General features: G+C 38.3%; 1 protein-coding gene and 1 long non-coding RNA gene across 2 annotated transcripts in view; one reads left to right on the forward strand and one right to left on the reverse strand.

Moving 5' to 3' along the window:
- Positions 1–31,956: 31,956 nt before the first annotated feature.
- Positions 31,957–52,064, reverse strand: LOC123601858. The gene is made up of 3 exons (XR_006714314.1): positions 51,935–52,064; positions 41,881–42,075; positions 31,957–32,261 (listed from the first exon to the last, which is right to left on the reverse strand). It is a non-coding gene; the product is annotated as an uncharacterized LOC123601858 (long non-coding RNA).
- Positions 52,065–68,114: 16,050 nt separating this feature from the next.
- The window catches only part of UFM1 (ubiquitin fold modifier 1), an 11,083-nt gene continuing 7,108 nt past the window's right edge, over positions 68,115–72,089 (forward strand). The window contains exons 1-3 of the mRNA XM_045474808.1: positions 68,115–68,246; positions 68,335–68,391; positions 70,813–70,870. Of these exons, the coding sequence (XP_045330764.1) occupies positions 68,245–68,246; positions 68,335–68,391; positions 70,813–70,870 (117 nt within the window). The 5' untranslated portion in view covers positions 68,115–68,244. The remainder of the gene's footprint in view (positions 68,247–68,334; positions 68,392–70,812; positions 70,871–72,089) is intronic.

Raw genomic sequence — 72,089 nt, forward strand, 5'->3', positions numbered from 1 at the left:
CACTAGTGCAACTTTGTTTCAGTTTGGGTCATCTGAGAGCCTGAGTAGGAATGCAGATATACATGGTTTATTAAGGAAACACTCTCAGAATAAAGGATGTGAAGGAAGTAGGATAGGACAGGAAAAAGAGCTAAGTAAGGATGTCTTCTGAGTGGGGAGTCATCCTGCAGGCTGAACCCACCGCGGGCTCCCAGGCATGAATCATACCACAGAACTCGACTCATTTTGAGTCACCGGCATCTGGGTCAGTCAGTCATTGCCTGTTAGGCTAGGCATTCCTGTTCAAGCCAGGGAATTTCTCCAGAGGAGACAGTAGCTGGGAGTCCTTGGTAGCCTTCACTGCAGTGATGAAGGATGAATGTTCTGGCCTGATGAGAGAGATCCTGTCAGAGCAGCAAACACTGTATTAATCTCTGTGTTCTAGCATCTACTTTCTCATTTATCATATAATGGACCCTCAAAAAGATTTATTATACCATTAAATGAATTATTGGATTACAACTCTGAGCAAGGTTCTATACGGTGTCACAATGATGAGACACAATGAGACACAACGATGAGTTCTTCACCTCAGTCATTTGTGGCGAACATCCAGTGAGGTGGGGGGTGGTGAGATAAAATCACTAACACCTAGAATGCAAGGCAAGATATAATGTCTACAAGACAGATATATGGATTTTGTGGAACTGCAACTAGGGTGTGAATGTCATCTCATAGGAATTGAGAGACTTCGGGGAAGACATGGAATTTGTAATCTTAACGAACACGTTGATTCTCAGGGGAAAAGAGAGGTTAAACTGCAACTGGGGAGAACTCCATTACAAATGTCATAGAGGCAGGGGGCACCTGCTCTATGGCTCGGATGGTTAAGCAACCAACTCTTGGCTTCAGCTCAGGTCATGATCTCACAGATCATGAGTTTGAAACCCACGTCGGGCTCTGTGCTGGCAGTGAGGAGTCTGCTTGGGATTTTCTCTCTCCCTCTCTCTCTGCTCCTCCCCTGCTCATGCTCTCTCTCTCTCTTTCAAAATAAATTAATAAAACTTAAAAACAAAAACCCAAATGTCTGGCATTTGGGCAGACAATTCAGGCAGAAAATGTCTGAATTAAGGAAAGAGAAGACGTCACTTGACTGCTGCTTAGAACACAGGCTAGCTAAGTAGTAAACATGGCCAGAAAATGAATTGGGGGTATAAATGTGTAGGGATCTAAGTGCTAAGCAGAGAAGTTTGGGTTTAACTGTCCAGATAATGGGAAGTCATTAGAGATTTTTCAACCTGGAAGTGAAAGAAAAGGGCCTTAGTTTTAACCTAGCAAGATTAGTTTAGGTTGAGAAGGAACTAGAAGTAGAAACTGTAAAGCAACCTTAGACAATGTTTTAAAATTAAATGCCTTTGGGGCACCTGGGTGCCTCAGTCGGTTAAACATCTGACTTCGGCTCAGGTCGTGATCTCATGATTCACAAGTTCAAGCCCCGCTTTGGACTCTGCTGACAGCTCAGAGCCTGGAGCCTGCTTTGGATTCTGTGTCTCCCTCTCTCTCTGCCCTTCCCCTCCTCTCTCTCACTCTGTCTCTCAAAAATAAATAAACATTAAAATTAAATTCCTTAATCTCTCTGTGTCTTCATTTTTAAGCTACATTTTAACAAATTTTTATTACATATAATTTTATTTTAAAGATTAAATGAAAAAGCAGATTTTCTAAACACCATATTTCCAGACCATATGTAAATTCCCTGTGTTGAAGCACATTTTGAGAAAAGGTACAATATATCAGAATTCCAAAGTATATCTGACCCCTAATATATAATAATTGACTGTTGACAAAATAAGTCCACAAAATGTAGGCGTTCCACTATTTCCTTGCTACTATTAAATATACATTCCATGGTGATTTCTCTGATTTATTTTATTATCTTAATTAGATAGATCACAATTCTCAGTTGCAACAAATTTTTATTTGGAGCTTCTTAGCTTATCATAAGGAGAGACACTTAAGGAATCAAAAGCACGATGCCCATCTTCGAAGAGAAAATAAAATAATATTTATGGGAACATTCTGTGTAACAGGTTGTACTAAAGAGATGCTTTCATATACAGCATCTCATTGATGCTGCATATTCAGTAAAAATCCTCATTTTAATTCATATGTTAATAAAGGACCTTGGTTTATCTACTTAGTAAGTAAGAGTCAGATTCAAACCCAGTTTTAATCACCAACCTAAAACTCTTTCTATACATATATTAGCATACATAGCATACCATCTATACATATGTCACATCTATTAGGATATTTACAGGTAAAAATTAGTAGCAACATATGGCCGCAATTGTTAAAGACTAACGGAATAGTGATATGGGAAATAACTGCCAAAATGTAGCTCCTATAAATGTTGAGATATATGTAACATACTCTCTCCCATTCACAGCCCATTATAATTTCCACCTCTGTTCCAAAATTCACTCCCACCCCAGGGATGGGTCTGTAGAATAAAACCATAATAAAGTTTGCAGGGAATACACAGAAGAAAAATAATGGTCATACTGAAGACTAATGCTATGTTATTTATAGCTACTTAGGATTTATTATGTTTCATAAATCATTTAGCATGATTTTTGTTAATTTATTCATTTAAAAATATGTGCATTATTAGTGCAATTAATTTTACATTAAAGGATGTGTTTAAATATTTTCATTTTGCCAGTCATAGAGTTTAACTTGGAATGAATTCATTATAGCTAATCCTCACAAAATTCCTCAAGATAAGGTTTTGTAATAACCATTTGACAGTTAGAAAATTAAAACTGTAAAAGGTTGAGTAACTTTCCCGAGGGTACAAATTGCTAATTTTAGAAATAGCAAAGTGTCCAAGTCTCTATTATGGGGCATCAGCTTTAAAGAGCCCGTTACTTATTTGTGGAAAGATATTTAAATTAAAAACTAATGATAACAGACAATGAAAAGCTTATGCTGGAGTAAATGATCTGAAAGCTAGAACAGTCACTGTATTAGTTTCCTATTGCTGCTGTAACAGATTACCACAGATTTGGTGGCTTAAAATAACACACATGTATTATCTTATGTTCCTGAAGTCAGAAGTTCAAAATGGGATTTACTGGGGGTAAAATCAAGGTGTTAGTAGGGCTCTGTTCCTTCTGTAGGTTGAAGGGATCATCCATCACCTTTCCTCTTCCAGCATCTTGCAGCTTCTCACGTTCCTTTCCATTCCTTTCAAGATGGCCCCCTTCCATCTTGAAAGACAACAATGGCTGGCCAGGTCTTTCCTGTGCTGTATCGTTCTGATGCTCCTTCTTTGGTCTCATCTTCAACATTTAAAGGACTCGATGATTATTTAGGGCCCACTCAGGATAACTCAGGATAATCTTATCTCAAGACCCTTGATTGCATCGCATCTTCAAAATGCCTTTTGCCATGTAAGGTAACATATTCACAGATTCTGGAGATTTTTTAAAAAAATATTTATTTATTTTGGGGAGAGCACAAGTTGGGGAGGGGCAGAGAGAGGGGAACAGAGGATCTGAAGCAGGCTGAAAGCAGTGAGCCCGATGTAGGGCCTCAACTCACAAGCCACAAGATCATGACCTGAGCCAAAGTCGGTTGCTCAAGGGAACTGAGCCACCCAGGTGCTCTGATTCTAGAGATTTTGATGCAAACATCCGTGGGGTCCATTATCCTGACTGTTAGTCAGGAAAGGCTTTCTGGAAGAAAACAAAACATAGAGCTTTGCTTTGAATGTTAAAGAGTTAAGGTCAAGACACTATCATCAAAAGCAACAATAAAAACCAGGATACAAGGAGAGACATTGCAGTGGTTGCATGTGAAGCTGGGACTACTGTGTTATTCCCTATCTAGTCCTGTGTTCAGTCAAGTCTCTTGACCTTCCGGGGTCTCTACTTTGTCATCTGTGAAATGAGGTTATTGGACAACGGGATCTCCGTAGTTTCTTTCCCCGATCATTTGCATACATATATACATTTTGAATGATATGTAAATGAGTGTATTTTAAAAGGCAAATTGGTTAAGTTCAAACAAAGCACCAGAGGGTGCTTGGCGGTGTTCAAGCATGAGATATCTATTACATATCTTGTGTTTCGCTTAATCAAAGCCTTACATTTCTGGGGCTCCTGGGTGGCTCAGTCGGTTAAGCATCAGACTTTCACTCAGGTCATGATCTCACGGTTCACGAGTTCAAGCCCTGCATCAGGCTCTGTGCTGACAGCTCAAGCCTGGAGCCTGCTTCAGATTCTGTGCCTCCCTCTCTCTGCCCCTCCCTCTCTAAGCTCTCTCTCTCTCTCAAAAATAAGTAAACATTAAAAAAATTAAAAATACATTACAAAACAGAAATAAAAAGAAAAAGTCTTACATTTCTTTTTCCATACGGCCATGCATTTTTATTTTCAGCCTGTTCACTCTGCAACATAACGGAAAGTTATTTTGTGTATTTGCTATTCTTTCTTGTTCAACAATCTTTTATTTCGTGGATATTTTATTTAGTCTTTCATAAGTTTTTTATTTAATTAAATTCTTCCTAAAATGTATTCTTTCCAACATTTTAGCTTTATCAAAACAAAGAAAAGGGGAAAATACATTATGCATTGTTTCTACGTATTAGTATTTTCTACTGTCATTTGTCATCTTTCTGAGAGTTGTGCTAGTCCCCTTATGTTGTACCATTTTTTCACATAAAAAAGATTTCCATGCCAGAATCTACTGCACCAAAGCAAACAGACCCAGTGATCTAAATTCAAAGTCTCCTCCAGGCTTGCCTCAAGACTTGCAGTTCTGCTGTTTATATTACTTTTTTGGATTAAAATATATATATATATATATATATATATATATATATATATATATATATATATTTCATAAGCCCTTATTAAAAGGAAATCAGTTTGCCCTGACAGAAGTATGCTGACTTGATATCATCATAAATATATTAATAAAGAGCAGAGAACAGGCCCAAGTACACAGGTCAAAGAACATGTACATTTTGGGTAGAGATGAAGTAGAAATTGAAAAACCCAGGGACAGGATACTGCCGAATCTCTCTAATGGCTCCCACTGACATCCTTTTTCTTCTCTAGTCAGTATCCTAGTTGGGTCTTTATTCCTATATGGTACCTAGGCTCCTACATCAAAAACCCTCTTTTAATCTCCCCCACATACTACTTTAGATATGCCATCACCCTGCTCTCAAGCTCCCATTTGTGTCTCTCATGTGTGGGACAAAGTTCAAAGTCTTGCACAGCATGGCCTGTATCTACCTTTTTAATGTTACCGCACTTTTTAACCGAGTGTCCACTGTTGCCAAAATGTCTACTCATCATTCCTTGAGTGTAAACATAAATACCCATTTCTTCTTTTTCCTCGCCCTCCTCCTCCTCCTTCTATTCTTCTTCTTCTTCTTCTTCTTCTTTTGTTTCTTCTTCTTTTCTCTCTCTCTCTCTCTCTCTCAGAATTTTGACTTAAAGTAAGCTTAGAATTTCTCTTCCTTCTAAACCATCTTTCTACCTCTACCTCAGGAGCTTTTCTTATTTCTTTGGCTTTCATGGTTTAATACCTCTGTGAAAATCTGTGGCACTTATAGTCTATCCTCTTCCTTTGTCACAGAACTAACCACAGATTTGCCATTTTAAATATAGGTCTCTGTTCATTTTTTAAAGTTTATTTATTTATTTATTTATTTTGAGAGAGAGAGAGAGAGAGAGAGAGAGGGAGAGAGAGTCATAGAGGGAAAGAGAATCCTACACAGGCTCCACACTGTCAATGCAGAGCCCAATGTGGGACTCCATCCCACAAACGTGAGATCATGACCTGACCGGAAACAAAGAGTCAGAGGCTTAACTGACTGAGCCTCAGGCACCCCAGGTTGCTATTCTTAAAATAAATATCCCGTCTCCCCAACTACCTTCTAAATCCCTCAGGAATAGGAACCATATACTTACACTTTTGGCATTTTCAGTCCTTAGCACATAGCCTTACTCATACATGGTTCTCACTAGAAGTACATGATGGAGATCTGGAAGGAGATATTAAATAGTGTAGAAGCTCTGACATTGAGGGGGACACCAAGACAAAAGTCATCATTTCTAAACTGCAGATCAAAGCTCTCAACTGAGCTCATATCAAGTGTCAGCACAAGGACAGAATAAGTAGTAACTCTGAGTCTTCCAAATATCGTTAGGTTTGTTAAAACTCTTTCAAACTGAAGAGGTTTTAGGCAACTTCTAGGTAACATTCTTGGGGACAGGCCAACAACCTTCCACTTTGATGCAAAGATTCAAAAGCTCTGGTATGCCATGCTTACCGTAGGTCTTGTATCACCAAAAGTGATCACACGGTTCAGGACATACAACGCCTTTTTGTGCGGGTTCTAGTTTCCTGTAAACCTGGAAAGTACTCTTATCTCAGCTGAGAACAGGTATGAAATCACTTTGCAAGAACTGGCTCAAATATTTTTCTCTAGGAAGTCTCTCCCAACAATTTCAGAATTTAGGCATTCCTGCTAACATGCTCCCCAAGAGCCAAGCTACCCTTCCCTTTTATAACCCTTATTATCATTTTACTTTACAGTTTGTTACATTTCCGTAATTTTGACTAGCCCCCAAGTTTCTTAAGGGTATTTTTCCTCTTTTGTTTCTTTTTTTTTTTTTTTTTTTAATTTTTTTTTCAACGTTTATTTATTTTTGGGACAGAGAGAGACAGAGCATGAACGGGGGAGGGGCAGAGAGAGAGGGAGACACAGAATCGGAAACAGGCTCCAGGCTCTGAGCCATCAGCCCAGAGCCCAACGCGGGGCTTGAACTCACGGACCGCGAGATCGTGACCTGGCTGAAGTCGGACGCTTAACCGACTGTGCCACCCAGGCGCCCCTTTTGTTTCATTTTTTTATTCCTTTATTGTTTTCAATGCTGGAAAGCTTGCTCATTAAAAATATTTCATAAATGTTTATTAAATGTGTGTATTTTAAGAACATACAGAAGTTTAAAATTTTACCACCTAATTCTGGGGATTCATTCCCTCAGAGGCACCTGTCAAGCTGGAAGCAGAGTCCATACACCCAACAAATAAAGTGATCAGTAATGGCATGGAGACTCAAGTGAGTTCCTTAAAGGCAGAATTACACTTTATTCGACTTTGTAACCTCACCATGGCTGAAAGAGCCCCTGGAACATTTTGCATGCTCAGTAAAGATTTACTCAATGTTTAAATCCTACTCTGACCGTGATAATTCCAGAAGCCAAGAACTAGCATCAAATATAGGGTACTCCCTAATCTGTGACAACGTGCCAGACATTAAGGAGGGTATATTTGTATCATTTATTCCAGCTGCGTTGAATTTCTGATGCTCTTGTCCCTTCCACACTGCTAAAGCTATTAGGATGTAACATGCATCAAAGTTTTTGAAGAGCCACTCAAACCCTGAATCTTCTCTGGTGACACCACCAGAGTATAGGCAAGGCCATGATTTCTACCAAAGGGCATAACTTTATATGTCATATTACAATAAAGTGACCATATTACAAAGTATGCAGAATCCAAATTTCAGTGAAATTAGGGATGTTTAGGATGGCAAACCGTTTGTACCATCATTGTGTTGATGAGCGTAGGCAGTAATAAGTGATACAACATCTTCATAGGAACATCAACGTCTGTCTCCATTACGGGAGAACTTTTTCAGATTTACTAACAGCATATCTGTGATATCAGTTTATTCCCCAATAGTAGAAATGGCATTCTATGTAACAGAATTGTGAATAATTGTAAAGCTTCTGGTGCTTAACTGTACCAGATGGCTTAACTATAGAGAGATTCAAATGAATGGTATTATATTTCTCAGACATCTGGAAAACTTCTAACAGCATATGGAACCCAAGACCAGCACTCCAGCATTTTTTTAATGGCAAAGTTATTAACATTTGCAAAAGTAAAATTCTGCTATGGCAGCATTATACCACATTCATTGTTGTTCAGACCTTCTACAGTTTTCCTAATATCACCTTATGCAAAACATTTTTATATATGGAGTAGTTAACCATCTATAGATGATCTGAATTTTTGCAACACAAGAAGAACTATGAGAATTGGAAAAGAGAGTAATGTATAATTTAATCTTATAATGAAAATAAGGAATGTTCTTTAAAGGCTGAGGGCTTTTCTTAAAAAAAAAAGTAAGAGAGTGTGCTCCCCTCTCAGTTAATTCTTATTAACTGACCATTACACTCATTCTTTTTTAATTTGAGAGAGACAGGAGACAGAGCAGGGGAGAGGGGTACAGAGAGAGAATCTCAGGCAGGCTCCATGCTGTGCATGATGCGGGGCTCTATCCCACAACCCTAGAATCATGACCTGCGCTGAAATCAAGAATCTGTTACTCAACCAACTGAGCCACTCAGAGCTTCTGACAATTTCACTCATATTTGATTTTTTATAGTCCTGTTTCCAAATTTAGTGCTTAAGACTATACACAGACCTGATATTGCTTTCCTCTGGTACCATCCAGTATATGTGTTTCTGTCTTTCTTTCTTTTTTTCTCTCTCTTTCTTTCCTTTTTCTTTTCTTTTCTTTTTTTTTTTTTTTTTTTTTTTTTTTTTTGAGTCCCAGTGTTCACCTTATTGAGGAAGAGTGGAAGGATCATATCTCTAATATTCTTATGGATTACTAAACAGATTGTTGTAAATAATATTCATTTAAAATTATGTAAGGTTCTTTAGGGGCACCTGGGTGGCTCAGTCGGTTAAGCATCCGACTTCAGCTCAGGTCACGATCTCACGGTCCGTGAGTTTGAGCCCCGTGTCGGGCTCTGGGCTGATGGCTCAGAGCCTGGAGCCTGTTTCCGATTCTGTGTCTCCCTCTCTCTCTGCCCCTCCCCCATTCATGCTCTGTCTCTCTCTGTCTCAAAAATAAATAAACGTTAAAAAAAAATTTAAAAAAATAAAATTATGTAAGGTTCTTTCAATTAAGTATTGTAAGAATTAAGTAGAATTAAAAATAATCTCTAAAACTAAAGGTGGCCATCGGCATTCAATTAAGATAGTATTTTAGCAATTATCCAACCAATATATACTATATGACTAATAATACATAAATAGAACTTTAGCATTTTCTTTTTTTTTTAGTTTTTTTTTTAATGTTTATTTATTTTTGAGACAGAGAGAGACAGAGCATGAACGGGGGAGGGTCAGAGAGAGGGAGACACAGAATCCGAAGCAGGCTCCAGGCTCTGAGCTGTCAGCACAGAGCCTGACACGGGGGTCGGGCTCGAACTCACGGACCGCAAGATCACGACCTGAGCCAAAGTCGGCCACTCAACCGACTGAGCCACCCAGGCGCCCCTGAACTTTAGCATTTTCAACATGTGTCAAGTGATGAAGGTTGAAAATGAAAACAGAGAGGAAGGAAGGAAGGAAGGAAGGAAGGAAGGAAGGAAGGAAGGAAAGAAGGCAGGAAGGAAGGAAGGAAGACATAAAGATGTAAAGACATGAAAGAAAAAAGAGAGGGAAGAAAGGAAAGAGAGCAGTTGCAGGAGTAAGTGGGTGTTGGAAATAAAAAAGTCAAATAGAGTTTTAGGGAAATTACTTAGGTATAAATTCCATTAATAGGACATCAAGAAATATAGTTGATTTCTATATATTGATTTGGATGTAATAACTCTACCTAATTCACTTAATAATGCTAATAATTTATTTGTAAAGTCTTTTGCATTTTCTAAATATACAATTATAAAGCTTCTTAAATATATGTGATAGTGTTCATTAGCTTGTGGAAATTCTCATCCAGTGTATTTTCAAATATGGTTTCTACTCAATCTCTCTTCTTCTGGGACTCACTGTTCCTATGTTAAAACTTTCCACCATGGCCTATATGTCTTTTGTATATTTTATTATCCTTTTTTCTCCTCTCTGGGCATCTTCCTGATACTTTTTTTACTGACCTATCTTCCAGATCACTGATTTTGTCTTCTGATGTTTTTAACCTTCTGTTACAACTATTGAATTCTTAACTTGGGTTATTACATTTTTTTTTTAATTTCAACCATGTTATTCTTTTTGTGTGTGTATGAATTTTGGCCCTCTATTGAAATTCTCTGTAACTTGCCCTATGATCTTATACATGTTAATCACAATTATTTTGATGCCCCTGTTTCATAACCCCAAATCTCAATCACAAAGTGGTTTCTTTTTTTTTTTTTTTTTTTTTTTCAACGTTTATTTTTGGGACAGAGAGAGACAGAGCATGAACGGGGCAGGGGCAGAGAGAGAGGGAGACACAGAATTGGAAACAGGCTCCAGGCTCTGAGCCATCAGCCCAGAGCCTGATGCGGGGCTCGAACTCACGGACCGTGAGATCGTGACCTGGCTGAAGTCGGACGCTTAACCGACTGCGCCACCCAGGCGCGCCCAAAGTGGTTTCTTTTACCTATTTTTTCTCTTCATTTTCAGTGAGTGACCTTATGTGTTTGCTTGTTTTGCTTTAACCATGCTTTGTAATTTTGGATAAGATGCTGAAAATTTTGTGTACAATATTGTAGAGCTTCTGGGTGATGTTATCTACTAAGGAACTTAAATTTTTCTTTTGGTAGGCAGATGGATAGTGATTTATCTTGATATTTCCAGGCATCAGTTTGGGATTTGTACTAGCTGTTGTATTTCAGGTTTATATTTAACCCTACTCTCTCCTACTTACTTCCAGAGCATGGTACTTACTTTAAGACCCCACTGGCATCTAAAGTGGGCCACACAATCGCTAAAGTCTCAGTCCAGAGCTATCGCCTCTTAGCTATTTTTCTCTGCTGAATTTCCTAGCGGTTTTCCCCTAGGCAAGCACAGTTGAGGACTAACCTTGGATTTAAGAACAATTTATAGGTAGATTTGGGAGTTCATCTCTCTGCTATCCCCTTCTCTCCAAGACTCTATTGTTTACATTACAGCCCATCTGGAAACCCCAAACTGCAACTTTGTTTCTCCGCAGCTAAGCAGGACTGCTGACTGCTGCTTGGGGCTTCTGCTCTCAAGAGGTAAACTGAAAATTTCCCTAAAGAAGACGCTGAGATGAATGGGGGAGTCACAGATTACGCTTCCTTCCCTCACAGACTTGAATTGCTCACATCCTACTTGTATTTCTTGCTCTCCTTTGTGCTCACGTGGTTGTTTTTAAAAACTCCATTTTGTCCAGCTTTGATCATTATTTTAACAGAAAAGATAGTACAGTGTGAGTTTCTCTGTCATTATCAATGCTTAAATTTTGATTTGTTACTGAAACAGCATAATTATTGTAGCTTAAACAACCTGACATGTCACATAGGAAATTACGGTCGGAGTGTATAATCCCATTCAGATCTGGTTGCAAACACTCATTTGGTATTTTTACCTAACATGATGCATCTCCGTTATGAGTTGGCCTAAATTTTTGCTCAATCTTATGTGTTCTTAAGATGATGCAGGCAGGGCCTACTGATGAATCTGAACACTACATCATCAGGACTAAATGAAATATCAAAGAAGGAACTGATAAAATAAAGATGTGGGGTATGGGTGTAAAATATCGATGGAACAAAGTCCCAAGGGAAATAGCATGGAATATGTTGAGGCAAAAACCAAGAAAAGAAGAGAGTTAGCCTTGCCAAAAGGGAGTGAAACTTCTTCCTTGGGGATAGAAACGAAGGAAGAGAGGAGCAGTTAAAGACTTTGAGGAAGGTAGACAGTTAAAGGGACTTTGAGGAAGTTCTTTTTAGCAGTACATGGAATCATATACTGAGCGCAAAAAGGGTGGGGGATAGAACTGGCTGTTTGAGAACGAGGAGAAAAATTTGCAATAACTGCAGTAGGAGAAAGATCAACAATATGATTTGATTTTAAGGATTATTGAGGCGTATTAAGAGTTTACCTTAGGTTTGATAGCATGGAATGAATCTCATGGGCATTGGCATTATATCTAAGAAAGCACAAATAGAGTAGACAACAGATAATCTAGGCGTAGTACTTTATAGCATCAAGGGAGTAAGAAATTCTGAGACTTCAGTAAATAGCAAACTGCACTCTAATTATTGCCTAGTAAAAATGGTTATATCATATGGTACATTTGGAAATCAATTTGAAATTTCAGAAAGTGCTAGCTGGGCCGAGAACACGATAAAGCCAACCTGGGAAATAAGAAAACTGCAAGAGGAGAGTCATGGTAAAGATGGATCTGGAAAGTGGAAAACCTAAAGATCTGTGGTCAGAGATTGGCATCCCATACGTGAAACACCTTCAAATGGTAATACATGCGTTATTTTGACCAAATATAAGGTGGCTGAAATGTAGAGGAAGGAGCTGATTAGATCAAGAAAGAATTTTTGAAGTCAGTTTTGTGGCTTTTTTTTTAATTAAAAAAATTTCATTCCACAGCACCAACGTTGTGAAAAATATAGCCTTGACAATTCATTATAAAGCCATCTTATGTTTAGATAAATATGAAATCACTGTTTTAAATTAGTAAAGTGGCGTTAAGGGTGACAGAATTACAAGTTTGAACCTTGAGCATCACAGGCATAAATATTCTACCGCTCTGCGGATGCCTTTTATTCAATTTTATCAGAAGTCCTGCATATTTCAAACACAATGTCTATTTCAGAGATCTGATCCAATGCATATGCATACTGTTATTTTTCATATTTAATTCTAGTTTCTCTTCATTACCTAGAAATGTTTTATAAATGCAAATTACCCAAAGAATGAATTTTTTCTTAATTTAGGATGAAGTTCTTACCCACTTTATAAAAGAGTAGACATACACTTTTCTTAACTAGAATAACAATTTAAATGTCACGTCCTGGATATCAGTCTCATCCCACCGAACCAATAAATAGTTCTTTAAATTGCTGACTTTCAGTTCATCAATTTTAGTCTTATTTTTTTACTTCTCTTTCTCTGGCAGTATTTCTTAGATTATTCAGTGGGGTCCCTGAGAGCAATATTAGCACACACATGGAGAATGATAAATTTGCATTCTATGTCTTGAATCCTAGCGACATCATTAAATGGGTTCTTTGTTACAAGTTATAGATATGATTAACTAATTATGCTCTGAAGTGGGTTTCACCTGCATGAGTATACAGATCTGTATAAGAGGGATAGTATCTATTATGCATTCATGCATTAGATCTCTAAGGCCACTAGAGGAAAATGTACTTTATTAAAACTACTAATAAGTTAAATGAAATAATTCAAAATGAGAAAAATATGAGATGTTTATATTTTAAAGTTAAATGCGATATATGCAAAGGTTTACAGCAGCTTTATTTAGACCCACCAAAAGCTAGAAACAACCCAGAGGTTTTGCAACTAGTCAAAAACTAGTCAGTGAAGGAACAAACTATGGTTACAATACATAATAGAATAGTTGGTACACACAACGTGAATAACTCTAAAATACAATATGCTAAGTTAAAGAAGAAAACCCGAAAAGACTACATGCTGCATGATTCCATTTATATACTACATTTAGCAAAGGCAAGACATAGGTATAGAAAACATATCAATGGTTGCTAGAGAACGAGAGGCAGAGTATTTGAGCATAAAGGGGCAGGAGAATTTTTGAAAGGTGCTAGCACTGCTCTACGTTTAGGGTGCCTGGATAGTTGGTTAAGCCTCTGACTTTTGATTTCAGCTCAGGTCATGGTCTCAAGGTTTGTGAGATCAAGCCCTGCCTTGAGCTCTGCACTGGCAGTGGGGAACCTGCTTGAGATTCTCTCTCTGCCCCTCTCCCGCACACTCTCTCTCTTTCTCTCTCAATAAATAAATAAATCTTAAAAAAAAAAAAAAAAAAAAAAAAAAAAGCTGTTCCATGTCTACATAGTTGTGCTGGTTGCCCAGCCGTGCATTTGTCAAAGCTCATAGAATTGTATGTTGGAGAGGGTGTGTTTTGATTTGTGTGAGGTATACTTCTATAAATCTCACTAAAAAAAATTAAAAACCTTTATTTTATAATCATGCATGATGCTCTAAGAAGGTTACAATAGCACATCTGTAGTTTTGTACCAAAAATGTATTATCTCAATCTAGTCATGAGAAGACAAAATGACAGATTGGGGGGGGGGGCATTCCACAAAACAACTAGGCAGTGAGCCTCAAAACTATGAAAGCCGTGAGAGTCAGAGAAACGCTCAAGAATTTTTACAGACTTGAAGAGACTAAGGAGATCTGACAATGAAATGAATTTTCAAGTTCTGGCTGCTGGACAAGAAAATGTATTAGTAGGACAACTGGCAAATTTGAAGGTCTGTAAGTAGTTAATAATATTGTATTCATGTTCCAAAGCAGGCTCCAGATTCTGAGTTGTCAGCACAGAGACCTATGAGGGGCTTGAACCCATGAACTGTGAGATCATGACCTGAGCTGAAGTCGATGCTCAACCGACTGAGCCACCCAACAGGTGCCCCTTTTTTTTAAATAACAAAGTTTAAAAATATAAATGGTCTAGAATTTCACTTTCTTTGTCGAATGTATTAGATGGTGGTAGCCTTCCCATTAGTAACAACAGGTTTGTATAAAACTTTACAAGTTTTTAAATGACATTTTAAAAGCATCATAGAGCTGTGGAATCAAAAAGCACTAGATGACCTTAAATACCATGCAAGGAAAATACGTCCCTACATAATCACTGCTGGCCCTCTTATTTCCTATCCAAATCTGCCATGCCTAGGCATGAACTGAGCATCAAGCTTTTTATTGACAGAGAAATATTCTAAAAAGAAGACAAAGCAACTGAGATTTTGATGGTTATTTGGGTTGAAATCTAAAGGATGCTCAAATAAATTGCCTATTTTACCAACTAGGACATTTGCGACTCTGAAGTGTCACAGGAGACTGGGAGTATAAACCTACTAGGTAGGGTCAAATCTCCCACAGTCTTGAGGCATGACCATCTTCAGGATTCTAGGTGTCTGTTGTTATAACCATCCTCTAGATATTTCCAGAGATCCTATACTTTTTCTTTTTATTTATTTATTTATTTTTTTTGTTTATTTAATTATTTTGAGAGAGAGAGCACAGGGGAGGGGCAGAAATAGAAGGAGAGAGAATCCCAAGCAGGATGCAGGGCTTGAACTTATGAACTGTGAGATCACAACCTGACCTGAAATTAGAGTTGGAGGCTTAACTGACTGAGCCACCCAGGAGCCCCTTTCTTTATAGGCCACAGATCTCTCTAAAAGTAAGAAATATTACAAGTATTATGGGCAAAATAAGTAAGTCCTCTAGAGATGGTCTGAACATGCAACTGACACAAAGTCATACCAGAAGGGATTGCAACAAATCTGTGAGCATTCTCTTCCTCAAGATACTTGTCACATGTTGAGTCCATATGTATGACTGGCTTAAAAACTAACTGAAAATATCCTAAGACCACGACTTCCATGGCGGAAGAGGAAGGAACTACTGGTTTTTCTATGAAGCCCATGTGGGCCATACCCAAACTGGGAAAGTAAAAGCAGAAGGAAATTTCTCACGGATTTACAGTTCTAAGAAGACAAAGTCTTGCTAGAAGGAAAGATGAGGCAAATAGAGACAGATGTCACTTGAGTCTAAGTAAAACTGCCACCTTGCCCTGACTCAGCTCAATTATAATAACACTTATATAATCACAATATTATCATATCTGCCAACAGAGGAAAGTGTGAACTATACCTAGGGAAAAATAACACTGATTGTTGTCTCTGTAATTCCTTAAACAATGTATATGGCATGGAGTTAAAAAACCTCTATGGATACTATATATACTATTTATTCATTTACTTACTTTTTAAGTTTAGTTGACACACAATGATACATTGGTTTCAAGCGTATGACTTAGTTATTTGGCAAGTTTATACATTATGCTGTGTTCACCATGGTGTAACTACCATCTGTCCAATTACATTGTCATTATAATATCGTTGACTATATTTCTTATGTTGTGCCTTTTATTCCCGAGATTTACTCATTCCATAACTGGAAGTGTGTGGAATAGGACTTTAAAAATAACTATGATTATTAATTTAAAGTAAATAGAGGAAGAGGTAGGTGAAAATAATGGGAAAAAATGAGAATAAACAAAAAGTAAGACTCTCTAAAACAGTATAAAATTGGCAATCTGAAACTATAAACAGTACATGAAATTAAAAACAGCAGACTAGACATGGCAGAACACAGAATAAGTGACATTGGATTCCAGTTAAGAGAAGATATAAAGACTGAAAATAGAGAAAACTAAAAAATTATAAGACAGAATGTAGCCTAAGAGATTTATACAATATAGTCAAAAAGTATAATATGTGTATAACTGGAGTCCCAGAAGGAAAACCAAGACAGAATGGTAGAGAAGCTATATTGAATACATAATGGTCCATAATTTCCCACAGCTGATTAAAGATGTCAATGACCAGACTGAAAATCTTTATGAATCGAAAGAACGCAACAATGAGGTTCATCATAGCAAACCACTTAATACCAAAGACACAGAGAAAATTCTACTTACAACCTTCATCTTCAAGAAAGTAACAATCTCACACATACACATTTTCTTTTTTTTTTTTTTTTTTTTTTAATTTTTTTTTCAATGTTTATTTATTTTTGGGACAGAGAGAGACAGAGCATGAACAGGGGAGGGTCAGAGAGAGAGGGAGACACAGAATCGGAAACAGGCTCCAGGCTCTGAGCCATCAGCCCAGAGCCCGACGCGGGGCTCGAACTCACGGACCGCGAGATCGTGACCTGGCTGAAGTCAGACGCTTAACCGACTGCGCCACCCAGGCACCCCACACATACACATTTTCAAGTGTGTATAAGGCACAGACCAAAATGGATGACAGGTTGGGGAATAAAGCAAGACTCAATAAATTTCAAACAATTGAAGTCTCTGATTTACAATGGAATTAATCTACAAGTAAAGAATAGAGGGGCACATGGGTAGCTCAGTTGGTTGAGCATCCAACTCTTCATTTCATCTCAGGTTATGATCCCAGGGTCATGAGATTGAGCCCTTAACAGGGCCCACTCAAGATTCTGTTTCTTGGGGTACCGGGGTGGCTCAGTTGGTTAAGAGTCCGACTTCAGCTCAGGTCATGATCTTGTAGTTTGTGGGTTTGAGCCCCCTTTTGGGCTTTGTGCTGACAGCTCAGAGCCTGGAACCTGCTTTGGATTCTGTGTCTCCCTCTCTCTCTGCCCCTCCTCTGCTTGCTCTCTCTCTCTCTCTCTCAAAAATAAATAATAGAAACAATAAAAAATTTTTAAAAAGATTCTCTCTCTCCCTCTGAACCTCTTCCCTGCTCACACTCTCTCTAAAAGAAAAAAAAATAATAATAATGATGATAATAGAAAAGCAATGGGAAAATCCCTAAACATTTATAAGTTAAATAAGATACTTCTAAATAATTATGGGTCAAAAGAATAATCTCAGAAGATATAAGAAATATTTTAATTTCATAATAATAAAATGATAGCAAAGGAAGCATCGCAAAATGTGTCTAAAGGACTCAAAATAAATGAATATAGTATAAAGAGGAAATATTGAAAATTAGTGATATAAGCTTCCATTTCAAGAAGCACAGTAAAAGAACAGCAAATTCTACTCAAAGAAATTAAAAACAAGGAAATAATATAGAGAACAGCAGAACAAATCAATAAAAATAAAAACAAACTTACATTAAAGAAAATCAATAAGGATAAGGCATATACTCAATACGAAAAAACACAAAAAGACTTGAGCTGGAACTCCACAGAAAAAGATATCTAAATAGCCTATAAATATGAACAGTTCCTCAACTTCTTTAGTCAAGAGTGAAATAATTCAATTGAAACCACAGTGAACCCCAATTAAAACTACACAATGACCAGAATGACTAAAATTAAAAATGCAGACAATAGCACATAACTCTGAGGATGTGGACTACAGAAATTCTCTCACACTGCTTCGGGAAATTACCAGTACCTACTAAGGCTAACTATGTGTATGCCCAATGATCTAGAAAATGCCACTCCAAGTTGAGTATTTACATTCCTCTACAAAGACATGTACAGATGTTCATTACAGCACTCTGTAGCAGAGCCAAAAACTAGAAAGTAGCCAAAAAATCGATCAAAAATAGTAGGCATACATACATTATGCCACATTCGCACAACCGGATGCCCCAGAGCAATGAGAACGAATGAAGACCGTTACACGGAAGAGATGGACGAACCTCACAAACATGCATATTGTTCAAGAGGAGCCCGACATAAGGGAGTACTTATTACAGGGCTGCATTTACATGAATTGCAAAATCTAGCAAAGCTAAAGACGGTATATTTACAAGTTCGTATACGGGAACTAAAATTTTAAAGAAACTGAGGAGAAATATTGCAAAATCCAAGACTTCCCAAGGAAAGAGACTCAGGTGCTCACACTACTTACTCTTCAACAAGTATGGTCTGGCATTTTGAAAAATGCTAACTGAGCGATCTCTTATAAAAATAGGCATACTTTATACATTTTCAAATTAAAAATGATATCTTAGTGATACATGAAAGAAAAGTGTAAATACTTTTTAAAGTTACTCCAGTCTGAATCAGAGAGCAGACATCAGTCTACACTTCCAAGCTCATTGATATAAAACAATATCACCATAAAACTTGCTACCAAGGTTACTCTTTAGAGGACTGTATTGAAGTTTTCACCAGAAGCGAATATGGATTTTCTATATTAAATAGAACTTACCAAAACTGTAATACCTGGAAAATTAGATGGGAATTAGCAAGTTGCAAACTATAAGAAGTTACAATTTCCTGGTTAACAGAGTTTGAGGCATAGAATGATAAGAGATGAAATTCAACAAGTAAAGAAAAGATTGATTATGGAGAACAAGAACCTTGTCCCATCTCAGGAACTAATACTTTATCTGCCGTGTGCTGGGAAATCACTGAATCCTTTTTAAAAAATTTATTTATTTTGAGAGAGAGACAGAGAGAGACAGAGAGAGCGTGATTGGGGAGGGGCAGAGAGAAAGGGAGAGAGAGAATTCCAGGCAAGCCCCGCGCTGTCAGCGGGATCATGACCTGAGCTGAAATCAAGAGTCGGACACTTAGCTGACAGAGCCACCCAGGCGCCCCATCACTGAATCCTTTTCAACAGAGAACACCCATGGTTGGATGTGCACTTTAGGTAAATTAATCTGGTGGCAATGTGGAAGCCTAAATATGAAATGCTAAATAGCAACAGATTTTCTCATTCTAAAAGAGGCTACAAAAACTAGAGTGATAATTTCTTCTTATATTTTTTGAATCTCTGTGTAGTTTAACTTTCAAAGACTCACTAGTGCCAACAGAATAACATTCAAAAGAAGATCATTGCCAACATAAAGTCCTTCATTCTCTTTACCAGGATTATTTGCTGGTGCAGTTTCTCAACTCAGAGTCTAAGGACCTCAAGACTCTTGTTCTTGTCCAAGAGAAGTCAATTTTCTTGTCTAGTGAAATTTCTCTCCTCTGCCTTTCCCTCCATTAGCTATTTCTTTCTTTGTGTGAGTTAATCTCTTCTTCCCCTTCAGTCCCTGAAAACTATGTTTAAACCTCTATTATGCACTTACTTTATTCTATCCTACATTGTACTCAGTTGCTTACACTCTAATCTTTCTCATGAGATTTTGGCATTACTCTATGAAACACTATCACTACTCTCTGCTACATTACACATTATGATTGTTCAATAATTTTGTAATGAACAAACCTCTATATGTTAGCCTGGGAAATAAGGGTTTTCTTCTCTCAAGGGAATGTTTTTAAAAATAGCTAAAATGGGCTATATTTATAATATACACTGGGCACATATCAGACATTCTTTCAGACCATACAAGCTAAAGGAAGGCAATACTGCCCCCCAAGGAGGCAAACTTTGGTCTGGAGGGAGTTGGGAAACAAACAAACAAACAAAAAACTTAAATATTATATAATTTTTAAGCCTCCAAAGGGCCAGAACACACTATGGTATTAAAAATTTCACAGGCTAGAAATGATAATGAAAAAATACCTTAAAAGACTATATATGGAGTGCAATTTTTTTAAAGGTTGAGAAATATTTTCCTAAGGACATAGTAGAGAACAGACAGGTAATATGCCTACTCCAGTGGAGGTCATGTTGTAGAAAGAAAATACAGACCAAGAGACGAGTATGGAAGCAATATGTGAGATGGTGAACAATGTCCTAATTAAATCAGGGTGAATAAACAGGGTTTTGAGATAGATGAACAGAGAGGTTGCTTTAAATTGGAAGGTTAAGATTGGCCTCTCTGATGACAGAAACTTTAAAATGAGTTGTATCTAAATTTATAAAGAGCCGAACATTCTAAAGTGTAGGGGAAGGGAATTCAAGGCAGAGAAAACAGTATAAAGGCCCTAAGTTAAAGATTGGCTTGTTACATTTGAGGGGCAGAAAACTCGTGCTTATGAGGCAATAGTGGGCATGGGAGTAAAGTCAAAAGGCGGTTCTTTTTAACTTGGGGAGATAACAGCATCCGCTTACACTAATGGGACTTAAGTCTCACTGCAGATTTAATACTGAGAGGAAGGAGAAATGCTGGGCTGCTATCCTTGGATGCAATAGGGGAGGAGGGCTCAGTGCACAATGTGAGGATTGATTTGAAACCAGCTCATGAATATTTTCACTTATGGTACAGTAGGCAGGAAGGTTTGTGCAAATGCTAATAGGTAGGTGTTCTCTTCTGAGTGCTTGTATGTTCTGAGTAAAGTAGAAAACAAATCATCGGCTGGGTGTGCGGACTGGGGAGGAGGTGTTGTAAATGACATGGGATGGGTGGTTGTAATATAGTCTTCTAGGAAAAGGAGTCTATGACCTAGAGAATATGGAGCAATTGCCTGGGACTTAAACCATTCGAGGTCTATAGTGATGAATTTAAAATGAGAATGTGCATGGTGTTCGCGTCATTGTCTCCAGTCACATTCAGTCGCACGGATGCAAATGCATGATGGACAGACATTTGCTTTTAACGACGGTTGTGGTTTTCACGAGCAAGTCTAATGAAAGGAGAGAAGGACAAGGATGTAAAGCATAAATGCAACGGAATGACTCTAATAATGATCGACTTAATGAGGACTTAAGTCAGACAGGAAGACAAAGTAGGTACCGAAGAAGTGAAAAAGAGTGAAAGGTAATGAGATCGATGAATGGCCCCTTTGGGTTAAAGGACTGTAGCACTTGAGAGACTGGGGAGAAATATGCCAGAAAAAAAAAAAAAGCGGGGGAGAGGAGCCGTTCAGAGAACGGTATGAGTGGAACTGAGATTCTAAAGCAGTTGCGGTTACTGGTAATGACAAGGTCTATGCAAGAATTCAGGGAATGGGAGTGAATGGTTGAGGCAGGGTGGAAGAGGGCACAGTAATTGGAAGGGAGGAGTTCAAGGAATTGATTTATAGCATTTTTGTCTCTAATTCACCCTCCATATATTTATTGAGGTCATTGGAAATGAAGATAAATCATGTTGAGATGGTGAGCCATTAAAAAAAAAGAAATCGCTTTATACCTGTTCTGTTAAAGATGAAAGCATATCACAGGAAAGAGTGTATTTTGACTATGGTTGGGCTGTTATAAATTCAGACAGAGTAGGGAGTGGGAAGATGGAAGGAATGTCAACGGGCACTACTGATTTAGTGACATAGACTGTTCAGCTGCCCGATCAGAGTGTGTGTATCAATATGCAAGGAAAAGAAAGTCCCATGAGGGCAAAACAAAGGGAGAATGGGTAAAATTATTGAACACTAAACTGACTTTTTCAAAAATACTTTTAAATATAAGCAATTGGCTTCAGCTCTTCTGACTGCTCTTCATATTTGATATGCATTATTCAATGAGTAGTTAAAACCTACTTTAAAAAATCATATTATGAAGTATTCATTCCAATTGCAGCCAAGCCTAATCTCATTTCTTATAAATGTTTAATGTTTTCTACAAATTTGAAATAAAGATAAAGTTACATTGTAGTTTCTGGATTGATTGGTTTTAGCAGCAATATATCCATATGCATGTATATAGAGAGAGACATACATACCTCTCATTGAACACATAGGAAAATTTTATTTTGATGTTTAATAAAAATATTATAGTTACTCCTAATTTTAATACATAATGCTTTTTTCCCATTATTCCCAAATGAAGAACAACATAATTCAATAAACACACGCAATGCTCATACACACTTACTGAAAGAGGCCTTTTATCATGCCATTTGCTTTATCATAACTAATAATTTTTAGATACACATATGGTGTTATTAAAAATTAAGTAATGAGGGGCATCTGGGTGGCTCAGTCGGTTGAGCGTCTGACTTCAGCTCAGGTCATGATCTCACGGTTCGTGGGTTCAAGCCCCGCATCGGACTCTGTGCTGACAGCTCAGAGCCTGGAGCCTGCTTCAGATTCTGTGTCTCCTTCTCTCTCGGCCCCTCCCCTGCTCATGCTCTATCTCTCTCTCTGTCAAAAATAAATAAGCATTAAAAAACTTTAAAAAAATTAAATAATGAAAAAATATGAACTGACAATTGTATGACTTACACAACTGGTAATAGATCACATTAAATGTAAAGATTTTAATCCCAATGGCTTTCAGTTGTCTCTCTAACAAGATACTTACCATAATTTAATTTTCAGTGTTTCTATAATATTTACTGAAATTGTTTGAACATGTTTATTTGTGATGGAGTCATAATGTTTACCCATGAATGTGTGAACAAACGGAAAAGCAAGCCTCATGCATCTCATTAAAAAGCAAATATCCAGTAAAACTTTTACTTAATTTGTATTTATTAAAGTTTTTGATATATATTTTTATCATTTCCATTCATGGTTTACTACTTGTACCAATTCAGAAGAAAAAAATTAATGGAGAGCATTATGATTGCAGAGAAATTTAGGAATATAAATGTATGTTTGTGTTGTATAGGAATACGAAAAAATGATCAATAAAAGACCTTCCAGCACAAACTTTTATTACACTGGGTAACATTCTTTAGCATAAGTTAAGTGAAAGCAAGATCGCCAACAGGAAAAAAAATTTTTTTATTTTCCAATGGCTGAAGAAGAACTTGGTCAAGTACTTTAAAAATAGGTAATGGTTTACTTCAAAACACCACGGTGTTTAGATTTCATTGCATACATTGAAAAAAAGTTATGTAAGTGGATTATTTTTTAAACAATAATATTTCCAATTGGATGGAAACTATATCTTTTGCAACTATTTAAACTTAAAAGCCTATTAAAAATTGTTTTGATATTAACTTGAAAATCTGTAGGGAATACCTATTTGATTAAAATTATTGTAGTGGGTACATGAATATTTGAAGGCGATTGCTGTTAGGAAATTCACACCTGACCTCTGGCTATAGGCCTGATCATTTTGTTCATATCGTGTTCCCTTCTTTAACCAATCCATTGATACATTGACAAGCCTGACTTCTTGGTCAGTCCTTATAGACTCTTGTTCCTCTCTTCACTGATCCTCAGATTTCAATGATTTCTCTGATAGCTCTTCAACTTTGTTTCCAAGTAACCCCTCTGGTCTGTGAAAGGGCTTCTTATTTTGTCCTTATAGTTTCAGATAGAAAAGATTTTCTAGAAAATCTCTATAGGAATAACATATAACTTCACCTCAGTTTTTTCCTGCTTTATTTTTCAACATATGTTTCTTTTTTCCTACAAGACAGAGAAAAGAAGAACACTGATGTATTAAATATCCCTATACTGAGGCTTACCTCCAAGCTCTCTGTGTTTTAAAATCCTATCCTGTCTAATTATTGCCTGGTTAGTCACACTAAGACACAACCTATATTTTGCACGTTTTATCTCTAAGTAGATTCAAGTGAATATGATTACATGGTTACAAATTATATACATGCAAACCTAAAACTTGCATTTGGAACTCCTCTTGATTTACAAATTCTAATCTGCCTAGAACATGCAACATGTTTTATCTCGATCTGATAGAGTCAGCTTAGGCTGCTCCTAATTTAGTATTTGTTCTCTTGGGTAAAATAGGCAGGCATTTTGTTGAAGTATTGCTATAGCATAGGTGGCTATTTGTTCTCCAATAGGCGTTTTTCCCTTTTTCCGTGGTCTGGATTTATTAGTAGCTGGACTTCTTAATATCCCAGTAAAAAATGACAATTCCCAGTAATGACATCAGCAAGAATGGCAGAGCAAAAAACCTAAAAAATACTCTCCACCATAAAATCTATGAAAACATTGGTAAAATCTTTCCAAATAAACCTTTGTAGAACTCTGGAAATTAACTTGAAGCATACAACAATCAAGAAAACATTTGTACAAGAAGAAAAAAGCCTGAACCTTGGTAAGAATTGTATTATGACATTTTAATTCACCCAACTCCCATACATCCTTCCCAGCTCTGTGGTATCCTTCAAAACCAACAGCTTTATAATTACATTTAAACCAGTAACCTAGAAGCCACTGGAGGATGACTGGGGTTGGAGCTCTTCCAAAGCCCCCATCTTAAATAACTGTCTGTTTTCTCTGTCTGGAAAATCCCACTTACAGGCTTGATTTTTGTTTTGTTTTGTTTTTTACCTGATTCAGAGTTTTTTCAATGTGGCAGTTTCTCTTTTTTTCTTTTAACTTTTTCTAATGTTTATTTATTTTTGAGAGAGAGACTCAGAGCATGAGCGGGAGAAGGACAGAGAAAGAGGGAGACACAGAATCCAAAGCAGGCTCCAGGCTCTGAGCTGTCAGCACAGAGCCCGATGCAGGGCTCAAACTCACAAGCCATGAGATCATGACCTGAGCCAAAGTTGGACGCTTAACCGACTGAGCCACCCAGGCGCCCCATGTCAGGTCCTTCCATGGGGAATTTGTTGCAAAAAATCAGTGACGATTGTTTAACACTGCAGCTTCCTGGGGCAGCAGCAACAGTGAGAACAAATGACAAGCTTACCAACATAGTTGAGGTAAATGAGATGTCCGTAGGATAGTCTGAGAAGCTCTGACATATTCCTGGAAAATCTAGAAGGCCACACACATGAAAGGTTGTGTACATATTCCTGGCTCTGGGGACGACCTGAGAATTCGCTAAAGGCTCACCCTTGACTGACCTCAAGCCTCCACACAAGCAGAAATTAAAGAACAAGGCAGGTTTTAAACACACACAAGCCCCTCCGCAGAAACTGAGAGACTTAACGGTTACGGCCATTTAAGGAAATCTCTATCAGATCATTGGCTGACCAATAACCTACATAAACCGAGATTTCAGTGGTCACAAAATGACAAAGAAAATAAACTATATGGAGTGAATCTAGAAGAGTCACTAAACAAACAACAGCAACAACAAACCATGGGAAAAATAGAAATCTGGCTTCCAGTGATGCCAAATTTATTATTCAAAATGTCCAGGTTTCAACCAAAATTTATGAGATATTAAAAGAAACATGGAAATACGGCCTGGGCACCAGAAAAAAAAAATTAGCTAATAGAAATGGTCCCTGAAAATGGCCAGACGTTAAATTTTGAAAAAAAGCTTTAAACAAAGAGACTTGAAATAGTTTATTTTAAATGTGTTCAATTAATTTAAAAAGGTATCTAAAGAACTAAAGGCAAGTATTAGAAAGATGGCTCAGCAAATAGAAAATATCAAAAAAGAGAAAGAAACAAATAGAAATTCTAGACTCGAAAGAGGCAGCAACTGCAAGAAAAAATTCAGACTGGTTCAACTGCAGATCTGAGCTGTTAAAAGAATCCGTGAACTTGAAGATAGGTCAATTGAGATTATCCAACCTGAGGAACAGACTGCTTTTGCAAAGGCAAATATATCTATATCATCTATATATCTACCTATATCTATATCTATATCTACATCTAAATCTATATATCTATAATGGAATATTATTTAGCCATTAAAAATAATGAAATCTTGCCATTTGGCAAATGGACGATTTGGCAAACAAACCTTGAGGGCATCATACTAAGTGAAGTAAGTCAGACAAAAGCAAATACCATATGATCTCTCTTCCATGTAGAACCTAAAAAAACAAAAAGCTTATAGATACAGAGAACAGATTGGTGGTTTTCAGAGGTGGGGGTGGGGTGAGGTTGAAATAGATAAAGGGGAGTATGAAATCAATCAGTCATGAGGATATAGTGTACGACATTGTGACTATAGTTAATGACACTGTATTGCATATTTGAAACGTGCTAAAAGAGTAGGTCTTAAGAGTTCTCATTTCAAGAAAAAATTTTTGTAACTATGTATGTAACATGCTACCTGGTCTTATTGGGGTAATCATTTCATAATAGATACAATATCAAATCATACATCTGAAACTAATATGCTAGATAAAATATACCTCAATTAAAAAAAATATTTCCGAGTTCCCCTTCCTTGTGATTACTATGTAAACCCAGGGGATCACAGAAGAGGCTTAACATTTGTTTTATCCTTCCAGTGACAGCAACTGAGAAGGAAGAAAAATCTACTTAAATAGGTGGCAGGTGAGAAGCACGAGGTTGAATGCTGGTTTGTGTTCATTTTTCCACTGGTTACTTTCCACTGTAGCTTATGTTCTTACCCCATCTAAAGTTTGCTTCTGAAATTCTGTAACCCCTGGCTCTATAGTTGTACATATTGAATAGTCTACAAGCACTAAATTGGACACATTCTCCAATGCATCCTGAAGTTGGAAATAACACATTGCTCCTTCCTACCCTTAGCTGGAAATCCACTTACAGTCTCTATGGGAAGCCTTTATGGTTTTACTGTGTAGCCTTTGGGGAGCTGATGAGCCCATCCATGCCTCATGTAACTTTCGGTATTTTCCCTAAGGTCAGAAGAAACCGAAATTCCCAAATAACAATTAAAAATGAAAATAATCCATATCTTTTCCCGATTCTCAATGGTACGTTGCCATATTTTTTCCCACTATATTGCCAAGACTTAAGAATTCCAAATGTATTTCTCAGTTCTGCCAGTTAGCACAATAGAGATGAGAAGGGAATATACCACCTACTTTTATTATGGATTATACTGGGGGCTTCCCTTCATTGGAAAATGTCCTTCATTTACATAAATATAAGAAATACAAAGAAAAGGGGGCACCTGGGTGGCTCAGTTGGTTAAGCATCCGACTTCGGCGCAGGTCATGATCTCACTGTTCATGAGTTCAAGCCCTGCATCGGACTCTGTGCTGTCAGCTCAGAGCCTGGAGCCTGCTTCGGATTCTGTGTCTCCCTCTCTCTCTGCCCCTCGCCTGCTCCTGCTCCTGCTCCTGCTCCTGCTCATGCTCTGTCTCTCTCTCTCTCTCTCTCTCTTTCTCTCTCAAAAATAAACATTAAAAAAAGAAAGAGATACAAAGAAAAGGACAATTAAGAAAGAAGAAAAGGACTTTTGCTAATAGCTTGAGGGTAGAAGGAGACATCCTAGATCTACCAACTCGCATTTCATCACTCTTAGGAAGATCCCCAATCAGACTCCTCACTGGTAATACTAGTGTCTTTGTCCTATGTGATCTGGGTGGGAAATGGTCCCAAGGGAGGAAAAGTGGGATCTAGAAATTGATGTTTCAAGCTATTGCCCCAAGCAAACATTTTATAGACCACCCAATTTTACTGCCAAAGGATGAAAGACTGGTAAAAATCAAGTTTCTATCGCCTTTTAAATGTTCAAAATAGGGGCGCCTGGGTGGCGCAGTCGGTTAAGCGTCCGACTTCAGCCAGGTCACGATCTCGCGGTCTGTGAGTTCGAGCCCCGCGTCGGGCTCTGGGCTGATGGCTCAGAGCCTGGAGCCTGTTTCCGATTCTGTGTCTCCCTCTCTCTCTGCTCCTCCCCCATTCATGCTCTGTCTCTCTCTGTCCCCCAAAAAAATAAACGTTGAAAAAAAAATGTTCAAAATATTTTCCCAAGTCATTACTGTCAAATTTCAATGTTATCCGTATTTATGTTCTCTTGGAACTTCTCGTTTCAATAGTCTAAGGAAACATGTATATGCTTTTCCTTCACGTCCTTTGTTTAAATCCATCCTCGGTAGGAGTTTGATGTTCTCAGTGTGCAATAATAAACAAGAAATAAGAAATCTGTACTATGTGTGCTAACAGAACTTATTCATAGATGTTCAAAACTGTGGCAAACAATTTCCTGCAGATTAGCTCTCTGAGGTAACTAAACCATCTCCCACATCTCTGAAGGATGGGTATTTAGAGAAATTCATGCTCAGTTTCACATGCCAACCGTAAAAGCAAGTAAAAATCTTAAAGCCATTGTCAAAGTAAGAAGTTAAGAAATAAATCCCAAGGCACTCTATAAAATACAACTCGCTTTCTTCAGGCTACTTTGAGAGAATGGAACATTAATAAAGGAAATAAGTCTTACGTTGACACCTAAAACAAAAACAAGAATCTTCGGGACAGAGAAGGAAAAGAAGAGAAAGAATGCAGCCCTGGAGTATGACCCACAGTTAAGGGGGAAGTAGAAGGACAAATGGACTTGGGGAAACAAAACACCTCAGGATATAATACCAGATAACTTATACCACTTAGCTTTTGCACACCAATTTCATGGATTCAACTTCAATTCAAATGCAACTGTATTCTCATGAATCCAAAATATATTTTTTCCAACCCAGTTCTCTCTGAAAGACTCCCAAGGGATTTATCCAAGTGCTTACTGCAAATCTGATTGCAAGTCTCACAGTAATCTCAAATTCAGCATGTCAACACTGATATCGTTTACCTGCTTCCTTCCCAAGTCTCTCTCCCTGCCCCCAAAAAAGCGCTACCATGTTGTCATTTGTTTGGTTTAGATCCTGATCATTTGTTTCTTGTATTACAGTGACAACCACCTAAGTGCTCTCCTTGACTCCTAATGTATTTCCCTTAATCCATTGGGTCTTGACATTTATTGGAAACCTAGAGCTTTTTCTCCAATGAGAATAAAGAACATTTTGTCTACAGTACCGAGATAGACATGTCCACAGGACATTTCACGTACAATTTTAAATAATCATATATCCATGAATTCCATCCTTCATCCTCCTAGCAGTTCTCACACCCAGGTTAATAGTTGCTACTATAAACTTCTGCCAGAAGGATCACAAAGAAGTAAATCTGTAGTGACACTATTCTACATGATAAAATTCAAAATTTGGGGCATGGCATGTAAGTCTTGTCATAATGGTAACACTTTCCATACTTCACCTCTAACTTGCTGCGTATCCTCTTTCCTATTCTGGACTACGTGAAGTTAAGTTGTTCTTGCTGCCAGAAATGACCTCTGCTTTTATCACCTGGACACCTTTCCATGTTAAAGACACCTTTCTCCAAAGAGAAAGACATCACATTCTCCAATTAAATCTCACCGGATTTTCTGCTTTCACCTCCATCATCTTCCTGGATTTGTTGTCACTCCTATAAGGACCTCTGTTCCAGAGTTAACCTGCAGATTTTCATAGAGACCTCCCAGATCTATAAATGATTAACTGGAATCTTCCTGCGTTCACTTGGCTTGGGAGGGGGAGGGGAATTACTGTGAGGATGCTAAACATCCCTTTTCTTTTTGCCCTCCTTTCGCCTTTCCAAAGGGAATAAAGCAAAGAGAAAGTTTCTGACCATCTAACCACAAACACTGCCTTCCCCATAAAATCAATGGATGACTCACTGTGTTCCCTCTCTTCCCCAATTTGCTATTGAAAAATGGGGGGAAAGGTGTCACAAGGACAGTTCTGCTGCCTCATACCAAGCCTTTTGAGAGATATCTCCTCCAATTCTCAGTAGCAGCCTGTAGCTTGGTGGCTGCCAAGGGCTTTTGTGTATTCAGTGATCCTTCTCCTTTGACCTCAAAAGCCTCTCTTCTTGTTTCCTGTGTCTCATTAAGTCCCTTGTTAATGCAGAGGTTTTTCCTTCTTCCTACAACCTATCTCTCTATAAGGCTCACATCTAACTCACGAGGCTGGATGGTGAACACACACTAGGCCACCTCACTCTACAGCGGCAACACGCTAAATTCAAACCCAGGTTCCTGCTATAGAGAGCTGTTAGAATATTTGCATACTGCAATGCAATTACCTGCTTCACGGAGTATGAGCTGATGAAGACTAACGACTTCCTGTATTAACTCAATATCCTAACGTACGCAGCACATGTTTGGCACATAGGGATTAGAGTAGTGGTTAGAAGTTCATCATTGGAAAAATTAAATAACATGATTGTAAAACCAGTATCCGGTATATTAAACCAGTATATAGGAATGAGCATGCAGGAAATATTAACTTGTTATTATGATTGACAATAATAGTGTGCTGATTGCCAAGGACAAACAGAAAAGAACAGTCTTAGAATATCTTTCATTTCTTACAATTATTATGTAACTCAGACAATATCCCCAGCATAATTTTTTCTGGCTCCAGTTTCCAGATTTGTTATGGTTTTCAAGTCTCCAGGTGTCCCTGTGTCTTAAACAAAGACATTTCTGGTAGACATGCTTGTAAAATAGAAGTGTCTCACTGTGAATTACAAAAATGTAATAACCTACACCTTTTTACAGCTGGGCACAAGTTCCTGAGGCTATGGAGTATGCACTGCACAGAGATGAATAGAAATAAAGCCAACATTCTTAAAATTATATCACTAAAAACATTAACAGCCTCCGGCAAAGGAACACATGGAAATTTATAATGCATCTAAGAAATAGAGTGAATTGGAGACATTAAGAGTAATAATAATAAAAGTATGAGTACCACAGACCAACTCAGCAAATATTCATGTATCTGATGCAGGGGAACCACTTAGAAACTGATGAGACTACATAGCAGGATGTATTTGGGTGGAGTAAGAAATATTTTTGCAATTATTTTTATGATGGTGATATAGAACAAAATTATGATTTTTCAACCATGTTTTTTCCTTAGCAGTATAACCTTAAAAAATTATGTACAAATTTACATAAAGCTCCGCTATATGACGGGTGAGCGTACAAGACTACTATAGATTCTTTTTTGCTTATATTTCAACTTCCCAGTAACCCGTCCTCCGTGTATCTCCCAGATTAAATCGGATTACTTTCTTCCCCTACTCAGAACTGTCCAATAGGCTTGTTATACACATGAGAGTAAAAACTGGACGACTAATTCTGGCCTTCAGAGCTCCATGAGGTCTGGTCTCTGCCAACATTTCTAACTTCATCTCACTGCAGCTACCCAGGATCTGCAAGCTATGGGCCCTTTCACCTAGCTCTGCTATCATCACCAGTTCCAAAATGGGTTCAGGATTTTGTGTTGGTTCGGGCGCCTGGGTGGCTCAGTCGGTTAAGCGGCCGACTTCGGCTCAGGTCGTGATCTCGAGGTCCGTGAGTTCGAGCCCCGCATTGGGCTCTGTGCTGACAGCTCAGAGCCTGGAGTCTGTTTCAGATTCTGTGTCTCCCTCTCTCTGACCCTCCTCTGTTCATGCTCTGTCTCTCCCTGTCTCAAAAATAAATAAAAACGTTAAAAATTTTTTTAAAAAAAGAAAAAAATAGGATTTTGTAGTGGTTCTTTCCTCTTCCCGAAGCATCCTTCTACCTATTTTGTATGCATGTGGGGTATCCCTGCAAGTGCGTTCTTTCCTAAATGTTACCTCCTCAGAGAAGCCTTTCTCAACCACCGAAATAAGGTAGTCACCAGTCATATTCAACACAGTACCCTATGTTAACTCTTCACATGGGACTTACCACTGGAGTCTTTTCATGTTTTTATTTGTTTGCATTATGTATTCCTCTACTAGAATGTGTATTTCATGAGAATAGGAACCTTATCTCATTTTGTCACTGGCCCTCCTCGCTTTGATCTTCTTACCTCCAAATTCTGCCAGACAGATTCTTTCAAGCACTCTGAAGTACTTGATAGATGCACACCTCTTTCGAATTCTTCCACATTCTCAGAAAGAGGCCTCTTAGCCCTCTACGATGAGAAATGCTAAGTTTATTTGTTGAGAGGAATTAGCTTCCACGTTAAGGCACAGCATCCCACAGCCACGTATGCCTATTCCGTCTCTTCTACATGAAAACATTTTCTGTTATGTAAACACAAGTTTTCAACCCTCTCCGTAGACAAAGACTGTGATCACTGTCAGTAGTCTCATCTTCACACATTAAGGATAATGAGAAATTGATTTGCTCCCAGCAGATCAGCTTGTTCCTTTAGCTTTACTGAGATAGCAAGATGTGGAAGGAAACCAGATGGCTGTGACTAGGGCGAGGGATGGCTCTGGAAAATAAGGAAAAATCAATGCAAATTCTGTGAAAAATACCGAATATTTGCAGATGATTTTTTTTTTTACTGCCGACTCATTACATAAATTTTCAAGACATACACGATAGCTCTGCTATTGGCATATTTTAAAAAACCATCCTAAACACATACTGGGACTTTATACTGAGAATAGTACAAGGTACTTTACTGATTACGATATATTTATATTTTTCAACATTCCTGTAATGTATAAGGGGAATTACAATCATGAAAACATAAATTTTTAGTCCCTGTTGGCCTTCTTTTTAGCCCCAGAACCTCAGGTAACTTATTGTCTCTTTACTTCATTTTTTTCATCTATAAAATAGATTAATAGCTCTGCTTTATGAATTCTGTCAGTTGTAGGTTAACCAAAATAAATATCTAGCTATAACCCAGGACTGGGCTTACAGCAGATGCTCAGAAAACACTGAAGGACACCTGCTGTTTAGATGAAGAAATAGAGACATAAAACATTGAAGTCACAGTGTAATGATAGATTTTTCGATTTCTTCATTTCTAGTTCATGAGCACATCCATCTCAACTTTTTTATGTGACTGTTATGTTATTGGTGTCTTTACAACAATTGAGTCCCCATCCAACCGAAGGAATATAACACTAAACTATTTTTTGAACAAATTATTTGTCTATATGCTGGATCCTGCAAACCGGGATCACTTTCGTTTCATTGATTATATTTGCCTTTGTATTCCTTCTATCAAAAGGAATTCTCCCCGCATGTATCCTTGATCCCATAAACACATGCCCTCTCCAGATCTACTGAGAGCTGAACCTTCTTGTCTCGCTTCTTTAAACCGTCCCTCTTTACTTGGTCCCTTCCATCATCATTCAAACACGCTGCAAGATGTCCCTTCCTCAAGCAAATTTCACAAGCCCATATACCTTTGTAGTTATTTCCAAATCTCTCCACCCCTCTTTACAGGAGAACTTTTTGAATCGGCTGCCCACTGTGTTCTTTTCTCTTCCTTTTCCCACATCGCGCTTGTTTTTTGATGGTCTCTGATACGAATCCTGATCCCGCCATTCTACTTAAACATCCCTGATTAGCTTCACCGATGACCTTCATCATGCTCTTCAGCAAGCCACTTACAAATCCTTTCCTGACCTCTTTTTTTTTTTAATGTTTATTTATTTATTGTGTGTGAGAGAGAGAGAGAGAGAACGTGCCTGTGGGTGTGTGAGTAGGAGAGGGACAAAGACAGAGGGAGACTGGCCAGTCTCCGCATGGCCAGTGCAAAGCCTGACTCAGGGCTTAAACTCACAAATCTTGAGATCATAACCTGAGCCCAAATCAAGAGCTGGACACTTAACTGACTGAGCCACCCAGGCGCCCCTCCCTTCTCAACTTCTTAGCAACATTTGACATGTTTGCCAATATTTTCCTGCGTTCTCTTGACTTCTTTGGTCATTCTCCCATTACTTCTCTGAATACCTCTGCTCAGTAACTCAAGTTAGCTTCCTTTCTTCTCTCTGGTCTCCAAATGTAAGAAGTTTCATTGCCTTGTTCCAAGTCCGCTTGTCTCAGGTCTTCACTCTTGACCTAAGTGCACTTATCCACCTCCATGACTCTAATACTACTCACGCTGACTTTCAAATTAAGATCTCCAACAGTGACCTCTTTTCAGAGCTCTAACCCCATGTAATTAATTCACTGTGTTATACCTTCATTTAAATGACTTACGTGTATCTCAAACTTGACATATTTAGAAGTAAGCTTTTTTTTTTTTATTCTTTGTAAATTGCCTCACTATCTAGGTTCATTTTTGATTCTTACACTTCCACAAATCTAACTATTGTGCTAAAAGAGTGTGACTTCATAGTGTGGCAGCAAAAAACTAAACTCTACTCTTTTCTCTCTGGTGCCTGATCAAATCTGGCATTTCTTCCACGCCCTTTGGTTGACTTCTCAGGTGGATCACATGGCTATTTAGGCCACTTTTGCTTAATAAATCTCTCCTAATCACTTAATCTCATAAAAGTCTCACTTTAGCAACTGTACATCGAGTCTAATGAAATAGTCAAACTAGATATTTTATCGAGATTAAATTTCCCCTTCCTTCTCATCAGATTTTATTTCAGTTGGAAGCTGGAAGCTGCATTGGGAAAAGGCATATGGTAAGCTTTTCTCTTTTCCCTTTACACGTAGGTCTTCTGTCTCCCATCCCAGGCTTCCTTCTGGGTCCTTTGGGTTTAGAGGTTGAAATGATCTACTGGTAAGGGGCAGAAGAGATTGTTTTTGACTGGTACTCTCATCATACAGCTCTAATGCTTCCTGGAATTTCAGGTATACAAAAATCAGTGTTCTTCTTAACAAAATCTTCAGATACAACACCGTTTTTTATGTGTGAGTATATCAATGGAAGCTTAAAAATTTTTGCAACATACATAGAAAAAAAGTTAAATATTACTCCCCAGAAATTGCCAATATCATCCCTGTACATGTACATAAAGGACAGAAAGCAAAGCATATGTTCTTGTTTACTTACTCAGTGTGCATTACTCTTCCATTCCATTCTAAAAGAAGCCAGCATTCAGAAACCCAACCATCGTCTAGGCAAGTAACATTTTTGTATTACTAGGAGCATAAGGTTTTCACAAACTGCAGAATACACTTGGAAAATTATTAACCCAGATATTTCCACCGTTGTTGGACACGTTATTTAAGTTGATAACGAAAGATATCAAGTATCGTGATGACACCCCAGTTAAGTGGAAGCATTTGAGGGCCAGATAATAAACGGTGTCCTGGGACAACTGGCTGGCTCAGGCAGTAGAGCACACAACTCTTGATCTCAGGGTTGAAAGCCTGAGCCCTATGTTGGCTGTAGGGATTACTTAAAATAAAAAAAATTCCTTTTAAAAAATAAAAAAATAAGTGGAATCCTGAGTCTACTCAGTCGGAGAAGCCACTCTACCTAGAGTAACACCTTCATTAGGGCTTTGGCCTGTGTTTTAAGAACAATCACACTTGGGGTGGAGGGGGTGCCTGAGTGGCTTAGGCAGTGAAGCATCCAACTCTTGGTTTTGGCTCAGGTCATGATCTCACGGTTTCATGGGATCGAGCCCTGAGTCAGGGTCTGCAATGGCAGTGCGGAGCCTTCTTGGGATTCTCTCTCCCTCTCTCTCTGCCCCTCCCCCCACTTGCACTGTCTTTGTCTTTCTCAAAATAAATAAGTAAACTTAAAAACAATAAAATAAGGGGCACCTGGGTGGCTCCGTCAGTTGAGCGACCGACTTCGGCTCAGGTCATGATCTCACGGTTTGTGAGTTCAAGCCCCGCGTCGGGCTCTGTGCTGACAGCCCAGAGCCTGGAGCCTGCTTCTGATTCTGTGTCTCCCCCTCTCTCTGTCCCTCCCCGACTCACGCTCTGTCTCTCTCTGTCTCAGAAATAAATAAACTTTTAAAAAATTTAAAAAATAAAATAAAATAAAAAGAACTATCACTTTGGGGAAGGCCAAACTAAAACCTCTGAAAATAAATCACTATTCCCTCCACCTTAGCCAAGATACCACTATTGGTTTGCAACCTCATAAAGATTCTGGGTGTTATTTGAAACCAGTTCCCATGCAGAGGGCAGGAAGAGACTCAAGAAAGACGCCAGTCATTCTAGACTGGTAAGTAGCAGTTTTAATAAGCAAGGGAATTTACCTGTGAGGATTGTCTTGGGCAGCTGCAAGATAAGTAGATCTCTACACTAGCCAGATGGTTTCAACACCACATCACTATCTCAAGGCTGTCTTTGGTGCAGCTTTTGGGAATAAGTCAAGCAGAATGCACCTTCCAAGGACAGGAAAGGTGGTGAGGAACCTCCAGTTGCCAGGTCCAACTTGCTGGTCAACTAGTGGTCAAGTTCTCTCAGTGACCTCTCCCAATAACACATTCAAGGAAAGTTAGTGGAGATTAGGGTTACCCTTAAAGATCTAAAGTTTGCAAGGAGGAAGATCCCTTGCATATCTTTATTTAATCTGCCAGGCTGGCCCTCAAAGAAACCAAGCAGGTCCCTGAGAGTGATTGTAAGATTAACACAAGCTCAACCAAGAAGCAGCCTTGATTAAAGCTGCCAAATTGTATGGTCTCAGGTAGGTCATGAGACTATCCTAATAAGAGATCTGATATAATATTCTGATATGAAGAGTATACTACAACAGATTACTTAGAATGGCAGACACATGGCATGTAGCTCCTGATTTGGTAAATGGGTCCTTTTCTATCCCCATCAGGAAAGAGAAATACTTTGCTTTATGAAACTGATAGCAATATTTATTTGCTTTATATATGTTAACTGTGTTGTCCTCTGTCATAACACAGTCTAAAGGGAACTTGGTGGTCTGGACAAGCCCAAAGAACATTGGGCTTGATGCACTGCATCAATGACATCTTGATAGAGAAGCAAAAGCATAATTGGAGGCCTTAATAAGACACATGTACTCCAAAGAGTGAGAAATAAACTCCATGAAGATTCCAGAACCTGCCATTTGGTAAAGCTTTTGGGTGTCCAGTGGTCAGGGGCAATCCCAGAAAATATGTTCTGGGATTATGTTAATCACAAAGTAAAAGACATATTGTTGCACCTCGTATCTTTTATTGAATATCCCACCCTACCCACCCCCGCCCCCTCCAAAAAAAAAGAAAGAAAAAGAGAAGCAAGACAAATACTGCTAAATCTGTTTGGGTTTCATGGGTTTTGGAAGTTACACATACTATGATAGGAATATGGGCTTATTCCAGCCCATATACCAGGAGCATGAAAGACTATTAGCTTTGAGTGGGACCTAGAGCAAGAAATGGCCCAGAAGCAGGTCCAAGCTGTGATACAAGCTGTCTGTCTCTATCTTTGACCATACAAACCATAGTCCCTCTAACATTATAAAGGTTATATTGGAGAAAACATGCAGTATGGAGTTATTTCAAGCCCTAGTAGAAGAATCATCACAAGATCCTTGATGTTCTGAAGCAAGGACATACCTTCTATAGCAGAAATGTATGCACTATTCAAGAAACAGATCCTGACATGCTATTAGGCTCTAGTATGGGTGTGACCCTTAACTAAGAGGCAGCAGGTGACAATGTATCACATTTTGGACTGAGTTCTATCAGACCAATAAGTCATAAAGTTGGGCACACCTGGCAGTAGTCCATCATAAGATGGAAATGGCACATATGTGATTGAATCCAAGCAGCATCAGAGTACGTGACTAAGATATATGAGTAGGTAGCCCAGACCCACATATCACCGACCATAGTTAGACAAGCTCACCCTAATTTTTCCTTGAAGATAAATAATCATGTCAAGCTTGATTTACAATGAATGAACTTGGTATGTAGACACAGCTGAAAATGGATAGTGACTGCACTACAATTACATGTAGGGGTGGCTTTGAACGAGAGTAGTGAGGGAAAATCTTCCCAGTGGTTGGGACTTCAAGTAAGGCATCTAGTCCATTTTGTTTTGATCACATTGGGTGGAGAGAGAAGTGGCCTGAGGTGATAATCTATACAGACTCATGGACAGTGACAGCTGGTCAGAGACCTAAAAGGAAAATGACTGGAGAATGAGAGACAAGAAGATCTGAAGTAGAGGCATCCGTTCAGATTAACGGAAGTGGGCATCAACTGTGAATATTTTTCTATCACATGTTAATGTCTACCACAAAGCATCTACCATTATAGAGGCACTAAACCACCAAATAGACAAAGTGCTTTTGTAAGTTGACATCACTCGGTCTTCATCATCAGCCACATTACAATGGGTATAAAGGACACATGATTGAAGTGGTCTTGATGAGAGTTGGAGGCTATACATAGGCCAAGCAGAATAGATTTCCTAAGCCCATTCTAGTTATTCTTGCCTCTGAACGTGCAATATACCAGTGATAGACCACTGGTCCTCAAGAGACCAACCAGTTACTTAATGACAAGCTGACTACATTACATCCCTTCCAGACTAGAAGGGCCATTGGTTCATTCAAACAAGAAGGGAAAATATATTCCAAGTATGATTATAGAAAGCAAACATAGCTACCCTGAGTCTTATTCAGTGCCTGATACATTGGCATAAAAGCTGACTCAGTAGAGCATCTAACCAGAGGACCTACTTCACTGTGAAGAGGGTATGAGAATGATATTATATACAACACCAGCATGTTAAGAAGATTCCAGACTGTTAGCATAGGAATGGCTTGCTAAAATATAGATGAAGTTACAGCTTGGAGAGACCATATGGAAAAAATTTAGGTGTTATACTCCAGGTTGCAGTATAATCATGAATCGGTAACCTCTGTAAGGCACTATGCCCCCAGTAAGAAGAACACATGAATGTAGGAACCAATGATGAATGTAATAGTGGCCCTTTATCCACTTCTCGTCATGACCCAAGAGACATTGAGTTTTCTATTTTTCCAACACTGGACTTTGCAGGGTTAGAGGTCTTGCTTCCCAAAAGTGGTAGGAAGTACTCAGCTGAGACTATACTGTAGGCCCTGGTCATTTTGATCTTCTTGGGTCTAGGAAACAGTAGACTAGAATAACAGTCACCATCTGGCAGGGATAATTGATGCTGATCAGCAAGACTACTGTCACAAAACAGAAGGGAGCAACGTGTATAGAATTTCAGTGGTTCTTTGGTAATCCCGTGCCTACATGTGACTTTCAATGGACAAATGCAATTATACTGACCTGAGAGTGGTGTGGTTACCAGTATATCAGCCTCTTGAGAAAGAAAGCTTGGGTCATACCACTGGATAAGCCATCAAGGCCTATAAAGGACACGGTTTAAGATAACAAAAGGATAGGGAGGAAGGAGATAATAAGTACCAGTTGTAAGCTACCAGACTAACTAAAGCAGTAGGGACTACTGTTAATCCCACAATCTTCCCTCTTTCAAGTATTTCTTCAGAAAGAGAAGCTGACAGAAACCATGGAAGAGTTGTTTCCACATATGGAGAAGTAGATCTGCATAGTGCAAGGAGTAAACTATAAATGCAGCCATGTAAATGCATACCTCAGATCTTTATTCAAGAGGGAACCTACCAGAAGGAGTGCATTTAACTAACCATCTGCAGCTGCAGTGCCTTTGAGATCCATCATAGCATTTGAGCAGTGGCTATGGTCTTCCTGGGAAGCTCTTAGACAATGATACAGCAGAGGAGGTTCCAGAGTTTAGCCTTTCTGCCCCAGGCAGGAAGAGAGTCTTTTCATCTGGGTTCCCACTGGATTAGTTGAGACTTTCTCAGAGCTACACTGCAGTGTGAGGTCCTCTCTACCCTGTCCTTCCTCCTGCTCCCTTATTTTCACAGGTGTTCAACTTGTATTGCCTTCCGAAGGCTTTCATCGCCAACTTCTGCTTCCTCTTCTCATTGTCTTACACAGTGATTAACCCTAATAAATCTCTTGAACTTGCAACTCTGTCCTGGTATCTGACGCCTGGAATACCTGACCAGATATAGATGTGGTTCCTTCTTAGAAACAGACTTGTTAAACAGTGCTAGCTAAATAGAGTAATACTGGACACCACAATGTTTTTTAAGGGATGGGCACATGATCATCCTTCTAATTTCAGATCTAAGAAAAATATTCAAACAGAAATCAAGTAATACTCTCTCTCTCTCTATGAGAGAGAGACAATCTCTATTACCTATGACAATCAAAGTAAAAATATTCACTTTATCTACTGGTAAAGAGTGTGTTGGAGAGGCCACTCCCTATACAAGTTTTAGTAAATAGATTATGTTGCTTTCACCAATATATCACAACCAATTAGCACAGTGTTACAAAATAACTACTGAACTTTTGAACTAATGGTTGAAAGAATAAAGCATACTATGAGACTTAAAAAATATTTTGTTACATAAGAGGTTGGAACTTTGCAAATAAAATGTCCAAATTCAGTGCGGAAAATATGTAATATTTTTCAAAGTCTCTAATTATTATTTGTTTTAAATGGAAGAAAACTAAATCTATGAGACAACTTATGGATGAAATAGGAAGACAAGAACAGAATCAAAAGGGAATTGGATAACAGCTGGAAAAAAAGAAAATGTGCTTGATGAGTAAAAGAAATATCAATAAAAATTAAGAATGGAATAGATGAATTAAAACTCACAGTGGAAGCAGATTTTTAACATCAAAGGTGATGGGAAAATTCTATAAGCATCTCATAAGTGATGGGGAAGATTTTAGAAATAGAAAGGAAACAGGCCTTACTCTTCTCTTCCACAAAATTCAAAAAAAATCATAAAAAGGATAACATCTAGTTGTTCTGTTTACTTTTTTAGGGAAAGATGCAGCAACCCAAACAACAGGAAAAATAAAAATAAAAGTTATAAGAATATAAAAAGAAACTATGGGGCCATTCTCGATCTAAGAGTTGAGGAAACAGATTCCACTCGTTGAATAGGAGAAGTGGTAAATACTTTGTGGTCATTCTTTAAAAAACTAACCCAGAAGTTAAAAGTCTACTTATTCACTTAAAACACTGGCAGTCATTACCATATTTCAGTATGTTTCCTGGGAGCTAGTGCATATGAACGTTGGCAGAATGAACCTCCAGTGTGATTTTTTTTTTTTCTCAAAAATGCCCTCAAAGCTTGTGTTTCAAGTGTACAGAGCAAATAGTGTTGCTGCAGTCATTTACGTGTCCTGCCAACTGCTAAAACCATCACACTGGAATTGTTCCTGACAATCATTGATTGGTAGGGGGTGGTATTTCAGAATGGCATTATGTTAGTCCACGGTTTTGGAGTCTGGGAAGTCGAAGATCACGGCCCTGACAGATTCAGTGTCTGTAGAGAGGCAGCTTCCCGGGCCATAGGTGGTCAACTTCTCAGCGTGTCCTCACATGGCAGAAGGTGCTAGAGAACTCTCCGAGGTCTCTTTTACGAGGACATGAATCCTGTTCGTGAGGGCTTCATGCTCATGACCCAATCATCTCCCAAAGGCCCCACCTTCAAATACCGTCACACATATTAGGTTTCAACATATAAATTTGGAAGGGGACACAGACATTCAGTCTGTAGCAGGCATACTCCACATGTGACATCTTGAAAAATGATTCATGAAAAAAAAATCTACAGCTATTCTAGTATTTTACTTGCAGTTAGAATCTGAGCCCATCAGGCAGCAACATTTGTGGACTGTTTATAATGAAATGTTTTACTTAGGATGAAAGTATACAACTTTGCACAGTTGTTCATTCAAAAGTACATGGCATACATGACAGGCCCCTTTATAAAGGCCATATTATGATAACGATATTACTTATTAAGGCCATTGTATTATATTATTATTATTCCTTGGGACTGGTGCTACTTTTTTTATGACTAGCCAGCTGCTTAGTTATGAATCTCCCACAAATCATTGTTTGAGCTAGCAGTATCCTCTCCTGCAACATTAAAACAAAACACTTTTAATGTGTTAATGTGGTTATAAGTCTAGAGATTTTTTGAAAGTGGCAGGATGTGGCCTCTGGGGATTAAGCGGAGGACCAAACAAACATCTTCATGAAGTTTGACACATTTTCCCCAAATGCAAGCTGAGACCTGAATAGGGCAGTCCTATAGACAGTGACATGTGTACCTGTAGCACATATAGACTTGGATCTTTGATTTTGATGTAACTATCCAATCAGTGACTTCTCGAATCCTCCCAGGTGTATTCATTTGAGTTTTAGAGACAGCAATGAAGCCAAGTGATGATCTCTCTCCTTATTATTGATGGAAACCATGGTGCCTGGTCTTCTAAAGCAGTAGGACTAATCAAGGACTTTTCTTCCTGCACCTAAACATGAATGCATGCAATGAAAAGGGAAAAGTGACAGCTGGGAAGGACATGTCAGTTTGTCTTAGAGAAACACAGACCTTTCTCAAATTATAAAGAGTTATTATGTTCAGCCCAAATTGTATGCTAAGGAAAGAGAAAACGATGCTTAGAAACAGAGATAGTGATAGGCTGTGTGCTGACAGCTCAGAGCCTGGAGCCTACTTCCGATTCGGTGTCTCCCTTTCTTTCTGCTTCTCCCCCATTCATGCTCTGTCTCTCCCCATCTCTCAAAAATAAATAAATGTTAAAAAATTTTTTTTAGAAACAGAGATAGTGACAAAGTAAGACAGAGTGAGCATGAGGGAGAGGGCAAGAGAAATATTCTATGTATAGAATGAATTCCTAGTCTGTTCTCCACATAGCCCAGGTATTTTTCCTACATTATGATTAATCTTCCGAAAATAATCCTGCAAATTAGGTATGATTGTATTCATTTTACAGATGAGTAAGCTGAATTGTTAGAGCTGACACCAAACCTTGAGCTATTTCTACTATAACTTGCCACCTTCCTAATTAAAGTGATTACTTTCTCCCTAACGAGTCCAATAGCTTCCTTACTCATCTACATTTATCCAGAATCTCCTATCTCCACTTAATTGTTTATGTCATAACTAGATTTATTTTACTAAAATCCTGCTTTCATCATGTCTAGTGAAGGGGTCCAAAGCAAGTCTCCCCAAAATACACCACTTTGGCATAAAGATTATTTTAAGCTAAAAGTAATCAAAATCAGCTTGTTCAAGAAAATCTCTTGAACTCCCCCTCAACTGCCTAAATTTACATCAGAAAGGGGGCCTGTACCAGGAAGACTGTTATTACCAGAGATTCCTTTTTACCTAAGGAACATTTCTGCATAACGGGGCAAATTCTGTTTTCCAAATATCTCCTCTTACCTTCTTGCAAATAACACCCCTCCCCTTTGTATCTCCAGATACCCAACCTTTTCCTTAGCTCAGAAGGTCATGCAAGCTTCAGTTACTTGGATGCTCTTAACATTTTACAGGTCGCCTGCACATAGGTAATTCAAGTTGTTTTTCTCCCGTTAATCTCTCTTAGGTCAATTTAGTTATTAGACCCACCAAAGAACTGAAAAGGGAAGAAAGGAAAATTTTCCTGCCCCTACACTGGGCTGAAACACTGAAATGGATGTCCAAATCCCAAAAGATAAAATAAAAACTCCCATATACGAACTTTCCACAGTCTGAACTCAGGTACTATGCTTTGACTACTTGCTGGAAATGAAAATCATTCCCTCTCTGCCCCCATAATTCACTTCTTAAAGAACTATAGGGGAGCAGAATTTGCCACCCCAAAGCATGCCTCTCTGGTATAAGGGATATTTTTGGCTGATTATTTTTAAGTAACTGCAAACACAAAACAAGCTCTGAAAACCAAGTCAAAGTTGCCTTCTTGAAGGAGACATTTACATGTGTAAGGGAAATCTCCATTTGCAAGTGTGTGTTTCTGGCTGTACCAGAAAGAAGGGGATGACCACACATTTCCAGAAACTCTTATCAAGGGAGAAGACAACTTCAATCTGCACAACCACCTTACCCTTTTAACCATGCTTCTTTTGTTGTTAACCTCCCATAACTGACTTGCCACCCTTAACATCTTAATATGTCTTTCACTGAAGATGATAATTAAGATGATAGCTTCAGACACTGGGGAAGATGCTCCGTTTTCTTAAGTCTCTCCCATGTATACAGTGTAGAGGCTGCTTTTAGGCAACCAGCTTGAGCAGTGGAAACCTGTGTAAGGTACAAGGGCCCACAGTGACCCCCTGGCTGAATAGAAACAGGCCTATTAGGCAACCCACTTTGAAATACCCATAAGCCATACCTGAGCAGAGGATTACTTACACCCAGGCACAAGGTACCCAAAAGGAAAGTTCCAGACATTCTCATTCCTTCTCTCCCTCCCCCTTAACTACAGTCCCCCTACCAGAGACAGTCTTTCCTTTGCTGTCCTGTCTGCTGCTCCCTTACGGTGTAATCAATAAATGTCTGTCTCCTTTGTTCTGTCTTAGGTGAATTCTTTCACTGCCCAAGCCACCAGCCCCCATCTTATCAGGTCACCCCACATACAAAAGGTAAACATGTTATTAAATTGTGTTTGTTTTCCTCCTGTTAACATGTCTTATATCAACCTCATTGTTAAACAAGCCAAAGAACCTAGAAGAAAAGAAGGGAAAACTTTTTTGTCCCTACAGAATTTACTCAAGCCTCCTTTAGAGAGATTTCACCCCTCTAACCACTTGGGCTGAGAATGACATGAACACATCCACATTTGTGTCCACAATTGATGGGATCAGAGAAAAACACTGGACAAATCCTGGGCCTCTGAATTTCATTTCCTAGAAATTTGGACCTGGACCTGTCTCTTAAAAACCTGGACTATGAAGTGATGTATATCTGAGACTGGGGCCAAGGAACCAGTGTAAAAGAGAAGGTTCATGTTCAGAGACAGGAAGAAAAATCCTTCTGCTGAAAAAAAGTAGGAATGAAAGACCAGGTAGAGAGACAGAAAGAGACTCCTTTGTTCTGTTCCTTAGGGCTTTTAAATGTCCTGTTCTAGTCCCTCCAGCCCATGCATTCTCAGTGGTGACCATATTGTTTCCAAGGGGATAATTGGTTATTGGGGAGAAGAGGGAGGGTGACCCCCCCCAAAAAATCTTAGATTTTGAAATCTGGAATTTCTCTTCTGAAAAGAAAACCAGCATTCTAACTTCAGTTGTAGAAGTTGATTGGTAGACAGTTGACACAATAATTAAATTTTTTATACAATTATAATTTTGTTTTCAAATAAAAACAGAAAAGATTAGTATACAAGAAAAGAAGCAGAGAAATAAATGATGGAGAAGAAAATAAATCCCTCCATTCCCTTTCTCCTCTTCTTTGTTAACAAAAATACTGATCCTCACGTTGACCCTGTAAGCTATGTTATTATTATCTATTTAACAATGAAAAGATGAAACGCAAAGATATTAAGACACAAGAGGGTAAACAGCTAATGTCCTAATTATCGGAGCCAAGATTTAAATGTGTGACCAAGTGGTTCTAAATCCCATGTTTCTTTCCGACTAAAACACACCGGTTCCCAGAAACCTGTTCCCTACAAAAGAAATTTTCCTTATTTCACTCAAGCTTTATAACATCAATTCTCTATGAGACTTGAATTTATGGTAATGAATTCCCTCATATGCCTACATTTCCATTCTTTCTTATTTCATTCAGCCCATAAGCAAAGTAATTTACTGTAAAGGCAAGAGTAACATTTACCCTTATGTTGTTTCAGGACAAAGTCATTTCTCTCAGGAAATATATAATATAGTACAGATATTAAATATGCTAAATGAATTCTTGCTTGTGTTTAAGCACAAATGTAAGGTAAATTTTAAAGGGAAACAAGTGTCTTGACTATGTCAAGCACTTTTGTAAGTGCTCCAGAAAGGGAGCACTTACACCTCCCTCCAGAAAGGGAAGGTATTCCAACTCCACACGCATGGGGTCCCTTCTGTGCTCATCATAAGATGATTGTTCTGCCTCCCATGCAGCTTGTCTTAGAATCATGATAACATAATCAACAGTATAAAAGACTGGAAATTCAGACTACTGCCACAAAATTCAATTTTTTAAAAATTTTTATTTTTGAGAGAGAGAGAGAGAGGGAGAGAGCGAGCAGGGGAGGCACAGAGAGAGAGGGAGACACAGCATCTGAAGCAGGATCCAGGCTCGGAGCTGTCAGCGCAGAGCCTAATGCAGGGCTCGAACTCACAAACCTGGAGATCATGACCTGAGCCCAAGTTGGACGCTTAACCACCTGAGTCACCCAGGCGCCCCACACAAAATTCAATTATTAATTGACTCCAGCTTCTGTCTAAAAACCACATGAGGCAATACGTGCGAACATGGAACAATGCCTTTCTCCGGGGCACCATATTAAAAGAGTAGGTGACCCGTATCAGATCCTTATGGAGTGCTTCTTAAATAAAAATGCAGGTTGTCTACTTCCTCCTAATTTCACTGAATCCTAGTCTGAAAATTAGGTTTGAGAATATGTTCCTGAACAAGACATCCAGGTGATGCTGATACCTGTTCATCCACTTGAAGTTTTCCAGCATTTTCTTTTTACACATGTTGGCAGTTACAGAAAGCAATACATACAGATTACATCAGTTCTATAGAAATAGTATCGACTGAATAAAAATTTATCATGCAGCTTTACTTTGCAAACTCTATGGATTTAAGAAATGTCTCCTAAATGTGTATTTCAAAAATAGGTACAAAGTGGTAATTCAACTTGCCATCCATTATGTTACTCAATTATCTTTTGATGAGCAACCTTTTCCCTAGTTTCATTTCTAGGAAAGCAGTTTGTCTCTGTTAATAAAAGAAAATGCTTACTGTGAGGGGTCAACAGGAATTATCTAGATTATATAGTCAACTCTAATATACGAATCATCAAAATATGGGTCAATTACTACTCCAGGCATTGGAGATACAAACAATGTAAGACAAAGCCTCCATTAATGATATATCATAAACATATACAATCTACAAAAGAATTTGAGTTTCTTTTTCTTGCTTTGATTATGAAAAAGGCCATAAGTAAATTGCAGCCTTCCAGTTTCTGCTCTGACATGTGAAGAACTTAAAAACCTTCACTCCCATCTTTGCAATAAAATAAATAAATAAATAAAGCTAAACAAACTGAAAGTCACCTATTTTTTTGGGCCCATCTGAGAACTCAGGTTGCAAGACAAATTGCCCCCACCCAAGAAAGTTCTAGAGGGATAGACATCCCAAGAGTCTATCAAGAGTCATACATGAGATCTACTAATTCAAAAGCTGCTGGAGCCACACAATGATGGATACACTTAACTGGTAATTTTGATGAATTGTTGGAAACTAGGTATAGACTAGCTTGACAGCAAGAAACTTCTGGAGGACACAGTCCTAGGGATCCCCTACATTTGTATGGGGTTTATGTTTAGAAATCTCACCAGATTTTCATGGTGAAGATCTACCCTCCAGAGGTCTCTGCCTATCTCTGAGGGAGAAGAAGGAAACCATTGTGAGATATACTCCTAGAAACTTCTCCATAACAAACATCTACTCTTTAGGGGAAAACACTTTGCCAGAGCCTTATTCTTGTTGACAGAAGAGAATTCTTGACACTTCAGCTCCCTCTAGCCTTTCTATCTCACCCCAGTGAGTGGGATGATGATAAAGTCAACAAAATTCAGGGTTCAAACAGATTAGGAGCATTAGAGCCAGGGAAAGAAGTAGGGATCGGAGACGCAGGCCCCCTAAAAGACTGGAATTTTCTTCAAGAGCTTTGCCTCTGCATTCACAACTTAGCTACCTGTCTGGAACAAGAGGCCTAGCTTTTGGCCTATCTTAGCTTTTGACGTGCCTTCCTCACTAAGCTCAATCATGTCTAGCTTTTGAGTTAAAGTGAGAAGTACGTGACTCTTCCTTTCACACGAACACTTTGAGGTCATTGTAGGGTTATTCATCGGCCTAATGTCCATACTGTCATGTCTCAGGGAATAGAGAGGCCTGAGGAGAGGGAAAGAGATAAGGGAATGACTGGTTGGTGGAGCAGTCAGAACACATAGATTGATCGAGCAGGTTCACTGTCTTATATAGGGGTGGTTTGTGGTGCCCCAAACAATCACAACAGTAACGTCAAAGATCAATGGTCACAGATCACCTTAAAAATATAATAATGAAGAAGTTTGAAATATTGCAGTCAGGAATGTGACTTTTTCATTCTCTGGGATTTGAAAGTTGCAAAGGTGTTGTAAATTGTGATATGCCAAGGGTCACCCTGCCACAGCATAAAGAAAGATTTCCTGAGAGGGACCACATTTTAACCCTGATGGACCCTTCACGTTTGCAAGCATATTTTTTAAGAAAGGTGCATAGAGCTTCTGTCACCTATAAAGTGAATATAGTTTCTAAGGTGAATAGAGCTTCTGTCACAAATAACATAGATCATTGTTGCACTTCAAGAGAAGGGTTCCAACAGAAAAGCTAGAACAAAATTCATACACTTTTTCAAGAATGAACGAGGGTAGAAGGAATGAAAACAAGAAGTATCTGGCACCACCTTAAAGACTTCGTAGAGTAAGTGGGAGAGGAGGAGAAGGAGAAAACAGCATGCTCTGGGAAAATTTTAAGGATAATTGTTTTTTCTTAAAAAAAAAGAAATTTTAAGAACAAAAGGGCTCTGAGAACATTTATGGGCTGGGATCAGGGACTGGAAAAAAGTGAGATTGAAGGTAGACACACAAAAAAGGCAGACGGAGCACTTAACGTTCATATTGTCTCGAAATGCTTTTTTGGAGGCAGCAACTTCTGATAGAAAATGCCAGAATGCTGTTTGGAGTGACAGTCATTTTTCTCAATCTGACTGATGGAAATAATTTCACAAGTAAATGTGAGCAGAAAAGAAGGAGGCAATCCAGGAAGAAGGGACAAAGAGAATCTTTGTAATGTCAGACTAGGATAACTAGTCCATCATTTAAAAAGCAGTATGTATATTTTGAATCTCTAACTAATAGTAATTTTTAAGCCCAAGAATATTATCTAATACGTCATGGTTTTCATTCTAGAAAAATGTTTCAAACACATGTTCAATATATAATTTTCACATAATGTTTTTAAATTTTTTTTTAATGTTTACTCATTTTTGAGAGAGAGAGAGTGAGACAGAGCATGAGCGGGGGAGGGCCAGAGAGAGGGAGACACAGATTGGAAGCAGGCTCCAGGCTCTGAGCTGTCAGCACAGAGTCCGACGTGGGTTCGAACCACAAACCATGAGAATGTGACCTGAGCCGAGGTTGACGCCTAACCGACTGAGCCACCCAGGAACCCTTAATTTTCACATGATTTTTAGAGTCCTGATTTTCTAGGGATCTGAAAGAGTAGAACTGTAAATATTTTCAATCAGTATATATGCTCTATCAAATACAATTATATTAACAAATAAAAAAGTTAGTAGAATTTCTACATTTGACGTAATGATGAAAAGACCAAAGCTTCTGAGCATAAGCTTCTCCATCAAAACTTTTTTGTTCTCTCCACCCTTCCCTTTTATAAAACTTTCATTAGCTCTTATTCTGGATGTATAGGAAGTGAGGTAGTGAGATTGCTCAAGTGCTTTTTTTGACAAGAAACCTAAAATAAAGAGATTCTTGTTTTTGTTTCTATTTGTGTTTGAGCATAGAGGAGGTAGGGGTGGGTGTTTTAATAATACCAGCACAGAAACTGAACATAGCAGGTTTTCAAAGAGGGTGTATTATATCAATGAAAGAATAAAGTGATTGAATATGAAAGATTAAGTCACACAATCATTTCCCTCCTTCTTTTTGTCCTGTTTTCTAAAAATTTTAACTTCTGGTTTTTTTTTTTGTTTTTTGTTTTTTGTTTTTGTTTTTGTTTTTTTTTTTTTTTTTTTTGCATAAACCCTGCACAGTTGATACAAAGGGTACTCATGAAAACTGTACATTTTCCATCAAGTAATATAAATCTCTAAAGGATAACTGTCTCTGTTTAAAAATTCAAATTGGCCGGCTATGATAATGTCTACCCTTATACTATGTAATATATTTGTATTTATTTAATATCTGCCATATCCATCCTTTATTACCGACATCCTGTATTTATCCCCAGGTTCCCAAACTTCCATTTTGGATGAGAGAAGTCTAAATATATATTTACTATGGGACTATATCAGTTACAACACTTAAAATGCTAGCTCCCAGCCCACTTGAACAAGACAGGTGCTGGAATGGAAGGTGCGCTGGGTCCAGTGGCAGCAGGGTCCCCAAATTTGCTCTGTTATAGATCCTCTCACTGGCTAGTCTCTTATCAATCTAGAATTATTCTTTTTAGAAAGCTCACAGATTACGGTTCAGATATTCAAAGGCAGTGAGTGCAAGACATATTTTTAAACAGGTTATCATATCTCAAATTTCAAATATATCTTTATTATTAAAAAACACATAACTTCCTAATTTAAAAAAATCATTTACTCTAGACTACAGGAAGAGGTATTTGGATTATATTGAACAAATAAGAATTTATTTACATGCCTTTGAAAATTGGGATTTTCTTTTGTTTTAAATTTTTTAATTTTTGAGAGAAAGAGAGACAAAGTACAAGCGGGGGAGGGGCAGAGAGGGAGGGAGACACAGAATCTGAAGGAGGCTCCAGGCTCTGAGCTGACAGTGCAGAGCCCAATGCGGGCTTGAACCCATGGGCCATGAGATCATGACCTGAACTGAAGTCAGATGCTTAACCGACTGAGCCACCCAGATGCCCCCAAAACTGGGATTTTCATCACATGTAGCCATGTAAACACTAAACAAAAATGAATTGAATGTCCAATACGACATGCATGTGGCTTTGTCAAAACTACCTCAATGTTTAAAGTGCATATTAACTTCTCAACTTGTTTTATGGGTGCAAGAATAACCCTGACACCAAAACCTCACAAGTACTTTATAAGAACAGAAATATCTAACCAATTTACTTTATGAACAAGAACTCAAATATCCTCAACAAAATGTTAGAAAATTGAATTGTGCAAAATGTAAGCCCCATGACCAAGTAGAGGTTTTCCCGGGAATGAGAGACTGATTCAACATTAGAAAATTAGCATAATTCACCACATCAATAAAATAAAAGAGAAAAACCATATGATTGTCTCAATGGAGGCAGAAAAAGCAATATTCATTCAGGGGAAAAAAAATCTCCACAAACTAGAAAGAGAAGGAAACTTCAGCAATATAATTATTTTTAAATAGGAAGAGAAGGGAATGATCTCAATCTAATGAAATGTATTTGCAAAATTTGTATAACTGATATCAAAATCAATGGTGAAATATTGAATGTTTTTCCCCTAAAATTGGGAACAAGGTGAGAATGTTCAGCATCAGCACTTTTATTTACCGTGTTATGGGATGCTCCGGCAAGTACAATTTAAAAATTTGTTAAAAGGGGGCACCTGGGTGACCCAGTGGGTTGAGCGACCGATTTCGGCTCAGGTCATGATCTCGCAGTTCCTGGGTTTGAGTCCTGCACGGGGCTCTGTGCTGACAGCTCAGAGCCTGGAGCCTGCTTCCGATTCTGTGTCTCCCTCTCTCTCTGCCCCTCCCGTCTCGTGCTCTGTGTCAAAAATGAAGAAATGTTAAAAAAAAAAAAAATTAGAAAAAAAGAAAAACACAAGAAAAAAGAAAAAAATGAACGAAAGAAAGAAAAAAAGGCATACAAATCATAAAGGAAGAAGTAAAACTAGGTTTATTTATAAAGAACATGGTGTTTATAAAAACTCCCAAGGAATTTACAAAAATACATCCTACAAAATCTAATAAGTAAATTTAGCTAAATCACAGTGTATGGGATCAATATTCAAAGACCAGCTGAATATTTATTTGCTGACAACAAACAACTGGACTTAAAATTTAAATAATAAAATAAATATTCAAAATAATATCTGAGAATAAATGTAACAAAAATGTAAAGATCTCTATACAGAAAACTTTAAAATATTTTTGGGAGAAACTTTAAAATGCCTAAACAGGTGGAGAGGGACACTGTGTTCATGGATTGGAAGATTCAATATTAATAAGGTGCCATTCCTCCCCACATTCCTGTTAAGACTATACAACCCCAGTTAAGATTCCAGGGAGATATTTGTTGAAATTTCCAAGCGAATGTAAAAATTTACACTGACATCCACAACATCTGAACTAGCCAACACAATCTTGAAAAATAATTTAAAAAGCTGGAGTACTTACACCATCTGATTTTGGAATTAGTCTAAAGCTCCAGTAATAAAGGCAGTGTGGCACTTGAAAAAGTGATAGACACAGAGCACAAAAGCACAGGACAGAGAGTCCATAAGTAGACCTACACATACACATTCAATTGGTCTTCAACCATGTCGCCAAGGTAATAGAATGGGGAAGAGGGTGGTTATTGTTTCCTCCTTAATTTGTTTTGTTTTCAGCAGGTGTTCTAGAACACTTTGATACCTCTATGAAAAAGCATTAACCTCAACCTTAGCTTTAAAACACCCACAAAAATTGCTTTGAGCCTAAATGCAAAAGCTAAAGCTATTAGGCTCCTAAGAGGAAATACAGGAGAATATGTTCATGACTTTGGATTAGGCAAAGGTTTCTTAAACCAGCTAAAAAACCAGAAGAAAAAAAATTGGACCTTAATAACACAACAAGGAAATAGGCAAAAGATTTGAATAGCCGTTTCACTAAAGTGGATATGGAATTGGACAACAAGCACATGAAATACTCACGAGATGTCTTGGAAATGCAAATTAAAACCACCATAAGTTACCACTCTACAACTACTACAATGGATAATTTTTTTTAATGACGATGTCAAGTGTTCACAAGGGGAAGAAATAATTTGCAGTTCATACTTGCTGATGGGATTGTAAAATGGCAATACCACTTTGGAAATCTCTTAAGCAGTTTCCTTTAAGTTCCCTATATCTACCCAGCAATTCTACCACTAGAAATTTACTCAAGATCTGTAAAATACGTGTGACCAAGGTGATGCATACAAAAATGTTCATAGAAGCCTTGTTTGATTGGTTTTTTAAACTTTAAGTTTTATTTATTTATATTTATTTCTTTTTTATTTATTTATTTTTGAGACAGACAGAGAGTGTACAGACAGGGGAGGGGCAGAGAGAGAGGAAAGGAGAGAATCTTAAATAGGCTTCACACTCAGACTGACCTGGGGATCAATCTCACAGTCTGGAGATCGTGACCTGAGCTGAAATCAAGGGTCAGGTGCTTAACTGACTGAGCCGCCCGGGCACCCAGAAGCCTTATTTGTAATGGCCAAAAAACTAGAAGCAACCTAATTGTTCATAAACAACAGTGAAAATAGGTAGACAAATCATGTATGTCCGTGCAATGGAATACCACCCAGCAATATGCTGATAGCAAGTATTAATCATTATACCGAACAAAAGAAGACAGGAACAAAAGAGAGCATACTATATAATTCCAATTTACAATAGCAAAGGCTAAGCTATTCAATATCTTCATGAGGTTCTGGTTTCGCAAATGTATATATTTATCAAAACTAATTGAACTGTATACCTAAAATCTATGCGTTTTATATGCAAATTATGCATCAATAAATAAAATTAATTTTATCCTGCATATGTTTAAGTGCACTGCGTTGTTACATAATGTACTCAGGAAGCACATGCAATGTAATAGAATACATTTTGAAAAAGCTTTTGTATCTCTGTGTCTTTATAGTTGATTCCTTTTGTAATCCCATAAGTTTTATTTTACATGCTTAAAAACATTACTCTTAGATAGGTTTCACATGAGTGCTAGTGGGTTTAGAAAAACACTATGCTAGAGACAAGACTTTGCAGCTAGTTGTCTAGTTCCAGAAGCTGTCATCTTAGTCACAGCAGTGAGGAAAAGGAATTCATGAACTTCATATTCTCTAATTTGGTCACAGATAGACATTAAACTGAAGCCAGAAGCTATAAGCCATGATTCCCTATTTTCTAAGAAGTATTAAAAGGGTTTTTTTTTTTTTTCAGAAAATAATCACTAACTTAGCCATTATGCCTTGTTAGCAATTAGGAAAAAAGATTAGTTAATAATTACATATTAGTTAGCATACATTTAAATCTACTTATATTTTGTCTTTTGTCTTCTACAATGATGTCCTGCCAGTTGAAGAATAATCAACTCTGTTTTTTTTCTTCTTTAATCTGAATCGATCAGAAACACCTCAATTAAATTGCTAAAAAAGAAAGATGACAAATCATGGAAGCCATCTAAGAAACTTAGTTTTATACTTTCTTATAATGTCTTGAAGAACAAAAAAAGCAATGAGAACAACATCGACATTATCATGTATAATATAAAATAATCATGCATGTGCTTTATGAACTGTGATTATTTACTTTTTCATACTTTACTATTGCAAAAAGTTTGCTCATATTTAGACATTAAAAAGTTACATGCCAGGTACCTAAAAACAGTCTCTTTGGTGAAAGCATTTTAGTAAGTGTCATCTTATGACACTGTTGTCACTTTGCACTGGGTGAAAAGAATTCACACGGAAAGAGAAGCTGGTCAGTTGAAATACTAAAGAAACATGTACTTAAATTGATTTTTGCGGTAACTTTACTTCACAGATGATGACCAGTTGCCAAAGCTATTTATTTCATTTTTACCTTCCTTTTAATCAAGGCGCTAAAGACTGAGACTTGCAGAATTATTTTTTAATTTTCCCTTAACAAAGTAATATGTCTGGCTATATATACTATACATCTAAAAATATATATTTTGAGTCCATATGTCGATGTCTGCTCACCACCAAAGCCAAAGTATTTCCTGTAACATAGTTTGTAATGAGGATTCCAAGAACTGCTACTTGAAACTTGTCGCCAAAAATATTTGTTACAGGAAATCATATTTGCTAGAATGTTTGTTGCAGAAAACTGTAGTTTGTTCACCCAAAGTTAAATAACATGTTTTTTTTTTTTTTGATGTTTATTCATTTATTTCTGAGAGAGAGCACAAGCAGGGGCAGGGAGAGAGAGAGAGAGAAGGAGACACAGAATCTGAAGCAGGTCCAGGCTCCGAGCTGTCAGCACAGAGCCCGAAGCAGGGCTCGAATGCACAAGCTGCAAGACCATGATGTGAGTCAAGTCAGATGCTCAACCAACTGAGCCACCTAGGCACCCTGCATGGTTTTTTTGTTTGTTCGTTTTTTTTACTAAAAGTTGATTTTACCCCTAAATCTTGAAATAATTGATTTATTATGATCTTGCTGCAATTAGCCCAAGCATGAGTGAAAACATGGTAGATTTTCTTAAAATTAAGAACATAATTAAAAGCCTACTCACTTGTAGAATTTACGTGTAAAAAAAAAGGATTGAAAATCATTTTCAAAACTCATTTTGCCTGTGACAGTGGTGTCCCATGTCTTACAATGGCCTAAAGAGGTCATTGCAAGGAGTGTAACATCTTTGATGGCTGTAACAATTCTTCAAGGTGTAACTACCAGTACCTAGTTAATAGCTGGCAAATAACAGGGAATTTAAAAAGTAGTTAAGGGGTGCCTGGGTGGCTCAGTCGGTTAAGCGTCCGACTTCGGCTCAGGTCATGATCTCACGGTCCGTGAGTTCGAGCCCCACGTCAGGCTCTGTGCTGACAGCTCAGAGCCTGGAGCCTATTTCCGAGTCTGTGTCTGCCTCTCTCTCTGACCCTCCCCTGTTCATGCTCTGTCTCTCTCTGTCTCAAAAATAAATAAACGTTAAAAAGAAAAGAATGAAAAAAATAAAAAGTAGTTAAAAGGTAAATATGACACGTCTTAATAACAGCTTTCTAAACGCTGTGAACAAGTCAAGAAGTGTAAGTCTCATTCTTCTGAAAATTGTGATTCATTTTAAGACTCCAAAATGGAGAGAAACTTAAAATTTTGAGAAAAGAACATTTGGAATTGCAATATACATCCATATTGGATTTTATTAGGGCAGATGAACTATTAAGAAACAAAATTTTATGATGTTCAGGAAAGATAAAAATTCAGGAAATGCAAGTAAGAAAGTGTTAGAAGGCAAAGTAACTAATATCTTTGTAGCCAGAGAATTTTAATAATTTTGGCTTGTGTTCCTAATCTCAGACTGCTAGACCATACTTCCATAGCTCCCAGAATATAAAACCAATTAAGATTCATTCTGTGTCATTTATATTCAGTCCAAACTATACTATTTAGCCAAATGTTTAAATCTGTTTACTTCGCTACAAAGAAAAAAAAAAATCCTTAGAAAAATCTTTGAATCTATCATCCATTAGCTGCCAAGCAGCTGGTCAAGAAATTCTCAACAGTCCAAAAACTTTCAATTTTAGAAGCTATTCTAAGTCAAGAGCCTTGCTTGGAAATTCAACATATCTGGAAAGTATCCCAACAATGGAACAGATGAACTATTTCTTTTTTCCTCCCGCTTAGCTACAGGCAAAATCTAAAATTATAAAAATGATCACCACCCAATCCTTAACACATTATGATGCTGGAAATCACAATAAAACAAAACAACAACTGCATTCCTTCCAAATTTTCAGATTTCTCATTCTCTAACATTTGTGTAAATTCCTCCCAAATAGAATCTTAAACAACATTCATGAGGTAAATAGCCTTATATTAGGGCTTTATAGTCTCTCATATACATTTATCAATTCCTTTAGAATTCTTTTAGAATTCTTTTCAGCAGGTTGCTATATAGTAATCTCAAATTTTCCCATTTTATTTTCAGCGGGGGCTTGTCTTAATCTCTGCATGATTATTGATATGTTTAGGACATTTACATTCAATAGTTTGGCTTCGATCTACCACCTTATTATTTGTTTTCCGTTTATCACATCTGTTCTTTGGTTACTGAATTTTTACAATTGCATTTAATCTCCACGATTGGCTCATTAGCTATAATTCTTTATTTTTTGTTTTAGTGGCTGCTGTAGCGTTTGCAACATACTTCTTTTATTTATCACAGTCTACCTTCAAGTAATATCCCTTTCACTTATACTGAAAGAGCCTTATGCTTCCGTTCCCTACCCACCGTTCATTGTCCTAAAGGACTTTGTTTCTGAACATGCTACAAACACCACAACAAGTTTTTATTGTTTTTCCTTTGAACAAATAGCTTTTAAAGAATATCTAAACGTTAGACAAACTGTCATGTATTGACCCACCTACCCATCATTTCTGGCATTTTCCATTGCTCTGTATAGATCCAAACTTCATTCCGGAAGCTGGTATTATTTAACTTCTGCTGTGAGAACTTCCTTTAGTATTTCTTGTAATGCGGGACTATTGGGCATGAAATCTCGCAGCTTCTGTTTATCTGGAAAAAACCTCCATTTCACTTTCATTTTTGAAAGAATTTTCTGGGTACAGTATTTTAATGGACAGGGTTCGTTTTTTGTTTTTTGGTTTTTTCCCAGTACATTCAAGATGCCACTCCATCACGTTCTGGCTCTCAAACTTTGTGACAAAAAGTGGACCGGTTTTCCTATCCGTGTTGCTATGCATATAATGTGCCCTTTTTTTCCCTCTGACTGCTTTTAACATTGTTTTTCTTTATTTGTGGTTTGCAGCTCTTTGATTTTTCTGTACCTTGCTTTTTGTTTCTTTCTTCCTTATTTCTTCTACTCAGGTTTTTGAACTTGTTGGATTCCTGGATTTAAAATTTTCATTATGTTTAGGACAGTTCTCAGCCATTATTTCTTCAAATAAATTTCTGTACCCATCACCTTCTGAATAGCACCCTCTTTCTTATATATATTTTATATTTTCCCATAGGTCACAGATGTTTTATTCATTTTTTATGTGCTTTATTTTGGATAGTTTTTATTGCTACATTTTCTGCAGTGTCTAATCAGTCAACCACAACCAGTAAGATTTTTATTTTAGATATTGTCATTTTCATCCAGATGTTTCATCTGGAGAGATAGATAGAAAGACAGATTAAGTACCAGAGACATCGCTACAAGCCTGAAACCTACAGACATCACAATGACTCTAAACCCATATCTTTCTATGATAACACTGAACGTAAATGGACTAAATGCCCCAACCAAAAAACGTAGGGTATCAGAATGGATAAAAAAACAAGACCCATCTATTTGCTGTTTACAAGAGACTCATTTTAGACCTGAGGACACCTTCAGATTGAAAGTGAGGGGATGGAGAACTATTTATCATGCTACTGGAAGTCGAAAGACAGACAGATAGTTAGACAGTAAGATACATATTCCATTTCTCTTCTTGTCACATTCATGTTTTCCTCTATCTTCTTGAATTTATGCAGAAATGTAACGAGTATTTTTTTATGTTTATTTATTTTTGAGAGTGAGAGACAGAGAGTGAGCATGTGAGGGACAGAGAGAGACACAGAATTTGAAGCAGGCTCAAGGCTCTGAGCTGTCAGCACAGAGCCCGATGCAGGACTCAAATTCGAGAACTGTGAGATCATGACCTGAGCTGAAGTTGGACACTTAACCAAATGAGCCACCCAGGCGCCCCTGTAACAAGTATTTAGGATCATGATCTGCCAATTGTATTATGTCTGCTAGTTTGGTCTGTTTTTATTGACTGATTTTTTTCACTTGCTTCTTTTTTTTTTTTTTAATTTTTTTTTTCAACGTTTATTTATTTTTTGGGGGACAGAGAGAGACAGAGCATGAATGGGGGAGGGGCAGAGAGAGAGGGAGACACAGAATCAGAAACAGGCTCCAGGCTCTGAGCCATCAGCCCAGAGCCCGACACGGGGCTCGAACTCACGGACCGCGAGATCGTGACCTGGCTGAAGTCGGACGCTTAACCGACTGCGCCACCCAGGCGCCCCTCACTTGCTTCTTTGAATGCCTGTTAGTTTTTTATTGGATGCTGAACCTTCTGGTGCTAGATTTGGCTATACTCTTTAATAATCCTGGATGATGTTGTGGCATATAAGTAAATTACTTGGAATCAATTCAATCTTTTTGATGTTTGCTTTTAAGGATTGTTGATGTGGGTAAAGTTCAGTATTTAATCTAAAGTTAATTTAGAACTACTACTAAGGCATAACCCTTTGGAAGATTCTACCTAACAGACTGTGTATTAAACTCTTTCCATTTGGTAGGTGGGAACAGTGCTTACTTTCAGCTCTTTGTGAGCACAGGCACTTATTAAGCTTATTGCTTTTCAGTCCACACCCCCTCTGCCCCTCTTCCTAGCCTTGAGGAATTTCTGGTTGTGCCTGTACAGATCAGAACTCAGTGAAAGACCCTTTATAGATCTTAGGGATTCTGACTCCTTGGATTCTGATCTCTGACTCCTGAGCTCCCTGAGACCACTGGGATCTACTCGAGTTCCTCTCCCTATGCTGTGTTTTAGAAGTGGCAAGCTGTGGCAACCAGAGAACCAACCCTCCCTGTTTTCCAATACCTGTAAATCATTGCTGTATATATTTTATCTAGTTTTCTAGTTGTTTAATTCACAGGAGTAGATCTGGTTCCTGTTATTCTGTTATGATCAGAAGCAGAGGTTCTAGCTAACTAATTATGATTTCAACTGATTTTATTTCTATTTTCCTGTCTTTTAAAAATTCAGTTTAGTCAGTAAATTTTTATTAAATTCAGTTTAATCAGTAAGTTTTTATTTTTGGAATTCATTATTTGTATTTTCCAAAATTTCCCTTTTCATTGTGCATAACTATTCTTTTTGAGTTAGAGTGATTTTTGTTGTTGTTGTTGCTTAGTCTAACTCTTCCATTTCTTGAGAGGCTGTTGACTTTGAATTTCACTCCTGGTAGCTTATTTCCTTCTCTTATAATTTTGTGAGGGCATTTTAACAGCCTCTTTCTTTCCATCAGTACCTCTGTGCCCTGAATTAAGAGCCATGTGTCCAAAGATGATTGGTTTTACCTCATTCAAGAGTCCTAGAGCCCAGGAGGGAGTCCTGGACCATGCAAGTAATATATGTGTTTTTATTTAAGTTTGATTCCTTCTATGGTTGAGGTTGATGCCTCTCTTTTAAATCTCTGTTGTATCAGGATTGTAGTTTAGACTGTTTCTGAGTGCTTTATTTTTTTTATTTTATTTTTATTCTCAGGTTAGTTAACATACATGTAGTCTTGGCCTCAGGAGTAGAATCCAGTGATTTATCACTTACATCTAACACCCAGTGCTTTACTTTTTTATTGAAGACTTTCTCCAGTGGCTCAGGTTGGGGTAGGATGTAATAGATGGGTTGCACCAGAACAGGTCTTCTGAGCCTAAGATCTCTCCATCATTGCTTGGTATTCCCGGTCCCTAAGTTAATAGCCCTGGCCTCTCCTAAGAACCTGTACTCAATTCTCCATAGGAAGAGGGTGGTGCCCTTACCCTATGCTCCTTGCTTGGTTCCTCCGTCACTGGCTCTATCACTTGCTGCGAAGCTCCATGCTTCTTATGCTCATTGCAAGCTCCAGCTTTGGGATACTTCCAAACCATCTCCTTTAGCAACAGCACACTGATGGGCCCATTTTGAGCTCTGGATTCCATTACCCATTCTATCCTTTCTTCCTTTCAGAGATTCCTCGGAGATTTCAACTGTACTCCAAGGACAAGACAGCTTGTGTTCCTGGATGGCGTTTATGTGAGTTTGTGTCTAATCACATGTACACCTGAAACACATGATATCATAATATACAAACATTACATAAATGCGTATGTGTGTATATCTATATAGATAAATATAGATACAGATATGGATAGAGATATTGTGATCTAAGATCTTGATCCAGTTCAAGAGTAATTTTTCATCACAAGCCATCCAAATTATTTAGGTGACTTTACAGTAGCCAGAGTTTCTGGTTCCTGTTATTCTGAAAAGTAAGTCCCAGTATTTGCAAATTTTAATTATACATTTGGGGCAGAGTACATTATTGGTGGTTTTTCTATTTGTTATTTTTGCCCCCTAACTCTCCCTTCTTCTCCTCTAAGATGTTAGCTAGGACCTTGTGCTCTCTTGCCTTAGGTATGGTTTATACTACACGGCTGAAAACAGAAGCTTCCTGAAAACAACGCATTTTTCCCATCTTTTGTGACAGTCTGGACCAATTGTAGGATTAAGCTAACAATTTTAAAGAAGAAATAAATAGAGGCAAATACCTTTCAAATCAGAGATGAGGGAGGTAGGAGAGACTAGTCCCTTCTCTAGGGCTGGTATTAGGAGAGAAAATATGTGGGTTCCTTACTCTCCCAAGGAAAACACCCCTTTAGAAAGCATAGTAACATTGCAGCGGAGGGGACAGATTTCTATAACTGACAGTTGGTACAGACATCGAACAACTAAATGTTCAGGGACCTAGCTAACTCCTTAACAACTAAGAAAAAATAGGAGAATGGGCTAAGCCCCCATCCTATTGCTTCTGTTTGTATCTTCTGGCTTAGATGTGCAGCAGGCACAAACATGGGTTGTATTTATCATTGTAACCCCCATTAGCTCTGTGACTAAGGCAACGTCTTTAAGAAAAGCAGAATGCGGGGCGCCTGGGTGGCGCAGTCGGTTAAGCGTCCGACTTCAGCCAGGTGACGATCTCGCGGTCCGTGAGTTCCAGGTCCGTGAGTTCCAGGTCCGTGAGTTCGAGGTCCGTGAGTTCGAGCCCCGCGTCAGGCTCTGGGCTGATGGCTCAGAGCCTGGAGCCTGTTTCTGATTCTGTGTCTCCCTCTCTCTCTGCCCCTCCCCCGTTCATGCTCTGTCTCTCTCTGTCCCAAAAATAAATAAACGTTGAAAAAAAATTTAAAGAAGAGCAGAATGCTTACTGTTGACTGGTATCCAGTGAAATTGCTGTGCAGTCATCGCTCCCGTTTTGTGTTATGCCTTCTTTCATCAGTGTTTTCACAGAAAATTAAGAGGCTGCATTAGAGATTGCTAACACTATACTTTCTTGAAATCCATTCTGAAATCCAGTTCGGAAATTTTACCAGATAATCAACTATGCTATTCCTTTACTAAAGAAAATATAAACGAGCCTATTTAGCAAACAGTGTTCCCAATATTGTGCCCATAGGATTTTAACTTCTAGAGGTGACTGAGTGATGACATGGACAGCCTAATGTCATTGAAAGATTTTTACTACATTTCTCAAGAGAAGAAGACAGATCACGCTATGCAGGACCACATGGAAAATACCAGATTTGGGGCAGGAGGCAGAAGCAGGAGCAAGGGAGAAAGCTTAGGCCAGAGCCATTATTGGGATTCTACGGGAAAGGCAAGGCAGGGTAGGGCAAACAGGTTAGAGTTAGCTACTTTGGGCTATAAAGGTCATCTCTAGTTGCCCGGTACCTGGGCTGATTTAGGGCACAGCATACCGTGGCTGGTGTGTTAAGAGCTGGATAAGGGGTTGGTTGGGGTATAGGCTCTTGGGGATTGGCCAGTTTGTAGATGAGAGGTGTGCTCCCAGCTGAGGCCTTCGCTAGCTTTAAGAATTGACTAGCTCTGAAAGGGCTCCATGAGCAGCAAGACTTTCAAGATGTCAAAATATCACAGAATATGGAAAACAGAAAACATGATTAATACAAGTGGAAATATAAATGTGTGTTCAATAGCTCTTGAGGCATAACCTGAGGATTGAGAAATAGTCCAGGAAGGTAGACAATAATAATAAGCTTGTACCATTATAACTGGCATCGAAGTTAATACTTTTCTCTGATATCACTTAGTTTCTAAATAAAACACTCCATATGATGCTTCCTGTAAGAAATGTTTTAATGTATTATGAACAGTGTTTGAATTTTATGTTATGACAAGATATATTGGATATGTCTTTAACTGAACATTTATGCTACCTAGAAGTTAAATTAAAATTACTATATTCATGAGCATTATTTGAAGAGACCTAGAAGTGAGCAGGAGAAAAATTACATTATGCAAATATCTATTAGAATGGCATATATTTCTTGTAACAGAAATTTTAAGTTCATGTTAACAATGAGTCAGGACCAAAAAAAGGAAAAAAAAAAAAAAAAAGCCAGGATATACTAAATCTCTTAGGAAGTAATGACTGTTTTTGCTGGTAGGAAAAATAAAACTTTATGAGCAAATTTTATTTGGTAGTCACAAAATAAGTAGGATGTAGATGGAACTATATTTCATTCTCCTGTAAATGAAGGAGATCATATTCCCGATTACTGCTTACGACACAGGAAAAATATTCTACTTCTCTATAATAGTCTGATAGCTTCTGGAAAAAAATCCTTATCAATTACAAGTTTGTGACCCGTTCATTTATCATCATAAGTCCACCATTAAACTAGTAAGCAAAACAAACCCAAAAAAGAACCTCCCCCCAAAAAAACCCAAAACAAAAAATAAAACACAAACACACACACACACACACACACACACACACACACACACACAATTTTAAAAAATTAAAAGTTTTTAAGATACAAGTTATTCTAATGCCTCAGAAAGCAAGAGAAAGCTGTGAATGAGAACAAAAGGAAATATTAAAGGAATTAGTGTAGATTTTGGATAGAATCAACTAAACCAATGTGAACAGACATACCTAAAAGGCACTCAGAATTGCAGGCAATGACAATGTGGTCACAGCAGGCAGTTGATGCCTTTAGCAAGATTTCTAAAATTGCTACTTGGAACACTTAAATTCTGTAGCAATTAATTTTAGAATAATTTAGATTAGATCATTCTAGTATCTACAGTATTTCTATCAAGTCAAACTTTTCAAAGCAAATCCTCTTCATGACATAACTCTTGGACAATAGGTTAGGTTTTCACATAGTTATTTGGGCCTTTAAGATTTTGAATCTCTACATTATAACTTCAAAACATATTTTAAGTATTCTTGTGGTTCTTTTGGCCAACGGAATTACAACTACGAATGCTTCCTCTAAATCATATTATTTACACCAAGGGTCACCAGCTCAAATGGCTGCAGGGGGTGAAGAGAACACATGAAGATGTGACTAGGGTAACAGGAACGAGCCATTTATATCTGCACCAAGTAGAACACTTGCTTCCCTGCCAGAACCCCCCCATGGCGATTTGTCATTAGTTCATTCACTACCCCGCTTTACACGCCACCACCATGAAAGTTGCAAGGAAGGTTAATATCAAAGAGCAATCCTTCATCCCGAAGAACTATATACTCCTAGAAGGGTCAATAATGAGATTTCTAATGCAGGGTCTCTGACTCAGAATAAACACGGTCACACAAAGTAATGGTGAGGGAACACGTGAGGATATTCACACACTTTTTTTTTTATTTGAATGGCTTTATATCATCATATTGCATAAGAATCTTTAATTAGCCTTGTCTAACCTCAGCTTTCACCAGTAGCACTAAATTGAGTAGTCCTGTCCTTTGAATAGATAAGCCTCAAGAACAATGCAAGAATCAAAATGCATAATCTACTACATTAAGAGCATTTAGGATTGTAGGTAATAAAATTTAAGGACATGACTGCAATTAGGATGCATTACCAGTCTCTCACATTTTTAAGTTAATCTTAATTCACTAAAAAATAGTGATTGAGTAGTGCTATATGCCAGATACTATTCTAAGTACTGGAAATAAAAACTGAGTAGAACTCCTTGAGAAGCTCATCAAATGAATTTATCAATGCAATGATTTATATGTAGACAATTGATACCATAAATAAACATCGTATAGGATCAAATTAGGATAAATTTTGTAAAGAGATGTCAATAACTATGTTTTTCTTTTTTCTCTATTCTCTCACAAACCATGTGTGTGATCTTGGGATTAACCATACCTCTTCTTGGTTCTCATTTTTATTTTTTGAATGTTAACTTATTTATTTTGAGAGAGTGAGTGCAAGCAGAGGATGGGGAGAGAGAGAGAGAGAGAGAGAGAGAGAGAGAGAGAGAGAATCCCAAGCAGGCTCCACACTGTCAGTATAGAGCTGGACATGGGGTTCAATCTCACAACTGAGATAATGACTGAGCCAAAATCAGGAGTTGGATGCTTAACCGACCGAGCCACCCAGGTGCCCTATCTTCCTATTTTAAAAGAAAGATAATAGTTTCCATTCTGAATGCTTTGCATGGTTTATTGTAAACATCAAATAAGGCAGTGAATGTAAAAGCACTTCAAAAAGAACAAAATATGGGGCGCCTGGGTAGCTCAGTCAGCTAAGCATCTGACTTTGGCTTAGGTCATGATCTCACGGTTCATGGATTTGAGCCCCACATCGGGCTGTCCGCTGTTAGCACAGAGCCCACTTCAGATCCTCTGTCTCCCTCTTACTCTGCCCTTTCCCTTTTCACACACACTCTCTCTCTCAAAATAAACATTAAAAAGAACAAAATGCTATGAAAATGTAAGAGAATATTCTCAATGGCTGTTTCTTGCTTTGGTTTTCACAATTTACATCTATTTATATTATGTATCCATTAACATTATTTATAGTTATTTTTAATTCTTTTCTTTTGTACTTTTATAGTAGACTTAGAATTTACCCACCGCCATTATAGTAATAACATATTATTTTTATCTCTATATTTACCTTTATCAATGATTTGATATATTCTTATGGTCCTGTGATGATACAATCTGTAATTTTTTTTTTAATTTTTCATTCATTTTTGAGAGAGAAAGAGAGACAGAGTGCAAGAGGGGAAGGGGCAGAGAGAGACTAAAACATAGAATCTGAAGCAGGCTCCAGGCTCTGAGCTGTAAGCACAGAGCTAGATGTGGGGCTCAAATTCCCAAACTGCAAGATCATGACCTGAGCCAAAGTCAGATGCTTAACTGACTGAGCCACCCAGAAGCCCCTGATACAATTCTTATATAATTAATATGTGACACTGATTTCAATATTTTCAAAGTGTCTCAGTGACCAAATCCTAATGAGAAATTAATATGCTTTTGCAAACAGAACATTAATATGTTTCATTTATATTTAATGAGTTCTAATATGGTCACACTGTGCACTCTACAATCATTTCTGCCTCTACATGATACAAATTGGATTCCTTCCAAAACACATTAGGACATTTATGCTGTTTGTTGTCTTAAAATGTTGCATTTGCCAATTACCTCCTAAAATCCAGAGTTTGCTTTTGTTTACAGTCATTAAATGTACCTCAGCATGTCAACGTTACAGTAAATAAGGTTCTTCTTTTGTTATATTTGCCAAATTTTGCTAAATGCCGTAGCAAAGTTTAAAAAAACAACAACAACAGGGGCGCCTGGGTGGCGCAGTCGGTTAAGCGTCCGACTTCAGCCAGGTCACGATCTCGCGGTCCGTGAATTCCAGCCCCGCGTCGGGCTCTGGGCTGATGGCTCAGAGCCTGGAGCCTGTTTCTGATTCTGTGTCTCCCTCTCTCTCTGCCCCTCCCCCGTTCATGCTCTGTCTCTCTCTGTCCCAAAAATAAATAAACGTTGAAAAAAACAACAACAACAAAAGATAGTAAGTAAAAATGAATCTATTTATCATTTCTTTTCTCGTATCAAGAAAGATAAAACTCATAAGGCTCTAGAAATTATGCTATGACTCTGAGGAGATAAATATATGGGTAAGAGAGTTAGGGTATTGAGGCAGGAAAGAATACTAGACATGTAGGAATAGGTGCTTTTCAATATCTTTTTGAGCACAGTGTTTTCCCCCTGTTCTTTTGATAAATTATATTAATATGTTTTCTGGGGCGCCTGGGTGGCTCAGTTGGTTAAGCGTTCGACTTCAGCTCAGGTCATGATCTCATAGCTGGTGAGTTCGAGCCCTGCGTTGGGCTCTGTGCTGTTAGTTCAGAGCCTGGAGCTTGCTTCAGATTCTGTCTCCCTCTCTCTCTGCCCCTCCCCCACTCACTCTCTATCTCTATCAAAAAATGAATAAACGGTAAAAAAAATATATTTAATATGTTTTCTGAAGAGGCAGTAGAATATGAGTACCGAAGTCATACTGTCTAAACAAAATGTTTTTCTCTTCAGGATTTTGCCACATGTTTTTATACATGAACAGAAACAAAACTATAAATAGCAAGTTGCAAATATTGTTTAAAATTACATGACATGTATTCTTAGAACTAGAGACTGTAAGTATGAACTCAGATCTCTTCAATGTTTGACTATCTGACACCAGGTAGACAGAATCAGTAGTGTCTCCTTATTGCCATTCTCAAAAATCTTAGTTATACTAAATAATCCCATAGCTTCAGCTATTAATGCTATACCTGCAGATCCCCAAATCTATCAGTCAACATTTGCCTCTATCTCTCTATGGTAAGATCCACATTTTTATAAGTGAAGAAGACAATGACTGTCATGAGAACATTGAAGCCTTTCTTTCCTAAGTCAAGAGTCAGCACTCTCTCTGCCTGGAGATGTCCCCACGGAAGAGCACTTTGAAAACAAAATTATGGCAAAGAAGAAATTGGTGTTTAACATTCCTATTGCAGTTGCTTCCCTGTTTCTCTTGGATATCTCTCCTTAAAAAACCTAACACAATATCCTAAAGATTAACTAGACCTCCTCATTATTTTAGTACCTCCCTGTTTCCTATTTTGTCATTCATTGCAATATTTCTTAAATAGGGCACTACAGACATTGTGAAAGGGATGTTTATTTTGCAAACACAGATGCTTAGATTTGTAGTAAATTTTAGAGGACATACAGTCTTTGTCCTCACTATACAAGAAGTTCTGTTACATTGTAGAGGGTTGGCACCTATCTTAACTCATTCCAGCAACCCCGGCGTTTAGCTCTAGTACCTGCTGCATAGAAAGGATTCAGAGTTTGTTATTAAACTGAATAAATGTGCTGATGATCGGCAATCTAGCTCCCTGGTGTAATCTTATTAGATCACACAACAAACTATTGGAATTCCGTTCTTGGATTGCTTTTCCCATCTACAATCCAAGTTCTTCTAGCTCAGGGATCTAGTCTTTCTCACCAAGCTGATTACTTTCTTGTCTGTTGAAATTAATCAGACGTCAGTATTGTAAAGTGCAATGGGGGAAAAATGGAAATATAAGATGTAACAGTATTGAATTGCTGGAAAGACAGAAGAATATTAACACTAAAGCGGGGCGATGATTCCAGCTTCTTGAACTCCTCACACCAGTTTTTCCGCGAACAGGTTGCCTTAGCAGCTTCGCAGAACACCGCCCTCCCAACCCCGCCCACCTCCCCGCTTCTCGGGACTCCTCGCTCTGCACCCTCCTACTCTTTGCCCTTACTTCCGCCCCATCCTGCCAGCTGGGACCTAGAGCCCCGCCGCCTCTGCCCACACTTACATTGCCTGACTGAAACTACAGTAGAAAATAACTGTATTTAGAAAATTCTTCCTCCATACCATCCCTTCCTTAGTCTTAGAGCTTTAAATGCAAAAACAGTAGCTCTTTGTAACTTGGAGGCTCCGCCAAGCACGAGGAACAGAAGCCCATTTTCAGGCAGTGCCTTGGACAACAGCATCTTTGGAGGCCCCCGGCTTGCGGAGGGAGACGTGGCCCTGAGTGGGGAGGTAGCGACGGCGCCACCGCGGAGGAAGTGGGATACCCGGCGGAATTGGCGGGAGGTATTCAGCCCGGCTCCACCATGTAAGTGTTTACTGACCCCAATTCCAATCCCAATCCCAATCCCTGGTCCCGCTGCGCGATTTTAACTATCTCCGGATCTCCTCCTCAGGTCGAAGGTTTCCTTTAAAATCACGCTGACGTCGGACCCCCGGCTGCCTTACAAAGTGTGAGTAGCGGGGCCGGGGCGGGCCGGGCGGGACCAGGGTGGCTGGGTCCGAGTTTCAGATCCTCTCCCACCCGAGCTGGCCGCATCCCGCCGCTTTCCCTCGCCCTCGCTCTTCCTGGAGCCTGAGAGGAGGGCTCCCGTGCCCTCTCCGAGTGTCAGCTCGCCCCGGCGCGAGGCCGCCGGGCTGTGTGACGGGAACGACTCCGACGATAGTTGACCTCTCTAGGGACTCCCCGGCTGGGCGATGGAACGGGAGGACTGAAGACGGGCCTCAGATGATCTGCTGGGGTCTTTAAACAGTGCCTGTCAACTCATGATTGGAAAAGCCTTTTACCACTTTGACCAGCTGTTACAGGAAGTAGGGAAGACAACCCAATTCAGATTCGGAAATTACTTGAACGTTTTATTACTGTCCGACTGCTGATTTCCAGTGTGTGAGTGACTCAGCCATCGGGTGTCACAAAGTAATGAGCCTCAAATCATACAGTCTGTATGTTGGGATTTAGTAAAGAATAATCAGCAGGAGTGGCACATGCAGAACCTGGGCAGTTTGTCCATGCGAGGCCCTTTTTTCTCCTTTAGCAGTTGTAGGATGGTTTGGCCCAGGTTTAACCACATACTTGCCGGGAACTTATTATGATTTTCGATAAACCTTATTGAGGTTATTGCTACAAAGAGCCTCATAAAATGCAGCAAAGGCCAAGACTTCAATAGGATTTTAAGCATACTTAATGTAATCAATATCAGGGTCTACCTCACTGAACAGTAACAGTCGTCATCGTCCTGAGTGATGTAGTTACCTGTGACCCATGCAGCTTCTGGCCTTAAGCTTTTTGGATCCTTTCAGTTCCAGATGGATCTTTTCTTTCTTTTTTTTTTCACCTTGTCTTAAATATTCATGACCACAACCTGGCACCTTAAGATCTTCAGTAACTGCTGCAGCTCTAAAGTGGCACCTTCAAGTCTTCTCTTTTGGCTGACCACACTCTCTTCTTGTATATCTCTTCTGTAAAAAATGTTTCTTTTGATTCACTGATCAGACTTCTTTCTAAATCTGTCACTACCCTCTCCCCCGTGCTTTACGCCACTCCTTTCCTTTTTACTCTCCTAGAGGCCATGGTCTCGTCACTCCCTGGTGGTCCATTCCCATCACTTCTGGTGTCTTCGTCTTCCCAGAATGGTTTGCTTGGTGACACGCCGAGTCTGAACTCCACCACTGTGTTCTCTGTGTGTAGCTGAATGTTTTTAGAGGAAATTACACAATTAGCCTGATGTAAAGTTCCTAACTGTGCCCAGTAGTACCTAACACTGTACTGCATGTCCCAAGGTTGCTTGTTTTCCTTTATTCTCTGCAAGGATTTTTAAGAAATTTCTATTCACATTTTCTACATTATTTTTCCTTTTTCTGAAGCCATCAGAAAAAATTCATCTTTCCATCACCATGTGGACAAAACCTACTCGTATGTATAAGCCCATAGTTTCTGTCCACCATCTTTTTACAAAGGAAAACATGACTTTGTTCCTATGAAAAGCCAGCTGTTGTAATTCTTGGGCTCTGGATCTCATTTATTTTAGTCTTCTCAAGATTAAAGTAGATAGACTTCAGAGATCCCTCTCTCATCATCTTTGGTTTCTCCCTTTATGCTGGATTATTCACATCCATGTGTAAATATTCTAGAAAAAAAGTGAGAAGAAGGGAGGGGGAAAGGACAGTAGGACAGTAGTAGTATCTGTAAGAGTGCCTGGAACATTGTACCAGTTCAGTTTATATTGGCAACTGAATGAATTTAATAGGCATACCTACTCTTTGGTGTGTATGTAGTGTGCATGTATATATAATACATACATGTACGTATGTGTGTCTGTAAAATATGTATAACGTGTATGTAGGGGTAATTACTCTGGTTTCTCTTCAAAATAAAGGGTAACTAGTACTTGGGGACCATTAAATGAAATTCTTAAAATTTGTAGGAAAACAAGATTTAACTTTTTTTTAATGTTTATTTCTTTCTTTTGAGACAGAGCTTACATGTTGAGCTGTCAGTGCGGAGAGCAGTGAATTCCCATGAATCCTGAAATCATGACCTCAGCCAAAATCAAGATTTGGACACTTAGGGGCGCCTGGTGGCTCACTTGGTTAAGTGTTGACTTCGGCTCAGGTCATGATCTCACGATTTGTGAGCCCCATGTTGGGCTCTGTTTTGATAGCTCAGAGCCTGGAGCCTGCTCTGGATTCTGTGTCTCCCTCTCTCCCTGTTCCTGCCCCACTCGCATTCTGTGTCTCTGTCTCTCTAAATAAAGACTAAAAAAAAAATAAAGTTAGTGAACATAGTGTACAATCAACGTAGACAGCCTTTAGCCTCACTAGACCGCTTTGTCCAGGAGCTTTTTAAAAAATTCTTCTTAATTCTTCTTTTGCAGACTTAGTGTTCCTGAAAGTACACCTTTCACAGCAGTCTTAAAGTTTGCGGCAGAGGAAGTAAGTATAGAAATTGGAACGACCTGTGTGGAATGCAGCTTAGTGTCTCTCAAAAGTCTTTGTGTTTTGCATGCGCTTTGACCTGCCACTTCTGTGTGAATTCATTACTAGGTTTATGGTATCAAAAAGTTAAGCCCAACTTACCAGATGTGAATGGAATGGAAGTTAAGACACAGATACAGAATGAGTTAAATCGACACATGTATTTTAATGCAACCATTGGAAATTCAGGAGAAGTTTTACTGAAATTGGAAGGTTTGGTGATCGGGGAATTTTTTTTTCTTTCTTTTTTTGTTTTTTTGATGTTTATTTTTGTGAGAGAGAGAGGGAGACACAGAATCCAAAGCAGGCTCCAGGCTCTGAGCTGTCAGCAAAGAGCCTGACGTGGGGCTTGAACACATGAACCACGAGATCGTGACCTGAGCTGAAGTCGATTGCTAAATGGGCTGAGCCACCCAGGTGCCCCAATAGGGGAATATTTTTAAACAGCAACGTTATTTTACACGGCAGTCCGTAAACATATTTTAACGCATGGGCAAGCCTCTCAGTTTCTCTTCTCTTCAAATTTTATAATCTGCAAAATGAGAGTGGTTAACATCTGTCCTTTCTATCTAATTAAGTGATTTTGAATAAAACTATAATAACATTTACTAATAGTTTTTGAAGTTAAAAGTTCTGTACAAATCTGGAGTAACTCAAATCCAAACATTTTGATGCACAATCTCAAAAAAGTTTATGGTCCCAGAAAAATAATTTTAGTAACTAAGTAAGAAATCAGCTTGCTTCTCAATCCTGCCCTGAACTTGTTATTCATGGGTGATCAGCCAGCCTGTCAGCGCTGGTCTTGTCAGGGACCACTGACATCATTTATCACTCATTCAGAATTAAACTGAAAAGTGGTAGTACTTGTTTTGCAGTCCTTTTTAATCTATTCTTCACCCATATTGAATAAGTAAAATAAAAGTAGGAAACAAATGTGAATACAGCATCAGTGTTACTTTTTGCTGCACAGATCACTTGTAGGAAATATTCCTGGTCCTGGGGTATAGCAGATCCCACAAACTAGGACCTTAAGAAGTAGATCCGTTTGAGCTATAATTAATATTTTATTCTTGTGTTTTGCAGTTATGTGGTTCTTTGTAAGGCAGAGGCATTGTTGTGAACTTGGTCTTCTGGGGAAAGTATAAATTCGTAACAGACATGCAATAGAAAATAAACC

Source organism: Leopardus geoffroyi, chromosome A1 (genome assembly GCF_018350155.1).
Source record: "Leopardus geoffroyi isolate Oge1 chromosome A1, O.geoffroyi_Oge1_pat1.0, whole genome shotgun sequence".
Classification (NCBI taxonomy): Eukaryota; Metazoa; Chordata; class Mammalia; order Carnivora; family Felidae; genus Leopardus; species Leopardus geoffroyi.